The sequence below is a fragment of the Hibiscus syriacus genome, unplaced genomic scaffold (assembly GCF_006381635.1).
Source record: "Hibiscus syriacus cultivar Baekdansim isolate YM2019G1 unplaced genomic scaffold, ASM638163v2 tig00110383_pilon, whole genome shotgun sequence".
Lineage (NCBI taxonomy): Eukaryota > Viridiplantae > Streptophyta > Magnoliopsida > Malvales > Malvaceae > Hibiscus > Hibiscus syriacus.
This window is the reverse complement of record NW_024062714.1, coordinates 2,382,879-2,454,967: the sequence shown is the minus strand read 5'-3', so window position 1 is coordinate 2,454,967 and position 72,089 is coordinate 2,382,879. Positions and strand designations below refer to the sequence as shown.

Here is a 72,089-nt window from a genome sequence, read left to right as displayed (position 1 = left end):
TTATGCTCAATTGTATTATTCTTGAGTGTTATTTCTTTGTTTTAGAATTGTGCAAACATCTTGCCTTGTGAGGATTTTCTTGTAAGTTTGCAAAATTTGTATTGTTCTCTTTGGGAGAGAGTGTTCTCAAGAATTTGGGGTATAATTCTTGAGGGATTTGTAAGGTTACTCTTTGTCCTCAAAAGAAAGACAAATTGGTGAATTTGTGGAAAATCCTTAGTGTGGATAGCTAAGGTAGTGGACGTAGACTTTGGTTGAGAAAGTCAAACCACTCTAAATCGTTGTGCAAATATTTTCAATTTTCTGCAAAAGCTTCCACCAAAATTTTTATTGCCAATTCACCCCCTCTTGGCCTATTCCATCGATCGATTAACTCAAAAATTGGTATCAGAACTTGACTCATTTGAAGGTTTAATCGCCTCTTGAGTAGACCCGGGAAGAGTTACATCGATAATCAAGTCATCAATGGCCTCCACTTCAAACTCTGACTTCGATCTTGATTCATTGCTCGTTAACAAGCCTCCTTTCTTCAATGGAGCTAATTATGCTTATTGAAAAAATAGAATGATGTATTTCATTCAAGCAAGTGACATGGGAGCATGGAATATTATAGAATACAGATACTTCAAACCTTCAACTCATCCAAGATTGTGGAGTAAAGGAGAAACAAGAATGTTCCAGCTCAACTCCAAAGCCATCCATATTATCTTTTGTGCTCTTGGACCGGAGAGTTTCATATTGTACAACCGCCAAGGAAATATGGGACAAACTACAAGTCACTCATGAAGGCACCGACGAGGTAAAAGAATCTAAAATTAGTCTTCTAACTCATAGCTGTGAAAATTTTAGGATTAAACTGGATGAAGACATCAAAGCCATGATGGATAGATTTTTCACGATTGTTAATGGTCTCAAATCATATGGAGAGATCATTCTAAATGAAAAACTTGTGAGGAAGTTGATTTACTCACTTCCAAAATTGTGGCAATCAAAGAAGACGGCTATCATCGAGGCTAAGAACTTAAAGTCCTTAACCCTTGAAGAACTAATCAGTTCACTTCTCACTCATGAAATGATGCTTCAAGATGAGGTAGACCTCGATAAGACTGATGAGATACCAAAGGAGAAGGAGAAGAAGAAGAACGTTGGAGTTGCTCTCAAATCCACAAAAGATGAGAGTGATTCGGATGAAGATGACGATGACAAGGAAATAGCATTATTTGCCAAACGGTTAAGAAAATTAATGAGGCCCAACCGAGGAAGAAAATTCAAACGAAATGAAGGCTTCAAAACTGAACCAAAGGAGAATGACCCGATCATTTGCTACAAATGCAAAAAGTCGGGGCATGTCAAATATGATTGCCCTAAATTAAAGAAAAAGGGTCAATCCAAGAAGAAGCACGAGGCTCATGTGGCTACATGGAGCGATGAACAAGGTTCCGATGAAGAGGAACAAGAAGTAGCAAACTTGTACTTGATAGCATTCGAGGAAGATTCTCAGGTAACCTCTAGCTCATTTAATTTTAAAGATTATTCGTTTGATGAGCTATTAGAGGAATATAATGGGTTGGCTTTGGATTATGAGAAATTATTTTTAAAATATAAAAATGATATTTCGAAATTGAAAAATGAAAATAATCTCATATCCAAGACCAACAATGATCTTGAAAGTAAAATAAAAAATTTGTAAATCAAACTAGAAGAGTTTGAAAAGAAAAATTTTGATTTGCAAAATTTACTTTCAAAGGTCAATGATGATCATCAAAAGAAAATTGATGATCTTAAAGCTTCTTTTGATAAAGTTGGAACAAAACATTTTGAAAATAGAGAAAATTCAAAGTCCAACTTTGTTAGAAAAAGTTTTAAAAACTACAATTATAGAGGTCCCCAAAGAACCTTTGATGGAAAAATCGTTAGAAGTATATAGGTTCCTAAAGAACTCATTACTACTAAAGATAAGGATATCCTACACAAATGGATACCCAAGGGGACTAGGATTTTGGAAACTAATGAATATGAACCCAAAAGAGTTTGGGTACCAAAAATAAAAAATTAATCTATGTTTGTAGGAAAAGGAGCATTGCTACAAGGGACAAGAAACAAATTCAAACTCATGGTACCTTGATAGTGGATGCTCAAGACACATGACCGGTGACAAAAATCGGTTCATAGAGCTCAACGCCAAAAATAGAGGAGATGTAACTTTTGGTGATAACTCAAAAGGTCACATTGAAGGTATATGCATTATAGGTAATACCTATTCCATACAAATTAAGAATGTTTTACATGTGAATGGATTAAAGCATAATCTATTGAGTATTAGTCAATTGTGTGATAAGGGATTCAATGTCATGTTTGAAATTAATGGTTGTAAAGTCATTGACATTGCATCTAATAGGATTATGCTTCTTGGTCATAGAATAGGAAATATTTACATGGTGTATTTAGATTCTATAGATATGACTAATTTATGCCTAGTTGCTAAGGATGAGAATGATAGTTGGTTATGGCATAGGAGACTAGGACATGCTAGTATGAGTGTTTTGGAACGGTTAATTCAAGGAGATTTAGTTCGAGGGTTGCCTAAACTAAAATTTGATAATGATAAAATCTGTGATGCTTGTGCTAAAGGAAAACAAAAGTGAGTTTCTTTTAAATCCATTAACGACGTATCCACTAGTAGAGTATTACAATTGATCCATTTAGATCTTTTTGGGCCATCTAGAACTACTAGCTTGGGTGGAAAACAATATGCATTTGTATTGGTAGATGACTATTCTAGATATTCTTGGGTTCTATTCTTAAGTACTAAAGATGAAGCATTAGAAAAATTCATCATGTTTTCAAAAGTGATCCAAAATGAAAAAGGTTACTTTATAACTAGTGTTAGGAGTGATCATGGAACTGAATTTGAAAATCTTGGATTTATTAAATTTTGTAATTCTAACGGTATTAGCCATAATTTTTTAGCACCTAGAACCCCTCAACAAAATGGAGTTGTTGAGAGGAAAAATCGAACTTTAGAAGAAATGGCTAGAACCATGCTTTGTGAAAACAATTTACCAAAATATTTTTGGACGAAAGCTACATACCGCTTGTTATGTTATTAATCGAATAATGATTAGGCCTATTTTGAAGAAAACTCCATATGAACTTTTTAAAAATAAAAAAGCCTAACATTAGATATTTTCATCCTTTTGGATGTAAATGTTTTGTTTTAAACAACGGTAAAGACAATCTTGGCAAATTTGATGCTAAAAGTGATGAAGGAATTTTTCTGGGTTATTCCTTAAATTCTAAAGCTTATCGAGTATTTAATAAAAGAACTTTAGTTGTAGAAGAGTGTATACATGTGTTTTCGATGATAATCCCCTTTTGGGGAAGTATTATTGTGTGAATGATGATGTAGATATTATAAACATAAATAACGTTAGACATGACGTTGGAGTACCATCATCAAATGAATAAACGAAATATGAGGAAACTCAAGATCCTCTCGAGAATCCAACCATTGAAGAAAGAGAAGTCTCTTACCCAAGGGAATACAACTATGTCAAGGATGATGAAATAATAGGTGATCCATCCAAAGGGGTAACAACTCGATCTTCTCTTAGAAATATTTGTAATTATGTTGCATTTATCTCATGCATAGAGCCTAAGAATATTAAAGAAGCATTAGGGTCTGTTTGTTTGGCTGTAATTGGTTTTCCGGAAAATGAATTACTGGAATTTGAATTACTGGAATTTGAATTCTGGAAAATGAATTACATTTCTGGAAAATGAATTACACATTTCTGGAAAACATCTGGAAAACGTTTTATGATGTTTGGAAGATGTTATTTAAACATTTTTTCCACTAGTTGAAGAGTTTTTTAAAAATTATTTATTACAAATATTAAATATAATAAATAATATTATTTATCATAAAACTTAATATTATTATTTTAAAATATTAAAATAATTTATTATTAAATATTATTTTTATAATTTTATTAATAAAAATATTAATATTGGTATATTTTAGTGAAATAAAATATTATAAATTATATTAATTATTTATTAAAGTAATAATGTTATATTATATTTTAAAAATATTAATTGGCATATTTTAAATATCTTTACTAAAATATTATTTAAATATATAATAATATTATTCATTATTAAATATATAAAAAATTATTATATATTATTAAAATAAAAATATAATATCTTATTATTTATTATAATATAATTGATTATTTTATATAATATTAAAAATATAATATTATATTATTATAAATATTAATAAATATATTTTAAATATTTTAATAAATAATATTTTGATGAAAATGATATTAAAATATTTTATTAATATTAAATTCATAAAATAAAATTATTTTGAGTTTTTTTGCTTTCGGAAAATGACTTACGGAAAATGAATCCGTAAGTCATTTTACAGAAAACACAAAGGAAATTTTGTTACTAGGAAAATGAATTATATTCTGGAAAATGAATTACGTGAAACAAACACGGGAAAACATTTTCTGGAAAACGAATTACGTGAAACAAACACGGGAAAACATTTTCCAGAAAACGAATTACATGAAACAAACACGGGATTTCGGGGAAAACATATTCCATAATTTGTTTTACGGCAAACAAACAGACCCTAAATGATGAACATTGGATTATGGCTATGCAAGAAGAGTTAAATCGATTTGAGAGAAGTAAAGTATGGACATTAGTTGAAAGGCCTAGTAATAAATCTACTGTAGGTACTAGATGGGTATTTACGAATAAGCTTGATGAAAGTGGTAATATAGCGAGAAATAAGGCTAGACTTGTTGCTCAAGGGTATACTCAAGAAGAGGGCATAGACTATGATGAAACTTACGCTCCCGTAGCTAGGATGGAAGCAATTATAATGTTATTAGCATTTGCATGTTTTAATGAATTTAAATTATATCAAATGGATGTTAAAAGTGCATTTTTAAATGGTTTTATAAAAGAAGAAGTGTATGTGGAACAACCTTCTGGTTTTGAAGATTCAAAATTTCCAGATCATGTTTTTAAATTGACAAAAGCTCTTTATGGTTTAAAACAAGCTCCTAGAGCTTGGTATGAAAGATTGTCAAATTTTTTAATTGAAAAAGGTTTTTCAAAAGGGAAGGTTGACACTACATTGTTTGTAAAGCATAAAGGTAAAGATTTATTAGTAGTACAATTTATGTTGATGATATAATATTTGGGGGAGCTCTCATTTTTCTTGGGACTCCAAATCAAGCAAAGAAAAGATGACATCTTCATCAATCAAGCTAAGTACGTCAAGGATATGCTCAAGAAGTTTGGACTGGAAAATTGGAAATCTCATGACACTCCAATGAGCTCATCTACGAAGCTTGACAAAGATGAATGAGGTAAATGTGTGAATGTTAAATTATATAGGTCAATGATTGGCTCTTTGCTTTATTTAACCGCAAGTAGACTAGACATTATGTTTAGTGTTTGCTTATATGCAAGATTTCAATCATGTCCTAAGGAATCACATTTACTAGTTCTTAAGAGAATCTTTAGATACCTTAAGGATACTCCTAGTATAGGACTTTGGTATCCTAGAGACTCTAGCTTTAGCTTGCATGCCTTTTCTGATGTAGATTATGGAGGATGCAAATTAGATAGGAAAAGCACCTCTGGTATTTGCCAATTCCTTGGAAATATGTTGATTTCTTGGTTTTCAAAGAAACAAAATTGTGTTGCATTATCTACCACTGAAGCGGAATACATTTCAGCTGGTAGTTGTGCACAAGTTTTATGGATGAAACAACAACTTTTTTATTATGGAATTGAAGTAGGTACCATTCCTATCAAATGTGACAATACTAGTGCTATTTGTGTCACTAAAAATCCCATCCAACACTCTAGAACTAAGCATATTGAAATTAGACATCACTTCATTAGAGACCATATAGCTAAGGAAGATGTAGTTCTAGAATTTGTTGATACTTTGCTCCAATTAGCAGATATCTTTACAAAACCCTTAGACAAAGAAGATTTTGGACACTTATGAGAGAATTAAGTTTAACTAACCTATCTTCACTTAGTGTTTAAATTAATTTTAGCACTTTTAAGAATAAATGAAAAATGTTTATAATAATAATTTTTTATTGCATTCTTTGCTATTAGTTAGGGGGAGTTTATGATTCTTAGTAAAAATTAATTTTATGTTCAAATGTAGTTTAAGGATAAAATTGATTGATTTAACATGATTAATTTTCAATATATGAGTTGCCAATACCACTAGAGCTAAATTATTTAGCATTTTAAGTATTTAAAACAGATTTTTGACATTTTTGTGCATAATGCATCGATACACTATGAAAGTTCATCAATGCATCCCTTTAAATGTGAATCGATACATCATGAAGATGCACCGATGCACTCCTTAAATGTGCATTGATGCACAAGGAAATGCATCGATGCATTCGTCTGGTTTTTGGTTAAAAACCCTATTTCTTCTTCATTTTCTCAAACTCTCTCAAACTGCCACCGCTCCTGTCCCTCTCCTTACTCTCAAAATTGCTCCAAAACCTACGTTTTTGATCGAAATCATTCATATTACTTCTCCAAATCCTGATAACATCATTAAATCATGCAAAACATCATAACATTCCACTCAATCCAAATTTTTCAAGGTATTTTCCAAAACCTCTATTTTATCAAATTTTGATTTTAGAACTAGTTTAGATTAGTTTTAGGATAAACATTATATTGGACATTGATTATAGTATGATTCTAAACTATATTTTACAATCAATTTCGTCAAAAACAAACAATTTTTTCAAAATTTTCTCTGAAATTTCTAAATAAAAAAATTGATTTTTTTTATTTAATTGTGTTATTTTCATGAAAACTATACGTATTATGATTCTCAAATATTATTTTCAAATAGTTTTCAAAATCTTGCCCATTAGGATTCGGTTTAGAGAATCTTGAATTATTGCGGACTCTTTTAAGTTTGGGATTTTATATTGCATACATGTTTTTTTTTTAAATTTGCAGGTTACCTATCCAATTCTGATTCCTAAACCATGTCCAACCTGAAACGCCCTAGGACTTCTTCGAGTCGTTCTAATCGATCTCCTAATCTTATTCATCCTTACCCTCCAAATCAAAACGATCCTAATATGACCATTCTAACTCTTGTTTTAATATGCCTGGTCATAATAGAGAAGGACTCTACCATAGGTACATGGATTCTTTTCGAACATACAAAATCCAGGAAGAACGTAATCCCTCTTTTCAAGCCATGGTAGATATTAACTTTGAATACCTTCCGACTCTCAAATCCTGGAAGTTTGATAAACTGTGTCACCTTAAACCAATTATTTATCATCAGCTGGTCCATATTTTCTACTCTAATGCGGTATGTATTCAAAACGAGAGTCAATGTGGGACTATAGGAATCAGATCCTACCTTTTAGGACAATATATTCATAGTGACTCTGACACTATAGCTAAACAGTTTGGGCTAGATGACAGTGGTTTATATAATGAGAAAGAAACTGTGGCATATCCATATCTTCCTAATGCTAGTGTTAGTACCTTACGTACACATCACGATCGTTTTTTGCATTTAATGATCTCTTGGTGGTTTCAACCATCCGGAGGTAGGTACTCCACTCTTCGTGTCAGAGATTTATGGTGGATCATTGTATCCAACATAATAGAAAGATAAATTTACCACATATCATTTTTAGTGAACTAGTAGATACCATAAATGTAATCCCATCCAAACATGTAGAAACTTTAGTTTATGGGTGTCTACTTAGTAATCTTTTTATCAAACTCGGTCTTAGAGTCTCTTTCGACAATCCCATCCCTCTTCAAAATAAATCAATCTCACTTCCTTGAAGAACGCTGACTAGAAATAGGATGAGGAGACTGGCCAATGGGTTTATCGACCAATAAGCAAACACCGGGAGCCAGTTCTTCATGAGCTGCTCCTAGCTCTTCTCGTGCTCCTCCTCCGGCACCGGCTGCTGACGACGATCCCGAGCTTCAACAGCTTATGCAAGATATTGACGATCACGTACCATACGATGAGCCATCACCGGATCCAGCACACCAAGAAGATCAAACGCCTCCATATTTTTTATCTTTCCTATAATCGTTTGATCTGAGGTTTGCTTCCATGGAGTCTCAGTTAACTGAATTTCAATGGGAGATGCGTGAACGTATGGACGCTCTCACTCTTGAAGTACGAGCACATTATCCTCCTCCTCCCAACCCTCCGATGGAGTAGATCTTTATTTTTCCATGCTTTATTGGTCCTAAACTTGGATTGGTAACATTTTGCTGTTTTTGGATTGTTTTACTTTGGTTGTTGAATGTTTGAATTTGTTTGGATGCTTGGATTTTAGAACTTATTATATATATTTGGTTGTGAACTTATATTGGTTTTAGCATCATTTACCATATGACCAATTTTCCATTACATATCTATTATGATATTGATTATGAAACTAATGGCTAAACTTTCTCTGACTGAAATCTTAACAGTTTCAACTTTAAATTAATAAATCAATTGGCTAAGTTTTTCAAATCCTTGTTTACAAACCGTTTTCGAGTCTTTTTTATTTAACAAAAAGGGGGAGAAGTGTAAAGTAAGGGGAGTAATTTTCAAAACTTGATTTCAAAATATTAAAATTACTCAAATGTTTTTTATATCAAAAGGGGAGATTGTTGAAACATTTTGATGTTTCGATATAACAAACTAAGTTTAAATGAATTTTAAGATTTTACAAATGGTTTTCTAAAGTATATTCGATATAATTATTCGAATATCAAAATATTACTCCAAGTCTTTCAAAGTTCAATTTCAATCCTTACTAATGTGTAAAATTATGTTTGATACGTAAAATATGTTTGAAACAATTTTCACAAAGTATTTCGAACCAAAAACGAGCGTAAAATCAATTTTCAGGTAAGTGTACCGATGCATGAATCAATGCATAGATGCACCCTTGTTTTAATTGAACATCGAATGGCTTTTGTGTATCGATCACATACCATGCATCGATGCACTCCATATATAAAACATCGAATTGATTTTATGCACCGATGCGTAAGCCATGCATCGATGCACCCAGACTTTTTCAAAACATCGAACCATATTTATACATCGATGCACTATCAGTGTACTGATGCACTAAGGGTCCAACGGTCGAAATATTTGAATTTTACACATAGTGTACCGATGCACTAGCCTTATGCATCGATGCACCAGACACTCCCACTGATTTTATTATTGTTTTCACACTTAAACGGCTCCATTGACTCCACTAATCTCCCAACATTCAAAATTAATTGAAGGAGTATTTAAACATCAAACCTCAAGTTTGAGCATTTCAAGCCTATTTCATTCAATATTCATTTTTTCTTTCAATAACACTTATTATGCTCAATTGTATTATTCTTAAGTGTTCTTTCTTTGTTCTAGAATTGTGCAAACATCTTGCCTTGTAAGGATTTTCTTGTAAGTTAGCAAAATTGTATTGATCTCTTTGGGAGAGAGTGATCTCAAGAATTTGGGGTATAATTCTTGAGAGATTTGTAAGGTTACTCTTTATCCTCAAAAGAAAGAAAAATTAGTGAATTTGTGGAAAATCCTTAGTGTGGATAACTAAGGTAGTGGACATAGACTTTGGTTGAGAAAGTCGAACCACTCTTAATCGCTGTGCAAATATTTTCAATTTTCAGCAAAACCTTCCACCTAAATTTTTATTGCCAATTCACCCCCCTCTTGGCCTATTTCATCGATCGATTAACTCAACACATACACTTAGTATGGATTTCTTAGTTTGCACACATAGTTCCCATACGGAAATTCATACACTTAATATGAATTTATTGTTTTGCACACAAAATGCTCATACGGAAATTCATACACTTAGTATGAATTTCTTAACTTTTTGCACACTCAGTGCCATTTGGTAATCACCATAATATATCCATCAATCATATTTCTATGACTACAGTAACATATACGTACATAATAAATGCACTCACCTGGCTTGTCTCGCTTTGGTGTACACAACACAAAGTTGATTACTCCAGAACTTGGCTTTTGTCCTTTTGCTTTGCTTGACTCGGTAGCTGATTTTGATCTTTTCCATATCCATTAAATACATGTATAATATCAATTGTTAGTATATTTCCTAACAATTACAATTAAACATTACTCAAGAGTACCTATTATTTACTTTTCTATAACAATTTTAGCCTATCTTACAATTTTTGGCTCCTAAGTATCGATACCCTTACCATGGTATCGATACTACCTTACTATGGTATCGATACCTATTATGGTATCGATACCATTTTTGCTTTTTATTTTGGATGATATCGATACCTTCCCTTCGGTATCGATACTGATTCAATCAATATCAATACTACTCACTGATTCATCTCATTTTAACCTATAGTAGCGGTATTGTTCTATCAGTACCGATACCCATGCCCAGAATTTCCAGTTTTAGCCTGATTATTACACAAATAGGTTAAATTTCATTCTGTTTACCCTCAATAACTCTATTTAACTCTTCTATACTTATCCATATTAACTTTCCTTCATTTGGCTACTTAAAACATCTAGCATCCTTCAAGATCATTGGATTCTAAGAATCACATTACAGTTTCTAACTTGTTTTTAAACTCATCCTATGCTTCCAATCTTTCATTTACCTCTTTGACAAGTCAAAACTACTAATAAACATCAATAAACACTCTTATATTAACATATCATTTCAAAACCCATTTTCTTAATTCTTTATTATTTCTTCCATTTCATAGTTTTAATCCTATATAATATTTCCTTAAGCTTATATATCACTTAAGGTTACAAGGACTACCCATAATTTAGAGAAATAACTAGCTAATGGAAGTTTATTATACCATGGAGGAGAACACTACTCACGTGAAGGAGAAGAAGAAGAAAAGAAACGCTTTACTTTCCTCTTTCCCCTATTTAAAATTCCTAATAAGGATATATTTTTAAATTCATTGACCCTCGAATTTAAAGACTTTATGCGTTTATTATAATACTTAACTAGAGAAATTGTTTTGTTACGCGGTTTATGTATTTCTCTAGTCCAAATATTATTGGTTCTTTTTCATAATTCAATTTTAATCGAATCTCCATTTTCCAAAGTAAGAACATGCAATGAATTGATTGGTCATTAATAAGCATTGACACATGAAAACATTATATGTCTTGTCCATTTTGAGAGACAAAGCTAACTGATAAAATCTATTAAGGTTCAATAATTCTCAAACTCAATCCAAACCGCAATACTTCCTTCCAAAGTGATACTTTCAAAAAAACTTTATCACTTTCTTGCTACTCAACTACTTTTCTCTTTAGATCAGCCTAAGACTTTTGTAATTAGCACAACTAGCACCGCTCATTATACAATTAATGACATCAAATCTTTTAAGATACTCGAATACGGCCGACTCTAAATCATTCATAGATAATTCATATTGTGAATCTTTAACTTTATTGAGGCATATTCCAAAACCTTACCTTTGTTCTTAAGCACACTTCCTAAACCGTTAATAGATGCATTAGTAAAAACTATGTAATCTTTACCAACTCAAGTTGTATAACACTGGTATCTCTGTTACAATCCTCTTTAGTATTTCTAAACTCTTAACCCTTTTTCGTTCTACAAAAAGACATATCTTTCCTTAAAACTTGGTTAGAAACAAAGCTAACATCGAAAAGTTTTCACTAACCTTCGATAGTAAACATCAAGCCCCAAAGAAATCCAAACTTCAGGATCATTCTTTGGGAGTTTCCAATTTACTACAACATGAGTTTTCTTAAGATCTACTCTTATACCTTATGCTGAAACAATATGGTCAAAGGAAACCATCTCTGCTAACCAAAGTTTCACATTTGAATAGTTTGGAAACAAGTTCTTCTCTCGGAGAGTCTTATTTAACTATCAAAATCTATATATAACCACATAGATTTATCTTTCTTTTTCGCTAATAACACACATACTTCCCAAGATGAAATACTCGAGTGATAAACTTTGATCAATCAACTCTTATAATTGAGTCTCTAATGACTCACTTAAGTCATTTAATACTAAATCATAGAAACATGTTCAATACCTTAATAACTAAACCTTGAATTCCACCTTTTGATAAGGAGATAACTCAATAAATTTACCTGAAAAGACATCTATAATTCCCAAATTTTTGTGAAATTATCAAACAATTCTACTTAATTATTTGAGTATCTATCACATTAACCATAAAAGCTATATATATATATATCTTTCTGACATCATTTTCTTTACAATCATTATCGATATCACCTTGAGCGATGATTTTACTTACTCACTAAAAACTATAATTTCCATAACCACTGCATCTTTTTGAAATAATCATCTCTAGAGACAAACAACTTATATTCAATATGATTTTAACTCATCAAATAATAATTTCATCAGATTCACCGGGAACATAGCCCCTGGAATCTTTATTGATTGTTTACTACCTGTCTAACTCATATTTGCATCATGACCCACTAGGGTTTACTATTATCATCTCACTCAAAATTAAGTTAAATAGAATACTTTTATTCTAAAGCCTTTCATTTCATTCTTGAAAAAATCCGTGCAACTTTCCAAATTCATATAAAATATTCTCGAGCAATTGAAACATTTAATTTGGAATTAAGCACAAATTTTTTATGAATAGTACCGCATTATATGAATAGTACTGATATTGTATGAATATTATCGATATTGTATGAATAGTACCGATAATTTGTGAACAATAGTATTGATACCATGAACAGTAGTATCGATACCATGAACAGTACCGATACTAAAAAATTCCAGAATGCAAAAATGGTACCGATACTGCTACAGTAGTATCGATACCATGAACACTAGTATCGATACCGTGAATAGTAGTATCGATACTATCAAGCCCAACGGTCAAAAATTCAAATATTACAAAGGTAGTACCGATACTACTTGTTCTGGACAATTTATTTTGCATAAAATAAATCCCCAATGACTCCAAAACATCCCCAATGGCTCCAAAACATTCCCAATGGCTAGAAACAACTTCAAACTCATTCCAACCTATAAAAACAAGTTGAGGACACTTGAAGAAAGAATATAACACCTATCCAAGCAATCAAACACAAGAGAAGAGTTTTTCAATCTTATTTCATCTTTCTCTTGTAAATATTTTTGTTCTTGTGAGCTAAATTCTTGTAAACACCTACTTTAGAGAGGTTTTCTTGTTTATATTTCTTTCATTGTAAAGGGGTTTTTGGTTCTAGCTTAGCCTACTAAAAGTTAGGGAAAGGTTCTAGTTTAGCCTGTGAAAAACTAGGGAGTTTGTAAAGGTTATCTCTTTGTCCTGTAAAAAGAAAGAATAAATAGTGAATTTGTTAGAAAATCCTTAGTGAGGAGCTAAGGTAGTGGATGTAGACTTGGTTGAGAAGTCGAACCACTATAAATCACTGTGCAAATTTCCTATCGTTCAATCTCCTTACTCCCTACCCTCTTGGCGAACCCTTTCGGTTGTCGATTTAAGCTTCCATAAATCCCAACATAGTCCCTTACATGATATTGGGGTATTACATTTATAGCTTATTTGGAGGTCTTACGTAGATGAAAAAATTATTGTGTGTGTCGCAAGATATTTGGGATGGTTGTCAATATTGGTGTGTTGTTACATCGTTGATTCACTTTACTTTTGTTGAGTTCCATTTTTGGATAGAGTGTTGAGGCAGTGTGACTTCCACCAGTTTATTCCATAGATTTCACACAATCATGATGACCTCGACGGGTAAGCCCAGCGAGAATTGGGTTAAGAAGCTTGCGAACTACATTAATGTCCAGAACAATATGGCTTCATACTTGTTAACTTTACTCTCATTCAATATGATACTTTGATTTTTTAGACTTCGACTTACCTAAGTTATTATTGGGATAATAGAAAGTCATACTGACAACGATGAGAGCAAGACAAAAATTGGTACAATATAAGAAAAAATTGGTACATTATCTATTTCAACATTATTTGAAATATTTAGCCATAAAAATATATTTTATAATTTAGGATGTTTGTTATAGTAATTTATGAATTCGTGAGGATTACATGACAATTTCTAGAAAATGTGTTGACTTCTCACAGACTTCCCATGCTGTTTGCTAGAAGTAATTCATGGGAATTATTATGAAAAATACATAATAGAAAATTTCTATAATAATTCCCATTTCTAGAAAAACATATATATATTTTGTTGCTAAATATATATCCAGAATTATTCAGCAAATAATTATAGAACGAGTAAGAAAAAAATATAAATTTATTATTCTCGTAGTAATTTTAATATAATTTTTAGAATTTTTATAAAAATATAGAAAATGTTAATCATTTTATTTAAAGAGGGTATACAATATGAAATTATTATTAAAAATAATAGTTGGCCGAAATAGGTGTATGCATATAATCTAATTACTAAATATCCGAAGAACAAAACAACCCATTTTTAGTACCCAAATTTACGGCAGTTCTCTTGGGCATTCGGCGGCATCTAGTTTCTTGGTGTTAGGAGCAATTGGATTCCCAGGTAGCATTCCATCAAATTTATTTGGTTCCTTTTTCGGGATGATTTGAATTGTTTGCTCTACGCTTATAAATTTGGTATTTTTTTCATAACTATAAATTTTTCTTATCTAATTCACAGTTATTAGAAATCGAGAGTAAATGGACAACATAGTAGATTCCTTAAACAGCGCCTACCAAGAATTCGTTGCTGCGGCAGCTAATGTTCTGGAAACTAAGGAATCTTCGGCTGCCCAAAAGACGGCAGCCACTGATGCTGCTTTGGAGAATTTAAAGCAGAAATGGGAATTGTTCAGAGTCGCTTGTGATCAAGCTGAGGAGTTCGTTGAATCCATCAAACAAAGGATTGGATCTGAGTGCCTCGTCGATGAGGCCACCGGCTCGATGGCTGGGAAATCGGGCCAGCCGTCGACCGGCCTTCCCCCATAAGTGCTGTTCGTTTGGAGCAGATGAGTAAAGCTGTGCGGTGGCTTGTGATTGAGTTGCAGCATGGTTCGGGAAGTGCAGGTGGTGCTGCAGCTCATACCCACCCATCGGCTCCTTTCGATGCTAGATTCCCGGAAGATGGTGCTCAGTAGGTATCCATTGTTGTTTCTATTCTGGAACTCCAAAAGTGGCTTGGATGCTTGATACATGTCAATTTTACAATACAATTCCATGCTTGTTTCTTTATTCACCTTGAGTAGACATGTATGGTAAGTATTGAAGTTGCTTGCGGAGTGATAATAACCCATGGTTGTTTGTGTGATTATGTTGTTTTGAGTTAATTGTTGTAGAATTCTTATGCATTGCATCTATGAAATGATGTAGATTATAGTGCAAATCTGTTGGGATATTGCTTACTGGGAAGCATCCCAATTCTATGCTATGAACGCATGATCATCGCAAGTTTGATAAAATCATTTGTTTCTGCTTAAGCATCATTAGACTTCTATAATCTGCTCAAGTTAGCATCACTATATTTTGTATCTACAGTGTTCAGCTTGTCAGCCCAGAATCTTAGTCGTGCTAGCAAATGGACCTTATATCTGCATTCGTCTTTTCTCTGATTATAATATTACTGTTATTCATTGAGTGTCTAAACGCAAGTTTATGTTACTTCTATTTGGTTGGAATTGTCGTATACATGTATATGTCATGCACGGATATGTTCAATGTTTTAAGTTTTTCTATTGATTTTTGGTTCCGTGGAGGATCGTATCCATGTCCCAATTTGCATCGGAAACTGATGTTACTCGTCCATACTTTTAGCGAAAAATAATGAGGCTGAAGTAGAGCAAGGTTACATGTTAGAATGAAACAGAGTATGAGTATCTTTCTGTTAGCTGAATATATGGGCATCTTACAGGTGTGCTATGGTGCATGTTTTAACGTGCTCGGTAGTTCAAAAATGTAACTAGAGTAGATTGTCTTGCCAAACTTGTCATTGTCGAATATGTTCTTTAATAACTTGCTTTTTCAGTACTGATTTATCCTACGGTTATATTTAGCTGTTTCCTGTGTGTAAATTAGTTCTTGTAATGATACTATCAAAAACTTTCCACTTTTGTGAAGAACGTCCATGGAAGCTTCTTTTGGTTTGATGGCATGGCTCATATTTCATATTTCATACATCGGCGCAAACACGAGTTTGCTCTCACAAATCCTGTGCATTGAAACATTACCATATCTACATGTGATAATTCATGATATTGAATATATACTTCCTTGACTCATATATATCTACTACTGAAAAGCAGGGATTTCTCTATGTGTATTTGCTTTAATGATGCAGCATTTGAAGTTCTCTAGATTGTTCAAATAGACGTTTTATTTGATTAATAACTCAGGATATGAGTGGCAAAATAGGCATTAACTTGGAGATCTTTGATTTTGATTGCATATTATTAGTGATAGACATAATTAATAAGTGAGATGCTATTTATCTAGTTAATGGGTATGAATGCTAGTGTGTTGTCACTGGAAATTCTCCATCTAGTAATTAGTTTAGGGTTAATTTTTAATCTGGATGGTCCTATCCGGGTGCAAATAGCTTAATGAGCCAGGGATCTTGGGTTCAATATTGTAAATCTCTATCACTATTTCTACCTTTATCAAACCTTTTGATTGAGTTAGTGCTGGGAAAATAAATATTACTATAATGATATTTTTGTGTTTATTCTTTTTATTATTCTTTAATAAAATAATGGGTAAATTACGTACCTAAATTATCAATTTTGGTCTGTTTTAGTATCTAAACTTGCAATTTTTCATTCTTTAACTATTTTTTCACTCCTATTTTGCTCATTAGTGTTTAATTTTTTAATTTAATTATTTAACTTTCAAATTTCTCCTAATTTAATCACTCTAAATTTCAAATTTGATTTTTTATTTTAATTATAGATTAATAAAATAGTAAAAATATCATGTCAAAATATTATTAACAAAATAAGTGAGTGATCAAAACATGAGCAATTTGAAAGTTGAATTTAAATTGAAATTTTTAAAATTTTAATGACCAAAATAAGAGTGAGAAGATGATTAAGGGATAAATGATGTAATTACCAATGAAAAATAGGAGTGAGAATAATTAAGGGATAAATGATGTAATTACACATGAAAAAATATAACGTGCAAAAGTTTTGTTAAATTTTTAACGACGAGATATTAAAATAAAATATAACTTAAATTTTTAACAACGAGATATTAAAATAAAATATAAACTAAAACTTAAGTATGATTTTAGAAATTAAAAGTTTAAGTACTAAAATAGATCAAAATTGATAGTTTAGGTAATAAATGTATAATTTACCCTAAAATAATTTGGATTAGACGCATGCTTAGTAAGAATTTGCATAGATATTTTATCACTCCACTAATCATTCATTGAATAAATTTTAACAACTTTTTGCATTAAATATTTTTTTGGGGGTAAACTACTTAAATGACCACCCAACTATGGGATTAGTGTCAATATGACTTATATTTTTAAAATTGAGTTAATATGACCACTTCACTATTTAATTGGGTCTAATACAGTCACTTGTTGTTAACATTTAATGAAATTGATTATGTGACAGTTAACAAAAATAGTATGATTACATATTTGATCCTCAATATTTGTACATTCAATCAATTTGGTCTTAATTTTAATTTATTTATAAATTAATCATCCAATCAAGAGGTGATATGTGTTAACATATGATAATGACAGATGTTACATTTGTCACATTTGACACGTGTAAACTCTTGATTTGAGATTTCTTTTATAAATTATACTCCCTCTATCCCATAAAATATGTCTATTATTGATTTTTTTTGTCAATTTTTTTATAAATTTGACTATTTATTTTTAAAAAAAATTATTATTGATAAAATTATATAAAAATATATTTTAAAAATCTTCAATCAAATAGTTTTCAAATATATATTTTACAAAATTTAATCATTGTAAAATATTTAAAATAATCATGGTCAAAGTTTAAAATTTTGATCAATAAAAGATATTTTTTATGGGACAGACTGCACGATATTAGCCTAATTTTGTTTGTAGGTAATCTAAGAAATGTATAATGCTAAAATTAATCCCAATCATTACTAGAATGGTCATTTTAGATTTTTTGAGCATTTTAGCCTTTAATATTTTATTTTAAGATAAAAAAGATTATATTTTAAAGCGTTAACCAATTGTTAATTAATGATTTTCATCCACTGAGGGACTTTTTAACTTAGAAATAGCTATTGGGAATAAAATGCTCTAAAAAAAATAAGGGTAAAAATGATTATTTTGATAAACATTAGGGATAATTTTGATAGTATGTTTAGGGATAGACATTGGACGCGGATTTAAAGGGTTTTGACTCGATCCAAACTAATAGGGTCGAGTTTTTTTAAATTCGAGTTCGAATTGAATCAAATCAGATTTTATATATAATATGTTTGGGTTCTGGTCCAGGTCGAGTTTAGGGTCAAAATAACCCTACCTGACTCGACCCGGGTACTTTTAAATTTAATATACGTTTTTTCATGTTAGCTATCTGACACAATATCACTAAAGTAACCCTACCCTACCCTACCCTATTATGTGCAGACATGCATTGTACCTAGTCCCTGGCTCCCTGCTCACTCACATTTTCGGATTTTCCCTCCCATTTCACTTTACCTTCTCCAAAGCTCCGAACTACTCTTTGACGAACTGGTCTCTAAGTATTTCTAACTTTTTTTTTTTATAGAAATTCCACTCTTTTATAATTTTAATTCATCTTTAGTTATCACTAACTAAAATTTGAGTCTGGTCGGGTTGGATCGAGTTTCTCGTCTATGAATCAGGTCGGGTTCGGGTCGAGTGAAATTTCTTTTCCTTCTGGGTCGGGTTGAATTTGGGTGGAGAAATTAATTTTTCGGGTCAGGTCGGGTGGGTCGAAAATCCAACCCGACCCAACCAACCCATGCCCATCCCTAATTATGCTTCTAAAAAATTGAAAATTGTTTCTTTGATTGTTTAAAGAGAGAATCATGGCATGAATCAAGCGACCTCAATTGGTTAAGGTGTATGTTATTATCTTTTGATGTCTTTTTTTATTAGTTTAGAATAAGTAGAATACAATATATGTTCACCGATGATTCTCTACCCCATTTAATATTAAGTGTTCAGACTCCTGACATTTCTAGTACTCGAACCCGAATATTAAACAATAACAATAATTTTTTTATCATCAAAATTTGTAATATATATATGAAAACAGATTCATGTCGTATGTGTAAGTTGGGGCTATTATTTTGGGTAAACTACTATTTACAATCCAATTATTTTTTGATTTCGTTTTATTTATCTAATTATTTTTTTAAAATTATACTTATTGATATGTTCTGGTTTTATTTTAGTCATATGTCGTTAAAAAAGAACTTCTGACGTAATATTTTTTTTTTTTTTTAATGATGATATATACCTTATGGTGATGTGTCAACATAACCATTATTTTTTAACGACAGAAAACTAAAATAAAATAAAACATAACTTTAAAATTGATTATAAAAAATAATTAAGTGACAAAAAAAAATAGCAGAAATATCTGAAAGATTTAATATGTAATTTACCAATTTGTTTTCTCTATCTTAGTAATGACGATTTTGATAATACAACACAGGTGAGGACTGAGGACGGTGCCATCCAGTATTTGTTTCTTCCCAGAAACATAACAGATCTATCTCCGTCGCATACCTTGATCCAATCCCTTTTCACCCTTTTCCCTTGTTCTCACTTTGATTTCTTCTCTGTACAATTTCATCCATACCAGTGCTACCAGTGCTCTTTTCCTTTATCACTTTCATGGCGATCGGTGCATGACTGCATGGTAATGGCTAAGCCTTTTTTCTTCATTTTTTACCTTTCCTTTTCTCACTTTGGCTTTTTTTTTCATATGCTCTATGTCAATGTTTCAAAAATAACCTAATTGTTAGTAAAACTGAACCCCAGGAATTGTTGCTCCGATATGTACCCTTGTTTTTCTATTCCTTATCGGTTATCACTTGACAAGAATATATTCAAACTCTTTTAGCTTTTTTTGGGTAAAATTTCATGACAAAGACACGGCATGGCTTTTGATAAAACCAATCAACAAACACTTTATCGGTCAATGATCTATTCATTTACACCCGGGAGGAAAACTCCATTCGATTCCCGGGTGTAAATGAATAGATCATTGACCGATAAAGTGTTTGTTGATTGGTTTTATCAAAAGCCATGCCGTGTCTTTGTCATGAAATTTGACCCATGTCAAGAAGCAGCTTCAACAAAATTAGGGCATCAAAAAGATTATGTAAACTTGGTGTTTATTGCCTTTAGGATCCTGATCTGCGATCACTTGTAAGTCAATATGACCATTTTTTTCATGCAAGTTAAACATGCACGCTTACCACTTGAATTTTGAGAATATGGAAGTTTTTAACTAGAAAGGTGAAAACATGTAGCAGTATCCTTCTTGTTATTTGTTTGTCTTAGTCCAAGTTGTTCAAAGGCACTGAGACTTTATGTTGCATTGATACAATACAGGGACAGGACGGGACTAGACGAGAAATTACAATTTTCAAAATTACATGGTACAAGTACAGTAAGTGTGCAGTTCTTAAACTATCTTACCCATGCCACTTATAAACCTTTAATCAATACCACCAAAAAATAATCCAAATAGTCTTTCATCAAAGAAGGTTACATAAGATCAAACTTTAATCTCACCCTATCAGTCTAAGCTTCTCATTCAAAACGTTTAAGCAGATTTATCATTATATATTCATTCAAAGTCCTGCTAGTACTTGCAATTAGTGTCCGTCTCTTGAGAATTAAAAAATTTGTGCTCAACTTGGTCCATAATACATTTTACAGAAGAGAAAAACAACTTACTATGCTACTCTACCCAACAAGTAATATCAGAATTGCAGTCACTTGCAGTTTTTCTTGCCCTCTCCAATCGTCGCACGTCACTCAGAAAATAGAGATTTAGTTATCTCTGGACAGGAACAACTTAGTTTTCATTTCAGGTTAGTCTATTTTAAGCTAAATCTAAAAAACAATCATAGATACGATGTGTGAAGATCAAATGTTGTTTCCGATATGTCCCTGAAACCTCTCCAATGTACCCAACTAATTCCTGACGTACCCCTTCGACATGGGACGTCCCCAACACGTATCTAACTCGTCCCCGTCACAGGGATGTATTGGATACTTGAAACGGAATTGGGTTGCCGTACCCTGCTTCACAGTTGAAACTTGAAATCCAAATCTTTGGCTGTAGCGTTAGTTATTTGTTGTTGAAATATAAATATGTTAAGCCACTGTACATTTACTGGACAGTAGTTGCCAAATTTCTACATCGTTCTTGAGTTTAATTTTTATACTCCCATATCACCATGAACTACTTTAGTTGTTTTGTACTTTTAGTTTTGTTCATTTTTATTTTAAATAGGTTTTGATGGCTGCTATGTGAAACTTGATGTAACTGGTTAATTGGGCCTTTGTAGAGGAGAATGAGGTCTTATGGAGCATCAAAGCTGATTTTTGTTGTTGGCATATCTGTCTAAATTTTTGGGTTCAATGGTTTATTTATGACATTGAAACACATATTGACCTTGCAGTTTTTATGGAACTATTGATCTTCTAACTGAAGGCGAGCGCATACTAGCTTTTGCTAAAATTTTAATAATGTTTTACCTTGCTAGTCAAAGTATAAACCAGCTGGTTGCAGTCTTTGATATTTGCCAAATAGCTCAAGCTTATGTTGGTTGAATGTTTCACTGGTAGTTTATTAATAAAACATTTCCAATAACAGAATAAGGATTTCTGTGCATGCAACCAAGGTTATTTCTTTTCTCTAATCATTGTCTTTTTGATGTGTTGTGTGACCTAAGATCATAAAGTAATACATGTTATTAATAAATTACTAGGCACTCTTTTCTTCCTTCCTATGTCCTTCATGTTATTGTAGTAACATGGAGGTTAATAAGGGGGTTTTTAATGAGGCCTACCCTATTTCTATCAAAAAATAAAGTAATACATGTTTTCTGTGGTTTAGTAGAGAAAATTAGTTCTTGTTAATAGGAGCAGTAGAAGAACACTTTCCATAATTAGTTACTTTAGGTCCTTAAAATGTCATTGGACAACTCTGTTAGCTAAGACATGTACTGTATAACTTGAATGCTTCCAAGCCTCAATCATGTACCTTGGTGTTCTATATGATCTTTTACTTGTGCCCATTGTCTTCTTATTTCCTTTTGTCACAGAAGAATTTTTAATACCCTTATGCTTCAAAAGTGACGAGTTTAAAATCTCTGGCTGTCATTGGAACTTGCATGTTTGTTTTAGTTAAAAGTTTTGCTTATTTATGTATTCAGAGTGCTACTTGCCTTTAGATATTGTTGAGTTTGGGCTACATTCTCTGAATGACACAAGATACAAAGGGTATATAATAAGATTGCTCCTATTAAACATGCATGCTAATCTATCTGTTCATTTTATTTCCCACTGCAATCGAAAAGGCAAGACGAATCTCATAGTTGCTTTATTCCATAACACAAAAGTAGTGCTACTGCATTTTGCAGCAGTAAGTTCCGTTGAGCACAATAAGTTCACCAGGCAGCTGAGTTACATCATACACAAATAGTGCATTCTAATTATTTTGTGCTGATATCACATAACTTGTTTATCTGTTCATTTTACAACAATTCTAAAGTGCTCTCTGCCTCACTTCCTCTCCATTAAACATTTCAAATGAAAACATTTTCATATGCTGGAATACGGAAGCTCACTGGTAGAAACTTTTTCTTAACCATGGACAAGTTGTTGATAGGTACTGATGATGCACACCCATGGTTGTCCGACACGTTTGCTAATGCAGTTGTAATCTGTTTTTTTTCCAGAAAAATATTTTAGATTAAGCTTGAAATAGTTTGCTTTCTTGGTTTTGTTTGCTATAGATTTTAAAATAGTATTGAGTAGAAGAACTACCCCAAGTCCATTGATTTTTCAGCTTCATCATTCATGGGAGGCTGGGGCTGACTTAATTGCAGAATAACAGATGTGTACAAATCATTTTTATTGTTCAAAGTATGCTTTGGGCTGGAGCTTCTGCCAGCTTCATTTGCATCCCTTGTTCCGTAAACCTGAGACCCAACATTCTTCTAGTTAAGAGTATTGGGGGGAAACTTTTCACTTGCTTAAATTTCAAGATTATTTTTTGATTACTATTTTACTGGTAAGACTTGGTGGTACTAGTTTTAAAAACTTCAAAAAAAAAAAATCAATGTAAAAGGAGGAAGTATAAAGTGAATGAGGGATATCCAATTACTTGGTTAAGTACCTTCTTCCGAAGTTCAGTATTTTCTTGCTGCATGAGGTTAAATTTGTTATGCAGTTCTAGATTCTCCTGATGAATGAGGTTTACTTTGTTATGCTGTTCTAGATTCTCCTGCTGAATGAGGTGTCCCTGCAATTTATTAAATTGAAGTTACTCAACCAAAAGATATATATTGATATAAATCTATAAGGAAAAAAAACTTTGGAAGAAACCTTGTGGTTTAGCTGTTTGATCTCGTCTGTAAGTAGTTGGCCCTAGAAGGAAAAATAACATAACAACAGTTGCAGTAAATACATGTCAAATGAGATGGAAAAATCTATAGTTGTCATGCCTTTTTTGTGCGGATAGCTTTCAAACTCATTTCAAGTTGGTTTTCCAGGTTCTGTAGATCTTTGACAGCCAAAGCAGATAGTTCTTCTCTCATCAATTTCCTGCAACACATCACACTCAAATGGTAATTAAGTTATACTTTGTGTGATATTATTGATTCTAAATTGTAGAGAAGACTTCATATTTAGAAGTTGGTCCTACTAGGATCCTAATGCCCCATTAGTCATATTATAGAAACTTCTTAAATAGGTGAGTTTAGAAGATAATAGGTTATAATGTGTAAAACAGAAAAGATTTTTTGATTAATTTTTTTGTTATTGATATGGGATTCTTTAAAGATATTAAAAACTAAGCTCAAAAAGTTGTAGTGCACCTCCCTTGTTCGATTCAAAAAAATTTGTATAACATAACAGAAGTAGAAGAATAAATAATCAGTAGAGAAAAGAAGAAAGACAAGCAACTTCTGAAGAAGATTTCGATTGGAACATCTTTTTCTTCTTTCAAGTGAAAATTTGCCTTGTTTGGATTTTGATAGTTTGTGATTATGGTAGTGTTTTTTTTTTTTGTTTAGTAGTTAAAATTTGTATACAATAAATTTATTTGGTATATGTAGAGAAATAACCAACATATTTTAAAATCAAAAAAATATATATTGTCAATTTTTGAAGGGGATAATTTTTTGATTATATATAACTATACTTATTAAGCTTCCAACACGTATTTTATGTAGGAAAAATAACAATATTGGTTGTAAAGGAGAGTTTGCTTTTAGCATTTGTTATAATGTGTCCCCATTGAAAATAAACCCTAGATTTATCCTTATTTAACCTATACTTATCTTTAAGCAAGGTAAGCAGAATTGTTCGTTGAAACTTAATTCTAAGAAAAACATAGTAATTTGCTACTACCAAAAACTTAGTTCTAAGTAAGGTAAGCATTAATTATGTATTTCTTAGCAAATTTATGAAGATAAAAAGTATTATACCATGTAAAAAACTAGCTAAGTGCATTGAATTTATAAGTTCAAATATTTCTCTGGTGTATTAGCAATGAAACAGTGGATGTTTTCAGTACCTGTGATGTTCTTGCAAGTATTGTAGTTGTTGTCTCAAGCTTGCCGCCTCCGTTTGCCAAAACTATTCAAGTACAATTCAATTATTAAATAATCAAGACATTCTTGGATGTGATGTATGGTACTGTGAACTAGTGATGTAAATATTGAAGTACATGTCAAAGAACAATGTCAGTTTTGAGTAACTGGCCTTAGTTATATAGGCTCAACTTGTTTTGTTATTGGATTCACATAGCAACTAGGTTAAATTTAAGTGGCCTAATACTCATTTTCAGCATAATTTTGTTTTTCAATTTCCACTTATTTTGGCTCAAATTATAGTGCTAGCTTGATTCTTCTTTCATGCTAATAAAGTTGAAATGTTGAATAGAGTTCAGGTATGGAAAAAAAATTGATGTATAGACTGAAAGCATCTTAAACAACCAAGTATTTTAAATTTGACCCCTGTTGGAGGAAAGAATGCAACGGAAAGAATGCAAACGACAGAGAAAAATGAGCAGTGGATGAGGGAAGAAAAGGAAGGAAACTCGAGTTTTTCCCTTTTTTGGTAGAGGACATGGTAAAGGAAGGAAAAGTAAAGTTAATAAATTTCTAGAACTCTTGTTCAGACATTTTTGTTCCAACCTTCAATTCTCATTCATGTGCATGTAGTGGCCTTTTGTGACATTTGAATAATAATGCCTCCCCCTTTCATTTGTTGGTTTTTTGACTCTTTCTAACAATAACTTTTCTCTATGATTTCGTAGGTGAATATGAATATCGACAATGATAAACTTTTTATTATTGAGAGCTTCACCACTCACAAGTACTTCAGTTAGAAATCAATCTTACACTTCGGTTTGGACTTGTTTTCCCAATCACTACCCAAGTGTGCTACTCAATACAATTTCCTTTTCTCCACATTAGCTTGTTAACCGTTTTAAGGAAGACATTTGATGGTTAATGATATTTAGATTTTAAGTGCTCAATCTTCCAACACGCCTAAATCTTGGACAGTCCATAGATTCCATAGATGCATGATACATCATAAAGCAAAATGCTTACAAGTTATTGTTGCGGATTACGATTGTCAGATAAAGCAAAATCGTAATTAATAATTTGAGAAAATAACAATGAAGATAAAAGAGGTACAAATTTTACGTAGAAAACCCCTAAATAATATATGGTGAAAACCACAAACAAATGTAGAAGAATTTCACTATGAGAAAATAAGAATTAGAACTTCTCTCGATCTAACAAGGAGAAAACAATGACAATTCCCTCTTGATAAAAAGAAGAAAATAACTCTTACGAAAATTCTCTAATTTCTTTAGTAATGGAAGAAAGTTGGAATGATTTGGGATGGTTTTGAATGGCAAAGGGCTAAGCTATTTTTAGTTGAAGCTTAGAGACTAATCTTGTAAATAGCTTAAAGTTTAGGGAATAAATGAATAATTTTCTCTTGCCCATTTTTCAACCAAATAAGTAGTAATTTTTAGAGAAAAAAATTCCATAGCAATTCGGTGCATTAATGCACCGAAATTGCCATTTTTTACCTTTAACAATTTTTCACTTGAAGATTTGTTCTTTCTACCTTGTACCATTCATGTTGCTTACGTCTCTAACAAGTCACTAGAGGATCGACACTAAATAAATTTATCAACATTGATCGCCTTTTTCGTTAAATCTGTTATGTTATCTTTAGGATGAATTTTCTACATATCTATCAGCCTTTCGGCCACCTTTTCACGAATGAAATGATAATAAACTCGTATGTGTTTTGTCGTTGAATGAAATGTTGGATTCCTGCAAGGCGCTCAGACTGTCACAAAACAAAGAGACATACTCTTGATTTTGCTCGAGCTCCTCCAATAGCATTTTCAACCAAATTGCTTCTTTATTGACTTGTGTAGCTACTATATATTCTGCCTCTGTTGTTTACGTAGCCACAACTAGCTGCAGTTTTGAAACCCAGCTTACAGCTCCACCAGAAACTTTAAACACATATCATGTATGATATGTAATAAATTTGTTTTTATCTAAATCCCCTACATAATCAGAATCAACATACACATTGATAAGAAAAGTTGATCCTTTATAACATAATGCAACATTTGAAGTCCCTTTGATGTATCTCAGGATCCTCTTTATTGCGTTCCAACACTTTGTCTGGATTCTCCATGTACCAACTAATCACTCTCATTACTTGTGCAATGTCTGGTCTTGTGCATATCATAGCGAACATTAAACTTCCTACTGTTGATGCATACGGTACTCGAGACATCTCCATCCTCTATTTTTCACTATTAGGACTTGTACTAGAGGATAATTTGAAATTAATAGGAAGAAGGGTAAAATTGACTTACAATCTTGCATATTGAATCGAGACAATATCTTCTTCAAGTAATTCTTTTGTGAAAGTCAAATCTTCCTATTATTTCTATATCGATGAATTTACATCCCTGGAATCTTGTTTGCTGATCCCTAGTCCTTCATTTCAAATTCCCTAGCCTGTTGTGCCTTCAAATATTCAATGTGATCTTTGTTGGGCCCTGTAACCAACATGTCATCCACATACAACAACAATATAACAAAATCGTTATCACCAAACCTATTGAAATAAGCACAAATGTCTGCATTAAGTTTGTTGTATCCAATGTACATAATGAAGGAATCAAATCTCTTATACCAACACCTCGACGTCTGTTTTAGACCGTATAGAAATTTTTTCAACTTGCAAACTAAGTTCTTTTTTTTTCAAAACCTTCAGGTTGGAGCATGTAAATCTATTCTTCAAGATCTCCATGAAGAAAAATTGTTTTAACATATAGTTGTTTTAGATGTAAGTTCAATGTAGCACACATTGTCAAGACTACTCGAACTGTTGTTAGTCGAACAAAATGAGAAAAGATTTTATTGAAATCAATACCTTCTTTTTGAGCATATCTTTTAACCACCAGTCTTGCACGATACCTCTCTACTTGGTCGTCACTATTTTGTTTGATTTTGAAGACTCATTTGTTACCAATTGGTTTTCTTCCTTGTGGTAGTGACACAAAGTCCCATGTATTATTTTTATAAAATGGATTCAATTTCTTCTTGCATCTTCATCATCCACTGTGAAACGTTTAGGTTGTTTATTGTCTTTTGAAATGTTGATGGCTCACCATCTTCTGTTAAAAGGTAGTACGCAATATTACCCTCTATAACATAATCTAAGTGCCAATTGGGACTTCTTTTTATACAATTTGATTGATGAGTTGTTGGATTTCATAACTCTCTAGTTCTTGTTCATCATATGTTGGTTTTGTTTTATAAGAATCTCATTATTCAAACTCTTTCTCCACGTGTATATGTGCAATCTCTTGCTTTTCAGTGTTATCATCATCTTTTTTGGTAGTTATCTTCTACAAAGATAACATCTCTGCTAATAATCATTTTGCAGACAGTTGGTCTCACAAGTGATATCCCTTTACTCCATCAACATAACCCAAGTATTTACATTCTTTGGATTTTGGATTAAACTTTGAAATTTCTTGGGCATTGTACATCACGTACACAATACATCCAAATAATCAACTGGTTTACCAGTCAACATCTTCATTGGTGTCTTCAGCTCTATAGCAGTTGACGGAGCCCGATTCACCAAACAACAGGCAATATTGATTGTTTCTACCCAAAATAATTTTTCTAGGCCTATAGCCCTTAACATTGCTCTTGTTCTTTCCAACAAGGTTTTGTTCATCCGCTCTGCTACTCCATCTTGTTGAGGACTGTTTGTTACTGTGAACTGCCTTTTGAAGCCATATTTCCTACAAAATTCATCAAATTATTCACTTGTGTATTCTTCTCCATTATCTATTCTAAAACACTTGATTTTATTTCTTGAATCAACTTCCACCTGCGCTTTGAAGGCTTCGAAAGTTGATAAAATATTTGATTTCTTCTTAATAGGATACACCAATCATCTCTTGGAATAGTTATCAATAAATGAGACATAATTTTTCTCTACTTAAAGATGTAATTGGTGCTTGCAATACGTCAGAATGAACCAATTCTAAAATAATCTTGCTCTAGAATTTAATTTGGCTGAATTTTGATCGATGTTGTTTGCTTGTTATACAATGCTCACAGAAATGAAGTGATACATTTGTTAAGCATGAAAGTAGCTTTTGCTCCATAAGGATTTTCATTCCTTGTTCTGACATGTGTCCAAGTTTTTGATGCCATAGCATTGCAGAATCTGAACTACATCAGGTAACAGAGGCTTCTGCTTCTAGCAAAGTCTCTCCCTTCAACATGTATATGTTTGTTGCTATCTTTTCGCCTATCATCACCACAAGTGTTCCATGGAACAACTTCATGATTCCTTTCTGTGTTTCAATCTTGCATGCATTATTATCCAACAATCTATAGGATAATAAATTTTTCTTCAAGCCTTTCATGTGTTGCACATCTCAAACAACTTTAATGGTTCTGTCATACATCTTCAATTTGATGGTTTCAACGCCAACAATCTTCAAGGCATGATCATTGCAACTATACACAAATCCCCATGAGATAAGTCTATAACTTGTTTTTAAAAGGCGCGCCTAGGCGTGAGGCGTAACCAGGCACTGAAGATGGCGTCCGTCTGGGATGAGATGAGGCGAGATACAACAGGTACACGCCTTTGGGCTTTGGGCACAACACCTTTGTGTTTTTCAAATTTTTTTAAAAGATATAAATAGGAAGTAGAACAGATTAAAGAAGAAAGAAGAAGATAAAAAAATTGTAATAGTAAAAAAGAAAGAAGATGGTTGAAGAAGACAAGAAAACTCTTTCTTTTATCATAATTTTTCATTTCTTAACCCTAATATTTGACCTATTAACAAGCCCAACCCTATAACCCAGATGTACAGTCCAACTCTAATATTTATTTATTTATTTATTTATTTATAACAAACCCTTATAACTTCTTCCACCCTTTGTCTGCTTTTAACCCAAAGTATATGTTTTTTTAGAAATTTAATTATTTAATAAATATATAATTAATTTTAATTTTTAAAACAATAATATATTAAATTAAATATTAATTACTTAATAAATTTTATTAAATTTAAAATTATTTTTTATAATAATTACAAATTTTAAATTGATAATAAAATAAATTTGTATCATTTAAAAACAAATGAAATAATAGTTTTAAATAATAAAAACATTAAGTATAAATCAATAACAATGTAGATTTTGGTGAAAGGGGATTAAAATATGTTTATAAAAAAAATAAAATAATAGTTTTAAATATTACAAACTTTAAGTATGAATCAATACATTGTAGACAAGTATTTTAGGAGTTAATCGGTGGGTAATGAGTATAAATATACTCATACAATTAATTTATAAACTTTTTAGCATAAATATGTTTATAATATTGTTTTAAGTATAAAATATGTTCCATAACTTATTTATAGGGTTTTTAGTATAAAAGTGCGCCTCGCCTACGAAAGGCGCGTGCCTGCGCCTAGGCTCCTGGGACCTTTTGCGCCTAGGTGCGCCTTGCGTCTTCCAAAACCAAGGTTCATAATGATGAAACCATTCTCCTCTTGAGGTCATGCGACATGTTGCTTTCGAATCAATAAGGCATATATATGCAAATCTCTTTCTTCTTTCTATAGTGGATGACGCTTCACAACATAGATCATTTTCATCATCTGAAGTGTTTACGATATTTCCTTGTGGATTGAAGTTTTTAGCTAAACTATCCTTCTTTAAGTGACTATTTTTTCCACAGTTGCAACACTTTAAATTTTTCTTACTTTTCAACTTTGATTTATCATGGTTGTAATTGTTATTTTGGTTATGTTTTGTTGATCTCCCTCTTATCGCTGTCAACACCTCTGCTTGTTGCAAATTTGCTCGTCTTTCTTCTTTGCTCTTGCGCCAATTTTCTTCTTGTAGAACAACAACTGCAACGTCATCGAAGACAATATTGGTGATATTACTGTTTGTCAAGATGATGATGAGTTGATCATATGAATCAGATAGAATTTGAAGTAGAAGTTCAGCACGTTCTTGTTCTCTTATTGTACAACTTAAGGATGTAAGCCGAGAAAATAAAGTGTTCAACATGTTTAAGTGTTATGTTACTGAAGTAGATTTTGATATCTGAAGAGTGTACAATTTCCTCTTAAGGAAAATTTTATAGTGCCACGATGTGGCCTCGCACAATTTGGTAAGATGATCCCAAATCTCCTTGGCGGACTTCTCCTCCTCGATGCTTGACAATAATTTATCTGTTAATGCTAGATGAAGGTTTGTCATAGCATCTTTGTCAATCTCGTTCCATTTGTTGTCATCTGTGAAATTTGTCTGCCTTTCACTAATAACAATTAGACAACTATTTTTCCTCAACATAGCCTTCATCTCCAATTTTTCACAATGAAAATTTCTTCCGTAAAACTTTTCAATATCGAATTTCGTTGTCATAGCTTTTATCACAGATAGTTTCCACTATTTCACCATCGTGAATAGTTCCCTGTAACCTTCAAAGAATGACTAATACTTTTTATTTTCTTATGTTGGAGGATCCATCTTTTGGTGGCAACCACAAAGACAAAAAAATAGATATCACACTCAAATTAGGCTCTGATACCAATTATTACGGAATACGATTGTTGGATAGAGTAAAATCGCAATTGATAATTTGAGAAAATAACAATGAAGAAAAATGAGACATAAATTTTACGTGAAAAACTCTTAAATAATATAGGGTAAAACTACAGACAAAGGTAGAAGAAATTCACTATGAGAAAATAAGAATTACAACTTCTTTCTATATAACAAGAAAAAAAACAATGACAATTCTCTCTTTAAAAAATGAGAAAACTCTTAAGAAAACTCTTTAATTTCTATAGTAATGGAAGAAAATTGGAATGATTTGGGATAGTTTTGAAAGGCAAAGAGCTAAGCTCTTTATAGTTAAAACTTAGGGACTAATCTTGTAAATTTTCTAAAGCTTAGAGATTAAATGAATAATTTTTCCAAGAACATTTTTCAACCAAATAAGCTGTGTTTTTTGAAAAAAAAAATTCTGCAGCAATTCGGTGCATTAATGCACAGAAATTACGTTTTTGACTTTCAACAGTTATGCCTCATGAAATTGGGTAGTGTTGCAGAACTGTGCAGATGCAGCAATACAAATCAAGATATATATTGTGAAAGTTGAGTTGTTAACGAGTTCATGATGTTTTGTTTTTTATGTCTTCATGAATTTTAATTGGAGGCTAAAAAGACATACTTGATCCTATAATACGAATCAAGGAGACTTGGTGGTGATTGCCTATCGACCTACTTGAGGTAACTAGTAGATTTTGCTGAATGTATGACAGGATTATTGCCTTATATTTAGGGTGGCAGCTTACACTTCAGAAACAAGGGAGGCTATGGTTTTTTTATTTATAATCACTCCTGGGAGTATACAAATTTAAGGAAACTTATCTACCATTTGAACAGTGAGAGTGGTTTTCTTGAAAACCATTTACAAACACCATCAATTATTGTTTAATAAAAATGCTCAATGTATGTTGACCCTTACAAATATTGAGTCATCTGGTTGGTGGTTATTGTAATGTTTTATTCTATGGCTTCATATTTTGGCTTGCAACAACTGTCTGCGAAATTCTTGATGGATTTCTGCCATTAGCATTATAGTTGCTGAAAGTTCTCCTAGTAGTTCTAATAACTTGTACTGATGGAAGAGTTGTGGCTTATAGTATTGCTATTTCATAGAAAAACGAATGATACAGCAAGAAAATTTAGATTAAAAGTCATTTGGTGGTACAGTTGTATTATCAAGGAGACTCTGTGGGGGTTGTCTTGTAAACCTTTTCTGCGATGATTTTTAAGATGTTCAAAGTTTTCTTTGACCTTGAAGGGCTGATATGATCGTTTTTATGGATCGCGATGTACACGATCACTTGGATTATTTTCATTTTTCATTATGTTGAGAAATTTCCTGCATAGAACGATTCTTGTTTTATGAGTGCTACAAGACCATTATTGGAGATTTTATCTAATTCATAGCCGAAGTTTGAGATGACTAGTATGGATATATACTTACCTTTCTTTTTTCTATTAGTTCTTGTTAACTCTGTAAAAAGAGTATATTTCTTGTTTCTTTATTTGGGTATTTGTGTGGCATCACTGCCCTTTAGTTGCATTTATTTATTGCATATACATTTATAAAGTTTCTATTTAAGCTTTATCGAAATATCAAAATATGATGTCACTGTGGAAATTGTTCTTCTTTTGATGTTGTGTGTAGTAATCTGTTGTGTTGCCATGGCGGTAAAAGGAAATCTGAAGTCAAAGTTACTAAGGCAAGTCAAAGGGATGAAGAAAAGATCTGGCAATTGTGTGTATTAGCCTGCCAATTGTCTTTTCCATCCAACTATCAGCCAACTACACCTTTTCACTCCTCTGATCAAGTTTAATAGATCAAAATCAAATCAAGGATGTGTCTATTTAAGGCACCACAAAGGTAGATCGACTCGGCTACATTTCTTCTTCCAATCTTCATCTTTGGCCTGCTGTTTCCATCCTAGCCCTAGGATACCAGTCCTGTCAATTGCCCAAGCTTTTCGAAGAGGCTTCAAGGAACACGCTAAGGGGGTCTCTTGATTCATGTCCTTCGCTTATACAGATTTTCTTCTATGAAAATCGATAGTGTAAACGTCGATGTTTTCACTGAAACTGTGAACTCATTTTATTTGGCTTGGATTTATTTGAGATTTGGTTTTGTGAATTTTATGAACGCTTGATATATTTGATTATCTACTACTAGTTTTATCCAAATCGTTGTGCACTAAGGATTTAGGAAACTCCTAAAATTAAGTCTTAAATCCATTTGCTTGCTTAATATTGGAAGAATTAGGGTAGAGAGATCTATGGAAAAGGGATTTTTCAAACTAAAATGTAGTAAACTCTAATTCACCTCAGGAATAATAAGGGAGAGTTTCATTCGATGAGAAGACTAGTCCTTAGTCAATGATAATATTTCTAAGTTCACGCATGTATGTATTATCTCTGGCATATTGATGAGCGATTTATTTTGTTGTTATTTTGTCGTTAATTACTCCTTGATGTCTGTTTGATATTGTTGATTTAGGTTGTTTTGATTCATTTTATATGTAGGACTTCAATTTCCAGAAAACTGTTTTTATAGAGCAAATTTTGTATTTTTTTTATTTCCTGGAATCAATGTTGGTTTAGTGGGCATGATAATGTTAGATGTGACAGTTTCTAAAAGGTCCAGACAGCAGCTTCTAGAAGGCGATCCATTTAACATTCTAGAAGGAAGGGCAAATGACTACGAATTCATTTGAATTTGGGAATTATCATTTGTTTATCTATAGAATTTTATTATTTGAATATTTTTAGGATTTTATCCCTAGTTATTTTTAATTTTGCTTTTAGGCTTTTAGAAAGATATAAATACCCTCACATGGTAAAGCTTGAAACATACTCCGAATTAGCTTTGTTCTTTGTCTTTCGCTTTTTACAAAGTTTTCTTCTTTTCTCTTTCGTTTTACTTTTTAAGTTTTTTATTTTACTTTCTTTAAAAATGTTAAATATGATTTCTATCATGCTTAGCTAATTTTTCAATAAGTCAAGGGCTTAAGTGATGATTCAATTCTAATAGTGAGAATTGAAAAACACTTAATATCTTTGGATATTATTCTCAATTTTCTGAAAACTTGGTTTGGCAATCGGTCTCACCTTTAAAATCAAAACACTTTCATTTTAAAAGTGCACGTTGGCTTGGATGTTGTTATGATTTAAATTTGGGAGGAATGATCGGCTTGTAGCATGTTCGACTTTCTGTGAACACACTTAGCAGCGATCCGCTAAGGGAAATTGAGATCAGATTCAATTTTCATTAAGAAAACATGATATGAGTCGAGCTTTTCCAACACTTAAACTAGATTGGAGCTAGTGACGATAGTCATCGTTAGTCCAAATAAGGACTGAATCCCAAAGATTGACTTTGGATTGTTGGTTTACCGGAGAAAAAAGTAAGTTACAAAGGTTGGGTCTTGTAGATTGTAACCGACATATATCCAGTGTAAAATCCTCTTCGATGATCAATTGGAATTGAGGCAAAGCGAGGCCTAAGGATGTTTTGTTAAATTGATTTTTTTCTCAAATTTTACTTTCTTTAGTTCCTCTAAATCTATTTTCAATTTTGCTTTTATCATTTTAAATTTATTTTCTACTTAATTAAAATTCCTCCGTTTTTTTATTACCAAGTCAAAATCAGAACCTTTCAACATCAACGATTATTTAGTCCTTGCGGATCGACCCTTCGTCTCTTTACTATGCTATCTAATTATCTATTTTGAGATTAAGGATAATTTATTTGACAATATACGACGTTTGTCACATATTGTCATTATATCTTGTTAGGCATAGTAGAATTACATGTTATAATACTTCGTCGGACATTTAAATTTTAAGAATTGATTTGATATTTTATAAAATTGCAAAATCTTAATTCGCAATAAATCAGACCTACTATTCTCTGTTGTCGTTGACTTTTACTTATCGTGGCATATTTATTTCAGTTTACTATTCATCATTTCATACTATAAATATCTCACTATTTTGTATTTTCCTATTTTCGGTGCAAATACTTGAAGTGTAATTTCACCCATTCTTGTGGAAACGATCTATTCATTACTTATTAACGTGTATACTTGTACACTTTCACAAACACGCTACGATGCCCATACAACATACAATGTCTGATTTGCAATGTGTTATACTTTCTTTTGGTAAACTTGGTAATTAACCATGAGCATAACTCGGATAATTACCTCTATCAATCTATTTGGTTCTTCTAGTTATTTTCCACCATTATGTGAACCTGTAATGTTTATGCTAAACTTCCAGCACCAGATAAGTTCTTTATTTTTCGCATCTCAATGTTTTCATACTTCCAAGAAAGTTCAAATACGAATTTTGGATTATATGGTTTGTCCTAATTACGTAGGTTGTTATGTACTTAATACTATAATTCTGGTAAGAACTCGAGAACCTCTTAGCCTAGAGTGAGGAGGGTGAAAACCAATGGAAAGAAAGCCGAAAACTCATATTTTAAGCATATTATTCATTATATAAAAGACGTTGATAATAAACATAACACATTTCTCTTAGTGTTTGAAAAATGTGTTGAATTCATTGATCAATTTGATAATTGAATTTTCCTTAAATATGACTTATTTATTTGAATATTATGAATTAAAAAGATGTTATGTGGATCTTTTAAATTTTGAATATTAATAGGACAATGTTATGTTATTTAAGGATTTATATTCAATTAAAATTTGAATATGTTTTTATGAATTTATATTTGATATGAATATGGTATCATAGTTTTGAAATGACTGTATTTCTTATGAGAATCTCCTATAAATATTGTGCTAACCTTCTAGGTTAAGCTTAAGTTTCAGAAGCTTTTACAATTCAATAACGTGAAACAACTCAGAAAAGTTTCTCTCCTTTAGTTTTTCGGATGTAGGTAAAGGCAAGAGTATAGTTCTTGGTCTCTACAATTGTGCTATCGTAGTTGATTATCAAGTTGTTGTATCCTGAGAGACAAACGACCAACGATCTTGATCACCAAAGGAGTGGGCGAAAATCTTTCTGAACGAAATTGTGTAGTTCTCGATCGATGAATCTATCAGATAGAGTATATCTTTTGATACTAAAATTTACTATTTTTAATAAGTTTAATTTCATTTGTTTTATAACTTTAGTTGTGATTATGATCTTGGATTGTTATAATTCTAATAATCCTAAGACAGAGTAAACTCGTTTTAATCTTTAATTTTATAATGATATTTGAATATTATTATCATTATTTTTTCTATTTCATTCTCGCATTAACGATTTTTCTAAAAATCATAAGAAAAATTATTCTTATTTTTTCCGAGATGATATATATTCTTTTGAGTTTAGTCTTTGTTGTGTATAAGGAAAGCGCCACAAATTCGGCAAAACGAATATTAGGCTAAAATCAAGAGAAATTTATACAAAAAATAAGTTTCTCATCAATTATAAATTATGAATTCCAACAAATGATTTTGTATTTAATTTTTAATATGAGACTTAGTTCCATTAATTTCTATGTAGAGATTCTAATAATTGTATTCCAAAACTTTTTTGCTTGTTCCAAAAAATTAGGGTAGCGTGATAAGACAACTAGTATACCAAAGTCATTGATAACACACATTGATCTTTGTGGTTGCGTACTTTACGTGCACACCTTGACTTTTGATGATTCAAGTTTTAATCGACATAAAGAAGTTGATGATCAAGAAATAAATTAGGTAAGCAATTTTTTTAATATTTCCTTTTATTTTATATTATTCGAAAATCGTTCTTCTATCTTTCTTTAATTTGAGAAGGTTCATATATCTTGGTAAAAATGAGATGGCAAATAAATTTGCTTTCAGCATTTATCATGTCGTTTCAACAGATTTGCTTAATCTCAAAGTGGACAAATCTGTTTAACATAAATTGTCGTTGAAGTAACATCAGTTAATAATTTTGTTTCAGAATTTTGATTTTGTCATATAACAAAATCGAAAATAAACGAGAATTAATTTTCTATTTATTAGAATTTTTGGTTTTGTGTTTAAAATCAATCGAAGTTTTAACAAAATTTATTTGATTACTATTTATAATAGAAATCATTTAAAAGTAACAACTTTGTTATTGATTTGTTTCAAAACTTTAGTTTCTAACTAAATTTTGTTGATAGAATAAATCAGAATTTATTTTCGAATTATTATTGGAATTATTATTAGTTTTAATTTCGTGTGTTAAACAAAATCATGATTTTCAGTGGCCAAGACTCACAATGATAAACTTGTAAAATTTTTGTGGATAGAATTTCAAGACATGAAAACAAAAAATATTGTTATATTTGGCCAAATAGAATTGAATCAAATATCAAATAATCCTCTCTTTTTTTATTAGAGAAGATAAGGTAAATGTTTTTACCACATTCATTGTTGTTGAAGTTTGGGAGTATTCTAACTTCCTATACTGAAACTACATCATGAATGGATTCTTGGATACATTGTATAAAGTGTATAATATCCATAAAATTGACAAAGAATTATGGATGACATTAGACCATAAATACGAAACGGAAAATATTGGCACTAAGGAAATTTTAGCGACCAAATTCTTAAAATTTGTAATAGTGACACAAACGAGAGAGAATAAATATTTTATTACCTCCATTGATGATAGAAAAAATATTGTTATGTTTATTTGCTAAAAGAGAATAAGCAAAGTTATAGAGAAATTTATTCTCTATAAACAATAAATTGAAAACCAACTTAATAAAAAAATTAAGATGGTAAGAAATGATTATGGTGGTGAATACGTTGAACCATTTGATGAATATTATTCATAAAATAATATCATTCACAAAGTAACACCGTTATACTCTCCTCAATCAAATGGAGTAATCGAACAAAAAATCGGACTCTAAAAAATAATAATGCAACGCTTGGAAGTTCTAGGTTGTCACAAAACATGTGGGAAGAGAAGAAATTGTTCTGTCAACTAATTATCTTTTAAACAAGTTTCCTAAAAAAAATGATAAGACACCATACGAGTTATGAAAAAGTCGAAAGCATTTGTACAAACACTTGAAAATGTGGGGGGTGTCTTGCGAAGGTAATGACCATATTACCAAAGCAAATGAAAGGTCCTAAACGATGAATTATATTTTTTTGCATCCTTCTGTCTTAGAAGGATACACCAATGCTAATTTAATATTTGATATTCAAGATACTAAAGATACGAGTGGATATGTATTCACTTTGAGAGGATGTGTCGTATCATGGAAATCCTCAAGAAAAAGGTTATAATGAGATCCACTAGGAAATATGAGTTTGTAGCTTTAAACATTTCTAAAGAATAAGTTGAATGACTTTAGAATTTCTTAAAGGATATTCTTGAATGACTGAAACTTGTTCCCCCAATATGCATATACTATGACTAGCATAGAATTTAATGTATAATGGTAAGTTGAGACATATGCGTCATCAACATAATACCGTTAGACAATTGATCTCAAATGAAGTTATCTTTATTGATTTTGCAAGATCAAAAAATTACATTGCAGATCCGCTAACTAATGGGTTAAATCGAGATCAAGTTGAGAAAACATCTAAAGGAATGTGACTAAAGCTCATAGAATTTAAATGCATTATGTAAAGTAAAACCCTACCTAGTTGACTGGAGATCCCATAATCTAATTCAAAAGGACAACTTAATTGCATAAATCGGGTATGGTCACTGTGGAGGTTTTTCATCCCAAGCCTGTTCCTATGATATAAATAGTGATTAAAGTGGTATAGGCTAAGCAAAGCTTTTAATCATAGTTGTGTGCTTCGATGAGTCGAGCAACATAAGTCACCTATGTGAGAGTGAAGCGGGTCCGCTTCAAGGAGAATATTAGGCATAGTTCTTTCAAACTCTTGTAGAATCAGACGATGTCCACAATTTTAAGGACATACCCCTGAGAACTAAAATTCTTATCATTGAGGTAGTTATGTGAAGTATGTCAACATTTACACAAATGACATAACAATTCAAGGAAATCATGTCTACTGGTTAGCGAGTAAAGTAAATATACTATCATAAGGGAATGTTTAAAGGAGGATAGCAACCCATCCTATGCAACTATCAATCGTAGAGTCTATCATCACATCGAGTCAAAATGTTTTGATAAAATCATCAATTTCATTCATGTGGGGGATTGTTAGAAAAATATGTTGAATTCATTGATTTTTTTTTTATTAATTTGGGGGTAAGTATCAAGCATTATATGATCATAGATAGTTCTCAACATTGAACACTCACACCCCTGTCATTCATGGTACTCGAACCCAGAACCGCAAGGAATAAAAACAATTCCTTTACCACCGAGGTCGCCTGGTTCGTGAAACTTGATAAATTTGATAATTGAATTTTCCTACATATCTATTTGAATATTTTAAATTAAAATGATATTATGTGAATTCTTTAAAATTCAAATATTAATAAGATAATATTACGTTATTTAAGTTTTTATATTCAATTAAAATATGAACATGTTATTATAAATTTATATTTAATTGAAATATGAATATATTATTTATAAATATATATTTGACTAAATACAAATATATTATTTATGAATTTATGTTCAATTAAAATATGAATATATTATTACAAATTTATATTCGATTAGAATACCACATTGTAATTTTGGAATGATTGATTTTTCTTTGAGAATCTCCTATAAATATTGTGATAACCTTCTAGGTTAAACACAAGTTTAAGAAGCTTTCACAGTTTAATAATGTGAAACAACTTTGAAAAAAAAATCTCTTTTAGTTTTTCGGTGATAGATAAATGAAAGAGTATATTTCGTGATCTCTACAATTGTGCTACTATAGCTGATTATCTACTTGTTGTATCCTGAGAGACAAACGACCGATAATCTCGAGCACTAAAGAAGTGGCCGAAAATATGTCTTATGGAAACTATGTAACAACAGACCTCGACTTGTTTCCTATCGATTACTCTATCAGATACAATATTTCTTTCTATACTAATTTTTATTATTTTTTAATAAAGTTTAATTTTATTTATTTTATTGTCTCAGGTATGATTGTGGTCCCAGATTATTATACTTCTAACAATCCTATGACAGAATAAACTCGTTTTAATCTTTAATTTTGTACCGATATTTGAACATTATTATCATTATGTTTTTATTTTATTCTTGGATTAACGATTTTTCTAACCTCTAGTGTAACCAAAAGTGAGAAGAGGTGAAAAGAAATGTATTATATAAGCGATATGGAAACGATCATTATTAGACAAGATAGAATATGTGGAACTAAATTGAAGGAATAATTTACCTTGACTTGGGAATCGGGATTCAGTAATTGATGATGTTCTTCTTTAGCCTCGTTGTAGCGTTCAATAACAGATTTCATGCTAATTAAAAAAAAATCCAACATCAGTATGTGTAATTTATATAACAAGGTCGCATAAAATATTATAAACGTGAGAAAATAACCTCAGTGACCAAAAATCCCAGATAATATACGATTTTGACCAACTTTTTTTGGATTTGCGAAAATGACCAACAAAATCGCAATGCGATCTCTAATTCGCATTGCGATCTCCACTATCGCAAATTCGCGTTGCATTTCGCGTTGCGATTTTCCATTTCGCGTTGCGATAGTTGAAAATCGCGTTGCGATAGTTGAAAATCGCGTTGCGATTTTTCATTTCGCGTTGCGATAGTCTACAGTTGTCATTGCGATTTTCCAAATTCGTTGCAATTTTCCAAATTCGTTGCGATAGTCTACACTGATGTTATTTTCTCTTTATTTTATTTTGTTGTGTAGAGGAGTTAGTAGTTTAGAATCTTTACATGCAGTCCGACTTATCTTATCTAAGTAAAGATAAGGATGTGTTTTAGTCATAGTAAATCTATAGATACTCAAACTATAAACAGATTATTTTGTATACAATTTATCATCAGAAAATAAGAGAATAAATCAAAATTCTCTTTTCCAAAATACCTACTTTCTACTTGCTATCAATCGTTTAGGTTTTGTCGATCCACAAAAACCTAGAAAATGAATACCTCTACAAACTCTGAAGTCGGTTCACAATCTGATCAAAATTCATCCCAAACTATCTTAACTGACAACTTTGGATAGATGACAGCAATAACTGGTCAAACAATGGTCGTTGCAATAAATGAAGATAGTCTTTCTTTTGCATATACTTCTGCCAATAATAATCTCATCACTTGGATGATCGATTCTGGGGCTTCTGACTGTATGACAGATGATATAAGCCTATTTTGAAGTTTCACAGTGCTTCATCAAATATATATTAGCAAATTATCTAGTGACTTAAGATGTTCTACTAAATTCTACTCAAATTTCTATTAATTACTTCTAGATGTAGGACTCAGAGAAGGTGATTAGTAGTGTTAGGTTGTGTGGTCGACTCTATTTACTTCGAGACCAAATACTTCCAAAAAGACAAATTCAATCAAGTTGTACTTTTCAATCTCTTTCCATATTCAGTCCTACAACAAATGAAATAATATTATGGAACTTCGGGTTATGACACTCCGATTTCGTGTATCTTGAAAGGTTATTTCCGCATTTAGTTCTTAATAGAAGTGTCAAATCGTTTACATATGGCATCTGCCAATTTACCAAGCATACCAGAACCTCCTAGCCTCCATCCAAATATGAACCATTTCATCCTTTTTCCTTATAGCGACATTTGGATCCCTTCTAAGATTAAAAAAAAATAGTAAAGGGTCTGGATATTTATTTCCTTCATTGATGATCACTCTCGAACCACTTGGATGTTGGTTTTTTAGAAAATTTTGAATCCCACATTGTTTTGTATAAGGAGGAGGAGAAATTCTTTTGTTATAAATAGAGCCCTCATCCTCCTTAGTTTATCATCCCACAAATATAAGTCTTCTTCTATATTAAAGGCTATTTGTACTCTTTCTCTCTCTTTGTAATATTTCCTCTATTAGTGAAATATTATTTTAGTAGTGTTTTCGAGGACGTAGGCATAATTTTGGCCTAACCTCGTTAAATTTTGGTGTTCACTTTTATGTCTATTTAATAGCTATTGTCGGGTATAGTTGTTGTTAATTATTGTCCTATTAAAATTACTTGTCTTGGTAGTTCTGTCTAAGGAGAGTGGGTTTTAAGAGGGACTATTGTGACCCCTCCACTCTTTCCTGGGAATCTACCTTGGGGTGATTTTTAGTACAATCGTTTTCACACTAGTCACCTAGATAATAGTTTTCAATGTGAATTTGTTATTATTGGTGGAAATTAACCCGAATTCCACAACAATTGGCATCAGAGCTCTTGGTTTATTTTAGTATGCTCTGTGGTTGCGGCTTAGGCTGATCTTCCACATCAGAAAAAAATTTCCTTGGGCTAATTGACATTCCGCATTGACAGCTATTAAATAGAATTTGTAGCAGAAATAACAGACGGCACAAAACCATCTACATCGTCGTCAACAACTTCTTCATCTTCAATTTTGGCAAGAAATGCTGTGATAAATGTTAGATTTGCAGTGGATATTTTTTATGGCACCGGTCATTTCGGCATGTGGCAAAGTGAGGTTTAGATGCCCTATTTTAGTAGGGTCTAGACATTGCTATTGAAGGAGAGAAACCAAATGATGTTGAGGAGAAAGAATGGAAGATGATCAATAGATTGACATGTGGTACTATTCGATCGTGTCTTTCTAGAGAGAAGAAGTATGCATTTTCTAAGGAAACTTCTGCAAGTAAATTGTGGAAGGCACTAGAGGAGAATTTTTTGAAGAAAAGCGGTCAGAACAAGCTTTACATGAAAAGGAGATTGTTCCGCTTCAACTATGTACCAGGTACCACTAGATAACATTACTAGCTTTAATCAGCTGGTGGCTGATTTGATGAATATGGACGTGACTTTTGAAGACGAAGATCTGGCTCTGATGTTGATGGGATCACTTCCTGATGAGTTTGAGTATCTTGAAACTACTCTACTTCATGAGAAGGTTGATGTGTCTCTTAGTGAAGTAACTGCTGCCTTGTATAGTTATGAATTGAGAAAGAAAAACAAACAAGAAAACACAAGTGTCGAAGAAGAAGCTCTTGTTGTTAGAGGTCGTTCGAAGAGTTAGAATAAAGGAAGGAGAGGGAGATCGAAGTCAAAGTCCAAATTGAGCAAAGATGAATGTGCCTTTTGTCGAGAAAAAAGGCACTGGAAGAAAGAATATCCCAGGCTAAAGAATAAAGGCAAACCTGAAAGGGGAAAGGTTGTTTCAGAATCAAATGTGGTCGAGTATGATGATGCAGATTCAGATTTCGCATTCGTTGCTACGCCATCAACCATCTGTTCCAATTCATGGCTGTTAGATTCAGCTTGTAGCAACCATATGACCTCCAATAGAGAATGGTTCTTTGATTTTAAAGAACTAAAAGGTGGAATTATCTACACAGCAAATAATTCCCCTCTTGACACACTTGAGATTGGTTCAATTCGCTTGAGGAATCAGGATTGATCAATCAGAACCTTAACAGATGTCTATTATGTACCAGATTTAATGAGAAATCTCATCTCTGTGGGAACCTTAGAGTCAAAAGGTTTAGAAGTGAGGGCAAAATATGAGATTATGAGGATTATCTCTGGTGCACTGGTGATAATGAAGGGAATCCGAAAAAGAAACAATGTGCATTACTTTCTGGGTAGTACAATTTTTGGGATAGCAGCAGTGGCAGCTTCTACTGATGAACAGGAGTTAGAAGAAACCAGGTTATGGCACAGGTTATGGCATATGCTCTTGTGGCATGTTGGTGAAAAATCCTTGAAATTGCTGATAGATCAAGGATTATTGAAGGGTGCTCGGGCTTGCAAACTAGTTTTTTGTGAGCATTGCATCAAAGGGAAGAAGACGATGATGGAATTTGGAACAACAATCCATGATACTAAAGGTATTTTGGATTATGTTCATTCAGATGTATGGAGGTCTTCCAAGACAACTTCATTAGGAGGAACACACTATTATGTCACCTTTGTTGATGATTTTTCCCGGAGAGTTTGGGTGTATACAATTAAGACAAATGATAAGGTGCTAGGTTTTTCCTTAAATGGAAAAAGATGGTGGAGACTCAAACATGCAGAAAAATCAAACGTCTCCGTACAAAAAATGGTGGAGAGTACAAAAATGATCCATTTCTAAAAGTCTGTGAAGAAGAAGGTATTGTCAGGCACTTCACTATCAGATATACACCACAACAGAATGGGGTGGCAGAGCGTATTGTCTAATGCTAGGTTAGGCAAAGAATTTTGGGATGAGGCTTTGGTCTATGCTTGTCACCTTGTCAACCGCTTACCATCGACTGCTATTGGTGGTAAAACACCATTAGAGAAATGGTTTGGAGAACCTGCTACAGATTATGATTCCTTACATGTGTTTGGTTCCACTTTATATTACCATGTTAAGGAGTCAAAGATGAATCCAAGAGTAAAGAAGGTGATCTTTATGGGGATCACCTCTGGTGTGAAAGGTTATCGTCTTTGGTGTCTAGAAACAAAGAAAATAATCTTCAGCAGGGATGTTACCTTTGATGAATCTACCATGTTGAGAAAATGTGACTTCAGAAAAATTGGAGCAAACAGGTGGAACTCCCAAACAGGTGGAGTTTGAAGGAAGCATAATTGTCCCAGCTAGTAAAGAAACTGATGTTGACTCTCCTATGGTAGAAGAAGAGTCAGATGAAGAAGAGGTTCAGACCCAAGAACATCCACAGCAACATGAATCAATTGCACTCAGAAAGGGAAAGATGACCATTAGACAACCTGCTCGTTATGTTGATATGGTCTCTTTTGTATCACCAATTGCAATTGATGACGTTCCTGCCACTTTTAATGAAGCAGTCCAAAGTTCAAAACATAAAAAGTGGAGGATCGCCATGAATGAAGAAATGCAATCCCTTCAAAAGAATCAGACGTGGAAACTAGCTAGTCTTCCGAAGGGAAATAAGACAATTGGGTGCAAGTGGGTATATGCAAAGAAAGATGGATTTCCTGATAAGAATAACATCCGCTACAAAGCAAGATTGGTGGCTAAAGGCTACGCTCAAATGGAGGGAGTTGATAATAACGAATTATTTTCTCCAGTTGTAAAACATTCCTCCATCAGAATTTTGTTGGCTTTGGTAGCGCAGTTGAATTTGGAACTAGTTCAGATGGATGTAAAAACTGCATTTTTACATTGAGACTTGGATGAGGAAATCTACATGACTCAGCCAGATGGATTCAAAGTTGCTGAAAAAGAAGAGAAGGTGTGCAAATTAGAAAAATCGTTGTACGGATTGAAGCAATCTCTGAGGTAGTGGTATAAGCGATTTGACAAGTTTATGATAGGACAGAAGTTCACAAGAAGCAAATATGATCATTGTGTGTATTTACGCAAGCTACAAGATGGATCCTATATATATCTTCTTCTTTATGTTAATGATATGTTGATAGCTTACAGGAGTCAGACAGAATTTACGAAACTAAAGACTCAATTGAATAGGGAGTTTGAGATGAAGGATCTTGGTAAAGCGAAGAAGATTCTAGGTATGGAGATATCAAGGGATAAGAAATTGGGGAGGCTTTGTTTGTCTTAGAAAGAATATATGAGGAAGGTATTAAAACGTTTTGGCATAAATAAGAAGTAAGAAGTCAAAACCAGTTAGTACACCTCTTGCTCCTAATTTCAAGCTCGGTGCATCCATGTCACCTAAGGATGATGCAGAATGGGAATACATGTCAAAGGTTCCGTATGCAAGTGTTGTTGGTAGCTTGATGTATGCAATGGTGTGTACGAGACCCGATATTTCACAGACAGTTGGGGTTGTGAGAAGGTATATGCATGATCCTGGAAATGAGCATTTATAAGCTGTGAAATGGATTCTGCGGTATATTCTGAACACCGTAGATGTTGGTTTGGTCTTTCAGCATGACAAACAAGATGGTCAGTGTGTAGTTAGGTATTGTGATTCAGACTATGCAGGTGATTTGGACAAGCGTCGATCAACTACTGGTTATGTGTTTACATTTGCAAAAGCACCAGTCAGTTGGAAGTCCACCTTACAGTCAACAGTGGCTTTGTCTACTACAGAGGTAGATTATATGGCAGTTACAGAGGCTATGAAGGAGACAATTTGGCTTCAAGGGTTGCTTGGTGAATTGGAAATGGAACATAAGCACATCAAAGTGCACTGTAACAATCAGAGTGCTATTCATTTAGCAAAGAATCAGGTTTACCATGCAAGGACGAAGCACATCGATGTTCGATATCACTTTGTACGAGAGATTCTAAAAGCTGGAGTCATAATCCAGAAGATTCGGACCACTGAGAATCCTGCTGATATGTTGACAAAAATGGTAACTGCGGTCAAGTTTAAACATTGTTTAGACTTGGTCAATATTGTTACAAATTGAAAGATGAATTTGTAGATACTACTGAAGATTGGATTTTTGAGAGATGTGTGTGGAATTTGCCAAGGTGGACATTTGTTGGTTTTTTGGCAAATTTTGAATCCCATATTGGTTTTGTATAAGGAGGAGGGGAAATTCTTTTGTTATAAATAGAGCCTTCCTTCTCCTTAGTTTATCATCCCACAAATATAAGCATTCTTCTATATTAAAGGCTATTTGTACTCTTTCTCTCTCTTTGTAATATTTCCTCTATTAGTGAAATATTATTTTAGTAGTGTTTGAGGACGTAGGCATAATTTTGGCATAACCTCGTTAAATTTTAGTGTTCTTTTTATGTCTATTTAATAGCTATTTTTGGGTATAGTTGTTGTTAATTATTGTCCTATTAAAATTATTTGTCTTAGTAGTTCTGTCTAAGGAGAGTGGGTTTTAAGAGGGACCATTGTGACCCCTCCACTCTTTCCTGAGAATCTACCTTGGGTGATTTTTAGTACAATTATTTTCACACTAGTCACATAGATAATAGTTTTCAAGGTGAATTTATTATTATTGGTGGAAATTAACCCGAATTCCACAACATTGGACATATCTAATGAAAGATAAATATGAAACTTGTAAGATCTTTAGACACTTTTTTCAAAATGATTAAGAGTTAATTCTAACGTAATATTCGTAACCTCAAATGATAATGGAAGTAAATATTACACGTTAGATTCTACTTCGAGGAGAAAGGGATTATTCATCTTAACACATGTGCTGACACACCTGAGTAAAATGGGATAACGTAAAGGAAAAATAAACATATCCTAAAAGTTGCAAGGTCGTTATTATTTTTTATTAATGTCCCAAAATATTTTTGAGAGAAACAGTTTTTGTTGTCGCTTATCTTATTATTAAGATGCCTAAAATTTCAAAGGTCGGGAGATGTCATTGAAAAATTCCCACAATTTAAACTTATTTCATCCAACCTTCCCTTGAAAATATTTGGGTGCTCAACCTTTGTGCATGTCCATTAATAATTTCCAATCAAACTAGATCCTGGGTCCATTAAATTTGCCTTTATTGGTTATTCACCTACTAGGAAGGGTTACAAATGTTACCAATTACAAAAAATATATATATATCTATCCATAGCTGTCACATTTTTGTAACATAAACCATATTTCTTCACGTCTGAAATTCAGGGAAAGATTTTTAAATGAATTTTAGTGTTTGACATCCTTCAACAAATTCTACCCACTCCCTTGCCCCAATGACCCCACACTTCCACAAAGAATCTAAAGTCTTTCACTCAAAACTTCACAAAAAACTTAAACTCCATCAAAGAATCGACTTAAAATAAGATTACCGTGTATCTATACAGGGAGAGAAAGACCAATCCTAGGTGGAAAAAAAGGAGGTTTGCAGTTCTCAGTCCATAATCAATAAGTAAGACTCTAAAGGACCCTATCCGAAAAAAAGGAGGTTAAGGAAAATGTAAAGCCCCTAAAAAGAATCAACACTTGGATTCTGATTGAGTTGCCACTAGGAAAGAAAGTAGTAGGTTGTAAATGGGTATTTACTGTCATATTTAACTTGGATGAGAGTGTAAAGAAGTTCAAAGCAAGATCGACAATAGTGTAAACCGAAATCACACCAATAACGATGAGTCGCGATTGCAATTTAACAGGTAGCGGTAGACATGCACAAAGTCGGATTTAAATTCGATCCGGATCGGATAAAAACCGATCCGGTTTTCTCACCTAGCCAAAAAACCGGATTTTAAAAAAACCGGTATGGATCCTAACCGGTTTGGAGGGTCGGATGGTGTAACCGGTTTCGATTTGAAAAAAATCGATTTTTTTAAAAAACCGGTTTTTAATCCGGTAAAAAAACTGGTCGTCCAATTTTTTCCCAAACCGATTATATTAACGGCTAGTTTTTTAAACCCCAGACCGGATTTTTTTGGGATAAAAAACCGGTTTTTTATCCGGTTTTTCAAACCGGTTTTTAATCCGGTAAAAAAATCGGTCGTCCAGTTTTTTCCCAAACCAGTTATACTATCCGGTTTTAAAATTCCGATCCGGTTTAAAAAAACGGTTTTTCCTAAATCCGGTTTCGGATTTTTTTGCGCAAATCGGATATTCGGATTTTTGTGCACCTCTAGGTAGCGGCCAATCGCGACAATAGCATACCATTATTCCGCTACTTTTTCATTATTTTAATTTAAAAAAATCAACTCACTTAAAAAAAATTCATGATTGCGATGCCCCCAATGACCGCAATAGCATCTGTTAAACCGCAATCGCGATAAATGCAACACTGTTGAAAATGCGAATGCTAACGCAATCTAAATCCCTAATGCTCGTAACCACGAAACTTCAGAAACCACACCAGCTATACCTCAGTATTAAGTTTCTGTGATGGAACAAGAGACTGATTTTTGTTTTTATAGAACACCAATAAACAAGATTGTTTCCAAGGAAAACACAATATAGACCTTCTATCATCACTATTACTCACCCAATCCGCATCTACAAAAGCTCATAGATTAAGAGTATTAGTAGAAGCATGAAATACTAAGTGATGATCCATAGTGCCACTCAAGCATCGTAGAATACGCTTTACAGCTAACCAATATAACTCACATGGCTGATGTATGGTATTGAACAACTCCTCCAACAATATAAACACCCACCACACTTCGATAAAGTTGTGGGACGTCAAGAGGGCGACCAATATCTTGATTTAACTTGGGTGACGAAATCATAGGAGTTAAGTTAGGCAAGCATCACTCATATTTTCATAATTTAACAACTCAAGAATTATTGTGTTGACTTAACACCAATATTTCTTCACTATGCTTAATCTCAAGTCCAAGAAAGAAATTCAACTTTCCAAGATCTTTTAGAGAAAATTCTTGGCCAAACCATATTACCATTTCTTCAATCAAGTCATCAAATTCCCCGGTGATAACGATATCACCTACATACGTTAACACGTACAAACAATGATCACCACTATATCGAATGAACAAGGATGCATCGACTTGTGTTCCTGTAAACCAATACTAAACAAGAATGATCGAGATGTAGAATTCCAATTCCTAGGTGCATGCTTTAATTATTATAAAGCTCTCTAATTTGCTCACAAATTGTTCACCGGTAGAAAACTTTTTCTAGATGTAGAATTCCAATTCCTAGGTGCATGCTTTAACTATTATAAAGCTCTCTAATTTGCTCACAAATTGTTCACCGGTAGAAAACTTTTTCTCAGATCTTGGTGTACCATGTACACACACTTCCTCAGCCAATTCACCATTGAGGAATGTATTGTTAACATCAACTTGTCGAAATTTTCATTTATTATGAACGGCCAAAGATAATATTATGTTTCCGTTGGTTACATATGCTAATAAGATGGAAACTGCTTAAAACTCCTATGAAATCCCTAAAGCGAAGGAAAGATGGTGAATATCAAAAGTTAGTTGAATAACTAATCTACATATCCCTTAAAAGAGTAGACATTGTCTTTTCGGTAAGTGTTGTATGTCAATCAGGAATGATTCTAGGGAAGAGCAATTTGAAGTGGTATGCAATATCTTGAAGTATCTTAGGATGACACCCGAACATAGCCTCATTTTCAAAAAAAAAAAAAAAAAGAACAAAAAAATGGAAATATATCGGATGCAGGCAGAGTTGGCAAAGTATCAGTTTATTTTGCTTTTAAAATGAAGAAGAGGACAGCTCTTTGCAATATCCCTTTGATTATAACACTTAAAAGATGAAACTAGTATTTTTTAGCAAACACTAAATCAGTATCAACTATTTTTTAACATTTACCATTTGCAGTTACAGAGATAGTTAATAATTCTGCTAATATAAAATATTTTATAATGATATTTGTCTAACCAAAACATTTATTTCTTATATAATTTTGTAATATTTTATGCATTTTGAGGATCGATCCTTCATTCTCATGTTCAAATATAAAATGGGTATAAATGTCAAAATGAAAATGAGAATTAAATTTTTTACTAAACTAACCAAGATGTAACTTGTTTAGCATTATTATGCAAGGCATATTCCACTCGTTTCTAAAGGATGGAGAAAATGCCCGTAAGCAGACAGAATGTTCAACGAACCATTCGTGAATCATTCAGATGGAAGTTTGTTTATGCTCGTTTATTTATTAAACAAACGAACATAAACAAGATTTTATGTTTGTTTAATTAAATGAACGAACACGAACAAAATGCTTGTTCGTTCATTTACGTTCGAAAAACGTTCGATAATTTTTTTGTTCATTTATGCTCGTTTGTTTATGTTCGTTCGTTTATGTTCTCCAGACTCGTTTGAAATATAAAGATTTAATAAATTTTAACCTTAAACCCATTAATATTTTTAAACTCAATTAATTTTAAATGCAAATAAAAAGTACTCAAATCAATTAAAGAAAATATAAATCCTAAAAAGTTCTTTTTTTGCTCGACAGATAGTATTTTATTAAAAAATAATAATTGTCTAAATCCGAAAGTGAACCTCGTTAAAAACCTTCCTAATCGTAAATGAAGGAAAAGAGAGTACACACTTCGGGATGAACTAAATACAAGAATCCTTAACAAACCTCTGCACATAACCTCATAACCACAGTTTTAATCTTAACCTCTGCACATAACCTCATACTGCACATATATCATACAAAAATTTAAGGACTCGAGTCAAACTTGAAAATAAATTCACTAATTACTAAAATTTTGAGTTATTCGAGTTGCATTTAACAACTCGATTTGAACTTGAATTTTTTTTAGTCGAGTCGAGTTTGTAAAATTACAATTCGAAATTAATTCGAATCGAATCAAAAAATTCGATTTTTCAAGTCGAGTCGGGTTTTATTCATCCCTACCTATGAATTCCCGCTTTATTAAGATGATCTACCCTTACGCGCATTATTCTTAGTTCAAAAACAAAATGAACTCTCGCAATCTCGCTTCCAAAGACGTTAGCCTGCAATGAATTTCTCAGGAGCGATTTTAATAGCTAAGACTTTCGCATAGTCCAACCCTAAGGACGAAGCACGTCCCGAAAACATAGCAATAGTAGCCCCTGCTTCTTTTAAGAACTCCCTCGCAGCTCGTCGATTTCTTAATTAGCAAACCCAACGACGATGAATTTCAATAGACCAACCTTTGGAGGTGACCTTCTCAAATCCGTATTTCCTCATGACTAACCACCACTAAGCATATACGAAAGACAAAAACCAATTGACCTCTCCTAATAATTGAGCTTGGGAGCAAAAGCATGAAGACCTAGAGGGCTACAAAAGCGATTAACAAAGAATCGATATCCTGCCGCCTTCAAACAGACACAAGGCTCTCATGATTTGCCTTAAATCCATTTACATCAATCCCATCTACTGTAACTGAGTTCTCCGAATTAATCGAAAAAAGCGATGCCATCCACCAAAGTGATTTGAACTAGATAAATCCTAAAATTATTTGAAAAGAAAAAAAAAAACTCTCCTCAATTATAAACCCAATTAATTTTATGTTCGTTTATCATTTAAACGAACAAGCATGAACGGACACAAACAAGCTAAATTTCTTTCATTTAGTTGTTAATGTTTGTTCATTTAAAATTAAACGAACGGACACAAACGTACCATCGTTCGTGTTTATTCGGTTCATTTACAAACCTACAGAAAAAACACGCATCAATTCATCAACCTCTCTAAGAAAGTATACATATGAAATTATGCATATAAGGATGGACTGAGGGGCTCGATAGGACAGTCCTTTTCTACAAATTTTAAATTCTTTATATATATATATATATATATATTTCTATTAATAATATGTTTTGTTCCCTAAAATTTTATGAGTTCACACTCATTAAAATATTACAAGTTCTTTCCCCCAACATAAAATCTTACTTTCATCTCTAAACGTATACAATGAAGATTCAGTACTACAATTGTCATATTTTCTTTATTTTCTCTACTCAAGAACAGTTATTATATTCCTCTTATATACATTTTAAAGTATCTCTAAACGTATACAATGAAGATTCAGTACTGCAATTGTCATATTTTCTTTATTTTCTCTACTCAAGCAAAGTTATTATATTCCTCTTATATACATTTTGGATTCCTTACTAGATTCTAAGACTTAAAATTCTCTTCACTTTCATACGAATACGGAAATATACCTTCACTAGAAGCTCATAATTATCATAAATCGCTCTTGTACGGAAATGCATGTATAATACATGCTGAGCCTATTTTGAGAATGCTTCATATGCAATATATATATATATATATATATATATATATATATATATGAGAAGAATCCAGTAAAATTAGAAAATTCTTGAAATTTTCCCACAACATACTTTTATCTTTGTCAACATAAATAACACAATTTTTTTTTCTTTTTAATCCTTTTTATGGGTAATTACTTACAAGTTTTAGTCTTTATTTTATGGGTTTTATGGCTTGTTACGTGGATTTAATCAATCTGATTCGATTCAAACAAGGTTAGCTAGCAAGTCTAGCTCTCAAAATATGTCAAATTTAATTTTAGCTCTTGAATAAATATTTAAAAATTTAGTTAATTATGCTTGATCAAAAAGTTTTTTCAGTTATATATATTTTTTCATATAATTCATAATTTGAAATGAGAAACTTAACCTCTTTAGTTTTAAATCTCATTAATTCTACGAGTTTAATGTTTCTATTACATTCTCAATAAGTTAAATGGCTCGTGCTTGGAATAAAATTTTAAATCATTTCAATATATATTAGTTATTTTAATTATGGTACTCTAATTCATATAAAAATCACGTAACCAACTTTCCTTATGATTTTTTTTGGTACAAAAATATTTAGGTCATGGTGGCTCCCCAGTACAGGGCTAGGGCACACCTAAAACTCAATTGAGATTTGCGTAGGAATTTATAGATTGTTAACCAAGAGTGACGGTAGTAGGATTCGAACTTGGCCTTACAATATCAAAACCTTGAATCCCAACTAAAGATGACAACAGGTCGGGTTAGGGTTGGGTTTTTTGACAACCCGACCCGAAAATACGCATCCTCTACCCAAACCCGAGCCGACTCGAAAATTTATATCTTCCACCCGACCCGAAAAATATATACTCTCCTCCCAACTCCGACTTGACCATAATTTTTAGTGTCTAAATCCGACCCGACCCGATATAAAATAAGGACTTAATTTAAAAAATAATATAAATTTAAAGGAAAATATATTATTATCCTCGGGTCGAGTCGAAATTTTTCACCCTCCACCCGAACCCAACCCAACTCGACCTCATCCCTTAAAAAAACTAACTCGACCCAAACCCAATTTTTTTAAGAAAGAATTAAACCCTATTAGGTCAGGTCGGGTTGAAACCCGTCAGATTCGAGTTAAATTGACATCTTTAATCCCAACCACTTGTGTCAATACTCGTTGACACCAACTTTACTTATGATTTTTAAGTATTAAACATTTTTATATCATTATAAAAAATATATTGTTTGTAATATTAATATAACATTACAATATCTAAATTTAAGATTTTCTTATTCAAATTGTTTATTGTATAATCAAATCAAGTTTGGATAACAAAACAATATTTTGCTTGTTTTAAGTCCAATCCAACTCATAAAACCTTATAATTTTTATTAATATTAACAAATTACTTTTTATTATTTAAAAATAATTTTATAATTTACTCTATAATAATTATTTTATAATAATTTATTTTGCTTATGAATCTGCATGCTCCAGCCCCTTAATTCTAGTGTGGGCATGAATTCCTATGGTGTTTTAATTTTTTTTTTTTGTTCTGGATTTTCGATGGAATTTTTTTTAATACTTGCCTGTCTTTATAAGGTTCGTTTAATTTTAGAAAATATCTTTTGTTTTTATTTTACTTTTATTTTTAGAAAATAATTATATTTTTAATATTTTAAAATTTAAAATACATTTGATTAATAAAAAAATAATAATAGTGAAATATATTTAGCATCTAATTTTTTAAATAGAGAGGAACAAATAATTATTAAATTTTAAATTAAAATATAATTGTTAAAAGTTTTCATTAAATAAATTTAAAATGTGAGTTACACAAATATAAAACAATAAAGTTGATGAGAAATTTCATAATACAAAAATTATTTTAGTTTATAATAAGAATATAATGTTAATGCATATTGTAAGCACTAACACACAAAAGTGTCATTAAAATAAATATATATTTAGAGTATTTAAGGCCCTTAAAATTTTTTAAGACAAAAAACTTGTCTAATAGTTCACAAAACTTACATGGTAATATACAATATTAATATAACAGTTCATGATATTTTTGTGAGAGTATACGATGAATGATGTGACGGATAGAGCTTAATTCATTTTTTGACGGATGGAATAATTGATTTTTTAAAAAAGTTTGATGACTTATTTAATTTTTTTTAGAAAAATTAAGAAATTATTTGTATTTGAAATATAATATTCAATATATTAAAAGAAAAAAACTAAAAAATTAAGTTATTAAAATCAGTTTAATGACCACAATGAGTGTAAAAAATGTTCAGGGACCATATTTATTTTTTGAAAAAGTTTGACGGTTTTAGAAATTAAATTAAAAATTTGTTGTTAGAAGGATTTGAACTCATAAAAATTAAGTTAAAAATCTAGATATGTGTTTTCTTATATTTAAAATTTTCAAAATAATATTAATGAAATACTGAAAATATCATTTTTATATTTTCATATTTTCAATTTTTTTATTTTAGTTTTTCATAAATTATTTTCTAATTTTACAATCAAACATATTTTTTTCTTAAGGTTTTCTATTTTCTACGAAAAATAAAAATCAACATACCACTTTATTTGCTTAATATGCACTTTTGTTCCAATTGATAAAATCTATAACACACCATAAATATGCAAAATCTCAGTGGCAGATGCAAAAAGGCTCTAAGGTGGGCACATGCCCACTATGAAATATGAATTTTTTTTATGTTAGTTGTTGTTCATCCTAAAATTTATAGTGCCCACCCCATATGAAAATTTTATATTATTATTATATATGGGTTCAGTCAAAAAATATTTCTAGATCTATCACTGTTTAATCTACTAAAAAAACTAATATTTTAGGATAGCACCTACAACAATCCTAATGATCACGACCAAGATGGATCAAAGGAGAATGGGTCGGGGCAGTCGCCTCCTAAAAATTTAAAATTGTTAGAAATCAAACTTACTTTTCCACAGTCAAACATGGTGGCTATAAAGAAAAGGAAATGGAAGCAAGTTGACATTGTTTATGCTTAACTATTAGCATATTAAATGTGCCAAATAGAGCAACTTGCATTTCAATTAAGAAAATCAATAATGGATGCAACACGTATAATACTTATTAATTAAGTAATAATTGGCAAACAAAATTTCATCACGACAAGAAAGAAGAATGACGGCAAGAAAGAAGAATGGCGGCAGAGAGAAGTTGAGAAGCATCTAGAGTAGTTCAAGACGGTTTATTACATCTATATATACGGCTGTTCTAGTTTAGTTTAATATGCAACACAAGTGAGAAAAATAAAGGCTAAGAAAAGTCAAATGAGAGATAGCTTAGCAAAGCTATGAGAGAAAATGTGAAGCTTAGCAAAGCTTAGAATATTGAGGTTGTGTTTGTAAACTAGCCACAGCTAGTGTTGTAGTATTGTAATATTGGGGTAACGTCGTTGCAACGTATTTTACCTCCTATTAATAATAGTTCGAGTTATATAAATTACTCGAGAGTCCACCTACGCTTCCAACAAGTAGTATCAGAGCTTGGTTCGAGTTCAACGTGGTGGAGAAGATGGCCAACATAATTCAACCTTAAATTCCGAGATTGACAAAGACGAATTACGGCAATTGGAGTATTCAAATGAAGGCGTTATTAGGCTCCCAAGATTGTTGGGATATCATCGAGGATGGTTACACTGAGCCTGAAAATGCAGCAGTAGAAGCAGCCTTGGCCAATGAAGAAAAGAAAGTATTGAAGGAATCCCGGAAAAAAGATAAAAGAGCGTTGTTCTTTATTTTTCAAGGAGTAGACGAATCTACTTTTGAAAAAATTTCTGATGGGAAGACCACAAAACAGGCGTGGGAAATTCTGCAAAAATCTCTACAAGGTACCGAAAAAAAAAGAATGTATGCTTACAAACTCTCAGAGCTGAGTTTGAGATGTTAAAAATGAAAAATACAGAAAACATCGATGATTATATTAGCCATGTGAAAGCGGTCGTGAACGAAATGAAAAGAAATGGTGAATCACTCGACGATGTTAGAGTGATGGAAAAAATTTTGCGGTCATTAACAAGAAAATTCGATTACGTGGTAGTGGCAATCAAAGAATCGAAAGATTTATCCCAAAATTCGATCGATGAGCTTGTGGGTTCACTTCAAGCCCATGAGCAGAAACTAAAACAAAATAAAGATTCTGAAAATTTGGAGCATGTTTTACAAAGCAATATGAATGTCAACGAAGGAGAAGCTAGCAACAGCTACACACGAGGTCGAGGAAATCGTGACGGTTATCGTGGAAGATACAGAGGAGGACGAGGAACTCGTGGACTTGGTGGTCGATCATATGACACCGTTCAAATAACTGAAAACAATCCAACATCAGGCCGTGGACGAGGATTCAGAGGCCGAGGTAGGGGCATATATCAACAAGGAAGTAAATTACAGGTACAATGTTATAATTGCAATAAGTATGGTCATTATAGTTATGATTGTAGATCTGCTCCTAAACAAGAAGAAAGAAATAACGTAGCAGCAGCTCAAAAAGAAAAAATTGAAAAATCTCATGTATTCCTCACTTATAAAGGAAATGAGGAATTCTAGAAAAATATTTGGTATCTTGATAATTGTGCCAACAACCATATGTATGGTCAAAGGGAACTGTTTGTAAAATTAGATGAAACAGTTCATGGGCGAGTAACGTTCGGAGATGACTCGCACGCAGAACTAAAAGGAAAAGGCGAAGTCATGATTACTTAAAGAAATGGAGAAGAAATACATTTCAGATGTTTATTATGTACCTGTTTTGAAAAGCAATATCATCAGTCTTGGTCAACTTCTGGAAAAAGGATATGAAGTGCAGATGAAGAATCGCTCGCTTGCTATCAAAAATAAAGAAGGAGAATTGATAGCCCAAGCTGATATGACTCGAAATCGTCTCTTTACAATTGATATCGAGTCGGGAGAAGTCAAGTGCATGAAGATCGCGATCAAAGATGATTCATGGCTATGGCATCTAAGATATGGACATCTTGGATTTTCTGGTTTGAAGCTATTATCAAAAACAAGCATGGTGAAAGGACTACCAGAGATCAACCCTCCAAATCAATTATGTGAGGCTTGTATCAAAGGAAAGCAACATAGACAAAGCTTTGAGGTTGGTAGATCCTGGCGTGCCCGAAGACCGCTGGAGATAGTACACACAAATATATCTGGTCCTTTTGATAAATCATCTCTTGGAGGTAACAGGTACTACCTAACTTTCATTAATGATTTTAGTAGAAAATATTGGTTTTACATCTTGAAAGAAAAGTCAGAAGCGCTGGAAAAATTGAAAGAATTCAAAGCAATGGCGGAAAAACAAAGCGGTCAATATTTGAAGATACTCAGATCAGATAGAGGAGGCGAATATACATCAAAGTTATTTGAAGAATTCTGTAAAGAGCATGGCATCATCCATCAGCTGACAGCCAGAAACACGCCACAACAAAATGGAGTTGCAGAAAGAAAGAACCGCACAATCCTGGACATGGTAAGAAGCATGATAAAAGGCAAGCAACTACCGAGAAATTTTTGGGCTGAAGCAGTTCGATGTGCAGTTTACCTATTGAACCGATGTCCAACAAAAAGCGTGAAGTATATGAAGCCAAACGAAGCATGGAGTAGTCAGAAACCAGGAGTTGGACACCTCAAGATTTTTGGATGCATCGCATATGTCCACGTTCCTGAACAGACCAGAAAGAAGCTTGATGAAAGAGGAGAAAAATGTATTTTCATTGGCTATGATGAAAGAAACAAAGCTTACAGATTATATAATCCTCTTACCAAGAAGGTAATAATTTCAAGAGATGACGAGTTCGATAAAGCAGACTATTGGAGGTGGAGCAAAGAGGAAAAGAAAGTTGAAGGACTATTTTTTAATGAAGATAAAGATGATGAACAAGTTGATGATCAAGGTCCTCAGCAAAATGTGCCATCGTCCTCAAGCAGCAGCAAAGATACTAGTAACATAATAGAAGATTCTGAAGCACCTCCCACAGATGTTCGAAGATCTACAAGAGAGAGAAGAATGCCAGAAAGGTACAACGATTATGAATTAAATAATATTTCACTATTCAGTCTCTTTGCAAAGAGTAATCTCATAACAAAATCAATTGTAGAAGACAAGTGGAGAATAAAAGCTTGGAATGGAAAATCAAGTTTGAGGGGAGTGTTAGAAATCAAACTTACTTTTCCACAGTCAAACATGGTGGCTATAAAGAAACGGAAATGGAAGCAAGTTGACATTGTTTATGCTTAACTATTAAGCATATTAAATGTGCCAAATAGAGCAACTTGCTTTCGATTAAGAAAATCAATAATGGATGCAACACGTATAATACTTATTAATTAAGTAATAATTGGCAAGCAAAATTCCATCACGGCAAGAAAGAAGAATGGCGGCAGAGAGAAGTTGAGAAGCATCCAGAGTAGTTCAAGACGGTTTATTACATCTATATATATGGGTGTTCTAGTTTAGTTTAATATGCGACACAAGTGAGAAAAATAAAGGCTAAGAAAAGCCAAATGAGAGATAGCTTAGCAAAGCTATGAGAGAAAAGGTGAAGCTTAGCAAAGCTTAGAATATTGAGGTTATGTTTATAAACTAGCCACAGCTAGTGTTGTAGTATTGTAATATTGTAGTATTGTAATATTATAATATTGGGGTAACGTCGTTGTAACGTATTTTACCTCCTATCAATAATAGTTCGAGTTATATAAATTACTCGAGAGCCCACCTACGCTTCCAACAAAAATTACTATATATTTTTAAAAACATTCTATATATTTTCTATTTAAAATTTGTTTTCATCTTTAAATTTTTATAAATCTTTTATTTCCTAAAATTTTAAGAATTTTTCATCTAATATAAAATTTTACGTCTGCCCTTATCTAATCAAACTACGATTGACGCATAGCCTCTACCCAAACATAAGCAATTATATGTACTGTACAGTATCTTTCGGGAACCGTAGGTCATGGGCTATTGTTTCAATCCTCATCTTCATAACCAGAGATTGTTAAGTTATTCAATAAATTAAATAAAAAAACTACAAAATTAAGTTATTAAAAATCACTTTAATGAGCACATTGAATTAAAAAAAGAAGTTGATGTACCATATTTATTTTTTTGAAAAAGTTTGATGGTTTTAGATACCATTAAATTAAAAAATTGTCGTTAGAAGGATTTGAACTATAAATTAAGTCAAAAATTTAGATATGTTTTTTCCTATAATTTAAAATTTTCATAACAATATTAATGAAAATACTCAAAACATCTTTTTTATATTTTTTTATTTTTGTTTTTATTTTACTTAAATTATTTTTTTAATTTTACAATCAAACATGATTCCATTGTTTTCTATTTTCTAAGAAAATGAAAATGAAGTGGTTTGCTTAATAAGCACTTTTTGTTCCAAATGATAAAATCTATAACATATCATCAATATGCAAAATCTCAATGGCGGATGAAATCTATAACATATTATCAATATGCAAAATCTCAATGGCGGATGTAATCTATAACATATCATCAATATGCAAAATCTGAGTGGCGGATGTAAAATGGGCTCTAGGATGGATACATGCCCACTCTAAAATCCAAAATTTTTATGTTAGTTGTTGCTCATTCTAAAATTTTATTGTGCCTACCCCATATGAAAAATTTCTATTATTATTATATGTACTTATTCTAAAATATTTCTAGATCCTCAACTGTTTAATCTACTAAAAAAACTCATATGTTAGGGCAACACCTACGCAAACCCTAATGATCATGAGCGGGAATGGAACAAAGGAGAGTGTGGAAGAAGTTACCCCTAAAAATTTAAAATTACTATATATCTTATATTTTTCTATGCATTTTCTATTTAAAATTTGTTTTCGTGCCGTGAGAGTTTATAAATTTATTATTTCCTAAAATTTAAAAAAATTTCCCTCTAATATAATCAGGACAACATTGGCATATATTTTGTTGTAAACAAGGTAAATCAGTTGACGCATAAGCCTCTACCCAAACATTGGAAAGCAATTATATGTATTCTACAGTATCTTTCGGGAACCTTAGGTCATGGGCTACTGTTTCAATCCTCATCTTCATAACCAGAGATTGTAAACTATGTACCTATTGTATATCAAGCTACAGTTATATGTAACTTCTTCCACCCCAGCTAAACTAGAAAAAGTTGAGAGTTCACTTTCCTGAAGTGCTGTAGCATGACTAGACGTAACAGTTATAAACTTAAAAACTAAGTTGAATCTTGAACAAGGGTTTTATCATCGTTTAATGAAAAAAAAAATACACAAGCATTTATTCTTTCATCTTCTTTAAATCTTTAGTTGCCATTATACTCTCTTGTATGTTCATTTGATAAGATAATGAGATGTTTGTTCAATGATTGCTTGAAACGTCATCATCTTCAGCAAATTTTCTAATAGAAATAGAGTGACTACTGGCCGCAAATCGGTTGGACAGTGGACTGCCAATAGGGGCTCCAGTGGGTTTGTCTTTGAAAGTGGCATAGAAATCAAAGTATTGCTTTCACTAAATTTAAGAAGACAAATCACGAATGGAGAAAATTTTCAGCAGACCAAGTTATTCTGTTATATAAAACAAGTGCTCTAATTTACAGGTACAATTATAGACTTTTTAGACTAATTTATCATCTTAAACTGTATTTATTTATAATTTTATCTTAATTTTATTTCAATTATTTAGACAACACATATCTTTTACTTTAGTGTTATGAGTTAAGTTATACTAGTTTGATTCTCAACAACAACAAAAGTTATACTAGCTTGATAAAATAATTACACAAAAAAATATATAATGATATGTGTGTGTGTGTTAGTTAACAATTAAAATGAAATCATTTTATTTAATAACCAAAAAAAATCTTTCTCGTGTAGTTTTATAACTTTTATACATTTTGAGGATCAATCCTTTATTCTCATGTTCAAAAAAATGAAAATGAAAATTAATTTTTGAGTATCTTGTTTAGTAGTATTATGCATAGGGCTGAGCAAAATTTAACTCGACTTAAAAAATATTTAATTTTTTTGACTCAAATCAATGCTAAAAAACTCTAGTCAACTAGAATTTCATAAATTCGACTTGAGAAAATTTAAAATAAAGTTGGATTTATAACATAGAACTCGTCGGCAATGTACATTCCACTTGTGCCTAAAGGATGGAGAAAAGCATACATCCATTCATCAACCTCTCTAAGCAAGTATATATGAAATGACGTGTACAGCGAAGATTCAGTTCTCCGAGTTTTCTTTATTTTCTCTACTCAAGCAAAGTTATTGCATTCTTCATGTATACAGTTTGCACTCCGTATTAGATTCTAAGACTTATTATTGTATGGAAAGGCCATGCATAATACTACGTTAACAAGACAAATATACATCTCCAATGATATACTGATATATGCTGAGCATATTTTGAGATGCTTCATATACAAATACTCATATATGCGTACGAGAAGAATAAGTTTATACTAATGTAAAATTGGAAAATTCATTTCTTGAATTCTCCCCATCACATAATTTATATTTTTAATTCACCCACTTCGTATTATTTTCCTTTTAAATATTTTCTTATGGGAAATTACTTACAAGTTTCAATCTTTATTTTATGGGTTTCATGATTGGTTACGCAGATTTAATCAATCTGGTTCGGTTCAAACAAGATTAGCTAGCAAGCCTAGCTCTCAAAATACGTCAAATTTAATTTTAGCTCTTGAATAAATATTTTAAAAGTTTAGTTAGTTATGTTTGATCATAAAGTTTTTTCGGTTTGATTTCATTTTATATAATTCATAATTTGACATAAGAAACTTAATACTAACATCATTAGTTTTAAATCTCATTAATGTTACGGATTTAGTGTTTGTATCACATTCTCAATAAATTAAATGGCTTGTAATAGGAGTAACAGTTTAAATCATTTCAATATATAATATAAACTTTCATTTTTAGTGCATGTAAAATAATATATATATATATATATATATATTATTTTATTTAATAGTATAGATTTTTTTAGTAATGGTTCTCTATTTCATTTAAGTAAATTACATAACCAACTTTACTTTTGATATTTTAAGTATTAAACATTTTCAATCACTCTAATCGATATATATTTTAAATTTTTAAAAATTTAATTTTTAGTTTTAGTTTTTTATATTTATTTTTTATGTTTATATATTTTAAATTTTAAATATGTTTTTCAAAAAAATTATATAAGTTTTTGAACTTTTAAAAAAATCATTTTGGCCCGTGTAGTTTACCCTTAGTTTTAAATCTCGTTAATGCTACTGATTTAATATTTGCATCACATTCTCATTAAATTAAATTGCTCGTAATAGGAATAAAACTTTAAATAATTATAATAAATAGTATAAAATTTCAATTTTAGTGCATGTAAAATAATATATATATACAGGCACACTATTAACTATTTTATTTAATAGTCATAGATTTTTTCAATAATGGCACTCTAATTCATTTAAATAAATTACATAACCCACTTTACTTGTGATTTTTAAGTGTTAAACATCTTTATTTTGTTATAAAAAATTATATATTGTTTGTAATATCAATATTGCATTATAATATCTAAATTTAATATTTTCATATTCAAATTGTTTATTGTAGAATTAAATCAATTTAGGATATCAGAAAACATATTTTGCTTGCTCAAAGTCCAGTCTAGCACATAACGTTTTATAATTTTTATTGATATGAACAAATTTTTTTATAATTTAAAAATATTTTATAATTAAAAATATATAGTTATTTTGTAGTAATTTTATGTTACTTATGAATCTGTATGCTACAACCCCTTTATTCTAGTCCGTTGCATTAATTCCTATGGTGTTTTAATTTGTTTTTGGAATTTCGATGGAACTTTGTTATATACTTGCCTAGTTTTGTTACTTTGTTCGCTTAATAAGCACTGTTTGTTCCAAATGATAAATTTTGTTACATACCATCAAATTGCAAAATCGTCGAGTTTTTATACCAAAATAACTTAGGCTTATACATAGATGAAATATATATATATATATATATATATATATATATATATATATATCATCTATATAAAAAGTATCAGGTAAAATGTACCATAAAAAAGTATCAGGTAATGGAAGGTGCAAAGTAATAGTAAAAAGAAATTAGAAAAAAAAACATTGTAATGATGTTTAATAACGTGCTATTTAAGCCCAGAATTTAGAGTTTATAAGAAGTGAAGAAATACAAATCATTAATCACTTGACTTCACTAATTCGACGAAAACATGGTAATGTTAAGTCTACAAACTATTAATATCATTTGTCCAATTAAATATATGTATAATTGTATTCATTTGCAACCCTTTTAATTGAGGATAAGTGTAATTGTGTTACTAAAGAAGAAGAAAAATGAGGGGCTCCTAAAGTTTAAAGACGATATTTTAGCAAAGAATTCAGGTGATCATATACACTTTTTTCTTATATGGTTTCAGTTTTGGTTTGGATTCCCATTGCTTTTAGGTTTATGAAGCAACAAAAGATTTAAGAACAGCTTATACTCTACATGCGATATCTTCAAGGGTGTTCTTTTTTTAATCTTAGAACTATTAAAATTTACGTGCATGTTAGAGAGGAGACCTACATGATTATCTCTTTGTAAATCTGAAACACTCGTATATTTTCTCGGAAAATAAATAAATTAATTTGTAAAACAAAGAGAATGATAGAAAAAGAAGAGAAAATGGATCTGACCTGGAGCTGGCGTAATCATAGAGCTTGGCAGTGTTGGAGAAGATGATCAATCCGACTTCAGCATCACAAAGGATGGATAATTCGCTTGCTTTCTTCATTAGCCCACCCCTTCTCTTCGAGAAAGTCACTAGCCTGTTTGTTGAATTCTCTATTCGTCGGATCGCTATCTTCCCTCTTCCCATCCCCCAAAATTAGGGATTTCTCTCCTCTATTCCTAAATGTCTTTTTCCAGATTACAGACCGTTAAACTCATCAAATCAACGCCGAAACAACAACAAAAATCAAGATGAACAGATATGCTAAGAACAGTAAAAGTTGATCAAATGAAATCAAATCAAATCAAAGTGGAAAAAGGGAATCGTGAATTTATTTGCGGAGAAATAATAATAAAGGACAAAAAACTTACTTGTTTTTGAAGCTAATTATGAAGAGTTGGACGGAGAGACGCAAGGCTTTTCTTCCTATTTTCTCTGGAAAATGCCTATATAAGGAAATCAGCAAAGTGTTTTCAAAAGCGGTTTTTCTAGCCTTAAAACCTCTCTTCTTAGGATCACAAAACATGGAGCTCAATACCGCTTTGGCAGTTTTCAATCTGGAAATCACTTGTAGGTCATTTTGTCTACTCGCGTCACTGCCTACACATCTCGCTACTCGCTCATTTCGCGCTGACTTCTGCTGGGTGAATAAAATAGAGGGCTAAACTACGAATCTAGTCATCAACCTATTCTTGAGATTTCGTTTTGATCATTCAAATATTTTTTATAATTATATCTAAATTTACAATTTCATTTTGATCACTCATCTTACAAAAAACCATAATAATGGTATGTCACCATAAGGTAATAACCGCCATCATGAAAAAATATTTAAAAATGACACGTTAGTAATTATGTTTATTTTTACTGTAAATTACACATTCAGTATCACAACTATTACTTTTGTTATGTTTTAGTCATCTAACTATTTTTTATAAAAATTATACATAATATTTAGTTTTGATATCATTTTGATCACTCGTCGTTAAAAATTAACGGTGATATTTGTGTATAATCATAAATAATATCATGTCTTTGAAAATTTTAAAAAAATGCCACATCAACATTTTTGTTTATCTTTTAATGGTGTGTGACCTAAATTAAATTAAAATGTAATGTTAGTTATGTTTTTGGAAAAAAATAGTTGGGTGACTAGAACAAAACAAAAATGTAACATTATATATATATTTTTTTTAAAAAGTAGTTGTTTGACCAAAGAATAGATGGACAACTAAATACATAATTTACCCTAAAACAAAGTTTTTTATTAAAAAACTATTTTATATTAATTTAAAATAAGTACAAGATAATATTTATTCATAAATAATTATCTATCATTTAACATTAAATGTTCACTCTGTCCGAACTTAAGTTTTAAGGAATAACAACTATTCATTTAAAGTTGGTGTCGCAAAAGAGGGATAGATTTCATAAGAACAGATGTCGCTACAATAGAGCGAGTACCAAAATGGCATATTCGAGTAAGGTGAAAAAAATATCCTAGGATTTTCAGAGTTGTCAGTGTGGGGAGTGGAAAGCACTGTAGTATGTGTGACGTACAGGCATACGGCATATTAGTTTATTAAAACGCTGCCCGTACACTCGTTTTATTTTTTTCTATGCGTCTTTGTTTTCTTATTGGATGGAGAGCGGATCGTTGCGGTGCCGACACGTGTATCGATTTCCTTGGTGGACGTCAATTGTTTTCACATGTATACTTGTGTTTTAGTCATTTCTTCATCACTAAGTTGGAAGGTTTGGTAGGCAAACCAAAATTATTATAAAATCTTATCCCTAATCATAATTAATTATTATTGCTATAGTAAATCCTTCTTGTTTATATATTAAATATCTGACAATTTCAAGTTGATAATGCTTAATATTCATGCTTATTAGTTACTTTCAGGGGCAAAACTAATCAAATTGTCAATATTTTTTTATATAATTTAGAATTAATACAAGAGATTATTTATTTACATACTCTCACATGATTGAGAGATATAAACTATATTATTATTCAAATTATGAATGAGCTTATAATTTATATCATACAAATTAAATAACATCGACTTTAAGAAATATAAAAAATAAAAGTCAAAAAAGAAATATAAAAAATATATATTTAACATGTCATTTCATTTTTCTTTTTAAAGAATCTATCAATTGTCTTATCAAATTAATTTCCTCTTCCTTTTAAAACATAATTTTTTTTTTTTTTGTATTCTGGTACTAATGTTTATTTCAATTTAATAGTTTACCTACACAATAAGAGTGTAATATTGTTAAGATTTATTATTTGATATATTATACTAGATTTGTTTTTGTACAATTAATTGTATTTTACCATCACATGTTCTTAATTACTTTTTTTTTATCAATTTTAATTAATTTTTATATAAACAATTAAGGGTATATGACGATAGATTAAAATTAGAGGTGATATTATTTAAGCATATCTCGAATTTGAGTCATTGTATATGTAAAAAAATTCCTACAAAAAGATTCACTCACCAAAATCAGTTGTGTTGAATTAGTCAGGATAAAGCTTTGGAAAATTAGGAGGCAACCAAATTAATATATAGTGGTGATAAAATGAGCCTAAGCTTGAAAAGGCTTAAATCCAAAAAAAGAGAAAAGTCTAAGCTCAAAAATATTTAAGCTTGAGATATACTCAAACCCGAATTAATATTATAATTAAATATTTTTTTTATAAAAATTATATGACATGTCATTGTATTTAACTAGTTTCACCTCATATACTTAGTCAATAATTAAATAAATTTGTAAAACTTATATTCTTATACCATGTTCACAACTTCACATACCATATTGTATAATGCCATATCATATCATACATGGTTATCACATGCTTTCATGTAGGGGTGAGCGTTCGGTCGAGTCGAGTAAAATTTTTTCGAGTTATTCGCGTTGATGAGTCTTATTCTACAACTGAAACTTTATTTAAAATTTTTCAAGTTGAGCCAAGTTCATGAAATTCGAGTGAATTCAAGTTATTTGAGTTTATGTTTAAATTTAATTATGAATATTTATAATGTTATGATACTATTTGATTATAATTTAAACGGGTTTTTTTTTATAACTATATGCAATACAAATATATATTTATTCATATCTTTTTATATATGAGTTACATATATAATGTGGAGTTGAGGAACTTGACTCAATCTTGAAAATCAACCCACTAATTATTAAAAATTTTGAATTATTCAAGTTTTATTTTATAAAGCGACTCAAATTTAAAAAATTTAGTCGACATTCTTTTAGCATTGAGTTGAGTAAAAAAAATTATTTTTTTAAGTCGAGTCAAAAATTTTGATTTTTTTTTTCCGAATCAAGTTGAGTTTTGCTCATCTTCGCTTTCGTGTAGCATTTTTTCATAACCTTATCTTTATATCTACATTATTGTATACATAATATATATATATATATATATATATATATGATCACAAATAAATCGTATTATACTCATTAATAGTTCATTTCATTTCTCATCATATATATGAATTGCAGTATTATTTTAAACCATGAGCATGATTCAATCGTATTATATTCCAAATAACTCATGTTATGAATTATCATACTATACATGTTTTTTTATGCATTATTCCATATTTTTAACACATGGTCAACATACAAAATTGTGTTTAAAAGACATCTCATTAGGTTGTTTCTACTTTTAGATAATGACTTATATCAAGCCATTCATTGTTAAGCTCCTTAGGTTGAAATTAACTTTTTTATATTTTTTTCAATGAATATATTAGTATCATGTTATTTTCAACTTTACCCCTTAATCTATAACTAATGTAATTCTCTAACTGTCAAATGAACTAAAGTCTCAACTATTCATAATTAAAATTTGGGAAAACTACACTTTAGTGCTCAAATTTTATCTTATTTTAAAATTGGTTCTTATAGATCCAAATCGAATAAAAACATAATTAATAATTACTTATGAACAAGAATATCCATAATTTCATGTTTAATCTTTTTTTTTAAGAAAATTAGTATCTTCTCTTCATACTATATAATCTTTACAAATTAGTCCTCAACCTCGATTTTAATGATTCTTCACTAGAGTAACATTTCATACCTCATTTAGTCCAATATTATAAATTTAATATAATAGTGAACACAGTTTTTATAGTAAAATAATTCATATTATGAATATCCACAATAAAACAATAAATCCATGTCATCACTTTTATTTAAAAATTATTTTCACCATATTTTTATATAAAAATTATCAACATTTAACAATTTTGATACGTGTCGTCATGGGCGGATGCATTAAGCCCTGGTAAGGGCCAACTGCATCCCCATTATTTTAAGAAAATGATTAAATTTAACTTATGTGTTAAGGAAAAAAGAAAAAAAGAAAAATTTTGCATACCCATTATTTTTAAAAAATAAAATTAAAATTTTAAACACCATCCTTAAAATTCTGGATCCTCCGCTATGAGTTATTATCACTTATAATATAATCATGGAGTCGCTCTTCTCTAAGGATTATATGAGCAAATGTTTAATAACTATCAGTCAATCCTTAAAATTAACGGTCAATTTTTTTTTCAATTAAAAATCAACTGAATGTTAAAATCATGAAAAATTTAAGTAATTTTTCAATAACTTGAGAATTATCTAAATCCTTTTTCCTTTTTAGAGTAATAAGAATTAACTAAAATCATAAAATTGTATTCAATTAATTTATATTCTCACTTTTAAAGGGCTATTTTTTTGAAAGAAAAACTAATTTTATTCAAAATAAGAAATATCTCAAATTATAATAAAGATTTACAATTACAATCGTAAATTAACCACCTAATTAGGAAATTTTCCTATAATCATTGAAACAAAACTAGCAACTTAAGATCACATAAGGACTATAGAATGAAAGATTAAAAATCTAATTAAGAAGCTCGAACAAATATAGATACAAACAGATCTAATAGTATTGACAAACAAAATGCAAAAAAGGATCAAGCTATTGAAAGACCACCAACAAATTACAAATCAGACTCAAGCGACGTGAAAAGCTATCAACGAACACAAATTGGGTATCCAAATCCAATCTCAGGGTCCAAAGCAGGGAAGATCAATAAGATATCAGATAAGCGCCATCTTGATAAATCTTGGCGATGTCAAATCAACTCTTAAAAAAAGATAAATGAAAAAACAACCAAACAATCAAAAACTATGCCAAAAAGCATAAGAAAACGTGTTATAAATGCAGATTTATTGAAAATCAAAATCAAAAGAAAATAGAGATACAATATAGAAAAGAAAAAGATAATAAAAAATACTGCCGGTCGACAACTAATATTAAATTTGATGTCGTTGTTGATCAATAAAGACAAAAAAGAAAAGATATGAGCGACACAACAATGAGAGAAAATTAGATTTTTCTTTGATAGAAAATCTTTGCTCTTTTAAAAGGCTATATTAAATATGAATAGAGTTGAATGTTAATATTTAGTGACAACTTTCATATCCTTAAAAAAGTCTTTTGGTGTTCTAGAGCTGAAGAGTAAAGACACATGCATCTTCTTATGAAACTCATTATTCGCATATTATGTTTTCCTCGATTCGAACTCAGACATTGATCAGGGGACCTAGTATTTTATTCTATTAGATTAACGGGTTATTAATTATGTTTTGCTCTATTTTTTTGTTTTTTTAATAGAAGCATCTATTATTATTAAAAAAAAGTGAAAATATCCGAAATTACAAAACGTGTTTACAATTATCATAGTAAACTAAATACATAATTTGAACTTTTTCTATAACAATGAAACTAGAACTTTAGATCATATAAGGACCATGCAAGGAAAAATTTAAAAACCCAATCAAGAAACTTGAACAAAAATAGATACGAACATATCTGATTGCATTGATAAATGAATCACAAAAGGGAATTAAGCTATTGAAAGACTACCGAGAATTGCATATCAAAGTCGAGCGTCATTAGAAACTATCCACAAACACAAAATTAAGCATCCAAATTCAATCCAATGGTCCATACAAGGAAGTATCAACAAGATTCCGAATAAGCGCCATCTTTATCAGTCGTGACAATGGTAAATCCAATCCTGAGAAAACATAAATAAAAGAACAGACAAACGACCGAGAAAAAAACTAAAAAATGCACAACAAAGACAGATATAAATGTGCAACACAGACAGAGATAAACTTGCAATACATGTAGAATTGTTCTTATTAAAAAAATAAAGAGAAAAGAGAATCGGCGGTCGGTAACCAGCATCAAAGTCGGTGCACTGGCTAAAGAAAATCAAAGAAGAAAAAGTTGTTCTAATTTACGAAAAACTATATAGACTCAAAGAAGGAGAGAAAAAAAGGAGAGCGGCTTATTTTGCTCCATTTTTTAAATTCAATTATCATTAATAGTAATAATCGAAATGAAACTTTTTAATGACATTAACTTTAATAAAAAATATTGATTTACTGATTAAATATAAATATTTTAAAAGTTTAAAGGTAAAATACACCGTACAACATTGAGCTATGATCAATTACAAGTTATATAATGATGATTATTTTTTAAAAATATTATGAAATAATTATTATATTTATTATATTTAAAATATTATTATATTTTATCAAACTCTTATTAAATAATAATTAAAATTATCAAATTTTTATAATGTTTATAAAATATTTGTAACTATTTTATAATGGTTTTATAAATTTAATAATTATTTATTTTTTAAAAAAATTAATAATTAAAAAAATAATCATTTAATTATAATTCAGATACCTCTTATAAATTGAGATTAAAGTTTATATTACCAATAGACTAATGGACAAACTGCATATTTAGTCATCCAACTATTTTTATGATTATATTAACGGTGATGTTGACGTGTCACCATAAGCTAAAGTCATGCCATTATTGAAAAAAATATCACGTCAACAATTATGTTTATTTTATTAACGATAGATTACCATAACAAAACAAAAATATAAGTTCAGTGATGATTTTAAAAAATAATTAAATG

The 72,089-nt window shown here is 31.2% G+C and overlaps 1 protein-coding gene and 1 pseudogene across 1 annotated transcript; one reads left to right on the top strand and one right to left on the bottom strand.

The window, feature by feature from the left end:
- Window positions 1-14,543: 14,543 nt before the first annotated feature.
- On the top strand, window positions 14,544-29,001 carry LOC120121849 (annotated as a pseudogene).
- Window positions 22,729-65,512, bottom strand: LOC120121848 (MADS-box transcription factor 23-like). Its single transcript, XM_039141146.1, has 9 exons — window positions 65,424-65,512; window positions 65,018-65,239; window positions 40,821-40,899; window positions 24,873-24,934; window positions 23,800-23,899; window positions 23,681-23,722; window positions 23,472-23,597; window positions 23,120-23,274; window positions 22,729-23,016 (listed from the first exon to the last, which is right to left on the bottom strand). Exons 2-9 carry the CDS (start codon window positions 65,197-65,199, stop codon window positions 23,001-23,003), a joined length of 762 nt encoding a protein of 253 aa, XP_038997077.1. The 5' UTR covers window positions 65,200-65,239; window positions 65,424-65,512; the 3' UTR covers window positions 22,729-23,000.
- Window positions 65,513-72,089: the final 6,577 nt, after the last annotated feature.

What these genes read in the sequence shown, in the direction of transcription:
- LOC120121848 (XM_039141146.1), bottom strand. Translation starts at nt 65,199, where the DNA reads ATGGGAAGAGGGAAGATAGCGATCCGACGAATAGAGAATTCAACAAAC. An exon ending in ATCCCGATTCCCAAGTCAAG is followed by an intron (nt 24,935 to 40,820) that starts GTAAATTATTCC and finishes GTACTTGAATAG; the next exon opens with TTTTGGCAAACGGAGGCGGC. An exon ending in TCAAACAGCTAAACCACAAG is followed by an intron (nt 23,598 to 23,680) that starts GTTTCTTCCAAA and finishes AATAAATTGCAG; the next exon opens with GGACACCTCATTCAGCAGGA.